The sequence below is a fragment of the Ursus maritimus genome, unplaced genomic scaffold (assembly GCF_017311325.1).
Source record: "Ursus maritimus isolate PB19 unplaced genomic scaffold, ASM1731132v1 scaffold_22, whole genome shotgun sequence".
Classification (NCBI taxonomy): Eukaryota; Metazoa; Chordata; class Mammalia; order Carnivora; family Ursidae; genus Ursus; species Ursus maritimus.
In genome coordinates this window covers 25,348,015-25,420,103 of record NW_024424675.1, presented here as the reverse complement: position 1 = coordinate 25,420,103, position 72,089 = coordinate 25,348,015, and the positions used below count along the sequence as shown (strand labels likewise).

At 39.8% G+C, this 72,089-nt stretch overlaps 2 protein-coding genes and 1 non-coding gene across 7 annotated transcripts in view; 2 read left to right on the top strand and 1 right to left on the bottom strand.

Annotated features, from left to right (window-relative positions):
• The window catches only part of PHF20 (PHD finger protein 20), a 145,213-nt gene extending 128,942 nt beyond the window's left edge, over positions 1-16,271 (bottom strand). The window contains exon 1 of the mRNA XM_040638250.1: positions 16,131-16,271. The gene's annotated coding sequence lies outside the window, so the exon portion shown is untranslated. The remainder of the gene's footprint in view (positions 1-16,130) is intronic.
• Positions 16,272-17,704: 1,433 nt separating this feature from the next.
• LOC121104664 lies at positions 17,705-17,808 on the top strand. The gene has a single exon (XR_005837014.1). It is a non-coding gene; the product is annotated as a U6 spliceosomal RNA (small nuclear RNA).
• A 22,480-nt stretch (positions 17,809-40,288) lies between these two features.
• On the top strand, positions 40,289-71,783 carry RBM39 (RNA binding motif protein 39). 5 transcript variants are annotated; one of them, XM_008698144.2, is made up of 17 exons: positions 40,289-40,623; positions 41,251-41,314; positions 43,072-43,121; positions 47,647-47,841; positions 50,188-50,253; positions 50,350-50,403; positions 52,810-52,927; positions 53,362-53,514; positions 56,782-56,919; positions 58,913-58,978; positions 61,599-61,803; positions 62,206-62,283; positions 65,861-65,893; positions 67,969-68,050; positions 70,037-70,142; positions 70,642-70,720; positions 70,810-71,783. In XM_008698144.2, the coding sequence occupies exons 2-17, from the start codon at positions 41,264-41,266 to the stop codon at positions 70,908-70,910; spliced, it is 1,575 nt and encodes a 524-aa protein (XP_008696366.1). In that variant the 5' UTR covers positions 40,289-40,623; positions 41,251-41,263; the 3' UTR covers positions 70,911-71,783. The 5 variants fall into 5 exon arrangements, with proteins under 5 accessions (XP_008696366.1, XP_040494179.1, XP_040494181.1 ...); XM_040638245.1 differs by having other exon boundaries at positions 65,843-65,893; XM_040638247.1 differs by lacking the exon at positions 50,188-50,253.
• Positions 71,784-72,089: the final 306 nt, after the last annotated feature.

Here is a 72,089-nt window from a genome sequence, read left to right as displayed (position 1 = left end):
GGAGCAGAAGGCTAGCTGAAGACAAAGCATAAGCTGACACCCTGCAACCTCTCCCCTTACCCCCACTCCTGGGTAGGGTAAATGTGACATTCTTCCAGGAAGCTCTCAACATAATGTTAATGCTTTACTAGAAGGAAAAACAACCATAGCTTGAAAATAGCAAGGCCTCCAGTATCCTGAGAGTCTTCTTTAGCATATGAAAATCATTTTGGACACCTCCCTTTTTCCTTTTTCCCCCAACTCCCAAGTATATAATCAGCCACGCCTCACAACCCCCCTGCAGCAGCTCTTTCTATCCATGGGTCCCATCCCAGTTCTTTAATCAAACCACCATTTTGCACCAAGAACGTCTCAAGAATCTTTCTTGGCCGTTGGCTCCAGACCTCACCCCACCAAACCTCACCTACATTCCTAAACTACATCAGTACCACAAAGAATAAGATGAAGGATTAATCTGACTTTTGTGTCCCATCCCCAATCATCCCTCCACTCCTCTGGGGTGGCAGTGTTTGTTTTTAGATTTCACATTAAATCAGTAAGGCATTGTGCTGGAAATTAGGAATAAGAAATCCAATTCAGTCCCTGCTCCAGTCCACCCAAAAAGACAAACACAAACACTGGAAAGAGATGAACAAACTCCAACAAGGGGCAAGGGGAATGACACCTGAGAAATCATCTAAAAGTCTCAATTTAATTTTGTTGTTATTGTTTTTAAATAAGCTCTACGCCCAACATGGGGCTTGCACTCACAGCCCTCTGAGATCATCTATGGACTTAGGCAGCCAGGCACCACAAAAGCCTCAATTTAATTTGACAACAACACTAACAAATAAAAAAGAGTTCAAGACAGAAGCAGAAATTTAAAAAAAAAAAAAAAAGTTACCTAAGAAGTTCCTTTTTTTAACTTCTCACATTTAGTTTTAAACACAGATTGTTCTCAAGATACAAAAAGGGGAAGATTCCATAGCTTTTAACTTATCCATTCTTCAGGGCCTTAGCTTATTCTTCCAAAAATCTCCAGCTTCCAGAATTAAAAGTTAAAGGGAATACATTCAATAAGAACATGGAGGAAAATTAAGAGAAAAAAATCTTATGCAATCTGTATTTATACAGGATTCCATTTTAAAGACCTTGACAGAACTTTAAATTACTCCTTCACATTTCCTACAATGGGAACCCACTGCCACAAAGAAGACATAAAGCCTTATTTCCTTAAATACAGTATTCATAGTCGAGGCTCCTGTTATCAATAATAATAAAAGCTTTAAGTATATGCTGTGTAATAATGTTTAAAAGGCACTTTCAGAAATGGGGGGAACAGCTACAATGCATATGACAAGGAGCTAACTTCCTATATTAACAAAGAGTGCACACAAACCAAGAACAAAAAAGTCAACTTACTTAAAAGCAGGCAATGTATAAGAACTGGCAGACTACTGGGGAGTGGGGAGATAATACAAAGGTCTAATAGCATGTTATATTCTATCTATGTAAACTGACCCTAAATTAAAGGAAATATAAATCAAAATAACAATTTTTCAGTTCTAAGGCAAAAAAATCTAAAGGTAGGATAACCAGTGTTTGCAGGGATGAGGAGAAAAAAGCATCCTTATGCACTGTTGATGGAAGCATAAATTGGAAAAGCTTTTCCAGAGGCAACTTGGCACTATCTACAAAAATACACATGCAGCGCCTGGCTGGCTTAGTCAGAAGAGCATGCGACTCTTGGGGCGCCTGGGTGGCACAGCGGTTAAGCGTCTGCCTTCGGCTCAGGGCGTGATCCCGGCGTTATGGGATCGAGCCCCACATCAGGCTCTTCTGCTATGAGCCTGCTTCTTTCTCTCCCACTCCCCCTGCTTGTGTCCCCTCTCTCGCTGGCTGTCTCTATCTCTGTCGAATAAATAAATAAAATCTTTAAAAAAAAAAAAAAAGAAGAGCATGCGACTCTTGATCTCAGGGTCATGAGTTCAATCCCCATGTTGGGAGTAGAGATTACTTAAATTAAAAATACACATATCTGCAACCCAGCAGTCCCACTGCCAGTAACCTACCCTAAAGTCTGCCAAACTACCTGTAACATGATCAATATAGCTCTGCAATTTCTGCAGCTAGTATGTCCATCAAAAGAGGCCTTGGTAAATGAATTACGGCTCATCTATACAATAGAATGTTGTACAGCCATTAAAAGGAATAATGGCAATCAGCAGATGCTGATACGGAGCCATCTGTAAGACATATTGTCAAGTAAAAAGGGCACAGTATAGAGGCATGTGCATGGTATTATCCTTTCAATGTAAACAAACATAAATACAGACACATCTATTATAGCATACCCATAAAATTATTTCTTAAAAGGAACTAAGAAACTGTTTTTTGGGTTTGTTTTTTTTTTAAGATTTTAATTATTTATTTGAGAGAGAGTGTGTGAGAGGGGTGAGGGGCAGAGGAAGAAGCAGACCCCTGGCTGAGCAGGGAGCCTGATGCAGGGTTGATCCTGGAACTCCAGGATCATGACCTGAGCCAAAGGCAGACCATTAACCGACTGAGCCACCCTGGCGTCCAAGAACTAAGAAACTGTTTCAGTAGTTCCCTTAATGAGAGGAATGGAGCATGGAAATGTAATTTTTCATTTTTTATCTTACTATATTGTTAGAATTTTCTAACCTTGAGAATGTACTTTTTTTGTTGTTGGCAGGGATGTATCTAGTTGATAATATTTTAATTTTGGATTACTTCTTTGTATTTTTAAAAAAATATTATTTAAACAGAGGAAAGTCCTTTCATTTTTATACCATCTTACCAGACCTTCATAACTGCCAAGTGATCTAGTTATAACTATATGTGACATTCCCATGGCACAGAAAGAAAACTGAGGTGCAGAGGAGCTAGCAGCTTCAGAGGTCCTCCAAACCAGGAGATATCCCGGGATGCCTGGGTCGCTCAGTCAGTTAACCGTTTACCTTCAGCTCAGGTCATGATCCCAGGGTTGTGGGACTGAGTCCTACATTGGGCTCCTTGCTCAACAGGGAGTCTGCTTCTCCCTCTGCCTGCCGCTCCCCCTGCTTGGGCTCTCGCTCTCTCTGACAAATAAATAAATAAATAATCTTGAAAAAACAAAAAAACAAAAAACAGGAGCCATCCCTCTTATAACATGTAACAGGATTTTCCCAGAGATACACAAACCACTTCTCAAAGGCCCTTCTTCTCTCCCCTACCAAAGTTGTTACTATGTTTATTATATTCATGCCTTTAGATATAAACATAATTTGAATACAGACAGGAAGATTAAGTAATTGGATGCTTTTCATATGTTGTGTCAGAATTATCACACCATTATATAACAAGCAGAAATATTTAACTTTTCAGAAAGAACAAAACCTAAGACTGGCCCAGCTGTGGGGAAACTGAACATTTCAACCACTGCCTAATGCCCTGACCATGGCCATCCTTTTATTACCTCAATCTGCAAGCAACGAACAAGCTATAAAACTGCTTATACACTTGGACTCAGTAACTTCAATGTGAAGAATACAGTTCAGGATAAAAATAAATCATTTTGTAAAAACGAGAAAAAAAATAGCTCTTTAGATAAAACTCTGGGGAAACTAGATATAGTTCACATGTTTAAATACAAGAGAATACTGGGGCACCTAGGTGGCTCAGCTGGTTAAGCATCTGACTCTTTTTTTTGGCTCAGGTCATGATCTCAGGGTCCTGAGATCAAGCCTGCTTGGGGTATTCTCTCTCCCTCTCCCATCTCCCTGCCACTTCTGTTCTCTCTCAAACAAAACACAAACAAAAAAAAAAAAAAGAGAGAGAGAGAGAATATTTAAATAAAACCTAAGGTAGTAGGATTATACTCTAAGATCCATTAGGGAAAGGAATGACTGACACTCAACAGATGCATAATAAATGAAGTAAAACACAAAATGACAAGGATGTGAACTAACTTTACAAAAGAACAGACAGAAAATATCCTTAGGCAGACTAACAAGACCTACATAAAAAACATTTATAATGATAATAACAATAGCTAACTGTACACATATTAAGTCATGTAATCCTTATAGCAACTACAGAAGTAGCTACCATTATTAATCCTTACTGCAAAAATGAGAAAGAGGAACAAAGGAAAGTTAGGGACATCCTAGGACACCCATATAGTAAGAGGCTGTGCCAAGATTTGAACCATAGGCCCTATGGCTCCAGATTCTCAACCACTACCACATATTTGTTTATGAGCTACATTTTTGAGTTCTCTTTCTTAACTCATCAAATGAGGATTAATAATGGCCCCTATCTTGGATGCTATAAGGATTAGGTGAGAAAAGATGTGAAAAGTCCCTATTTGTAGGGACACAAAGTAGGTACTCAAAAAATGGCAGAATTTTCCGAATTCATAATACATTTACAGTTAATGTTATACTGACAAGGACTCTGGGTTTCATTCTGGGAGAGGTGGAAGAGTACTGTAGCCATGGTAACTGGAGGTCCTGCCCTCAGCAACCCCATTGTGCTCAAGAAGGAACTGAAGGCTCAAAGTAATAAAGAATTAAAGTGATAGATGGGTATGGAACAAGACTTTTCAACAAGTCAGCTGAGACAGAATCAGGGGGAAATAAACCCAGGGACCCTCAAGGGAAGAATGTCAATCACCAGAAACTACAGAACAAGCTTTGTGATAACCTAATAGCGCTTGCATTCAACCTCCATTTAAAGCTGATGGTGCCTCTGAAACTTAATGCAACACCTTTTCAATGGAGGGACACTTCAAGCAAAACACCACCTTAAATCTTTATGCCTCCTTCATTCAATAAATATTTATTTTTTTAAAACATTTTATTTATTTGAGCAGGGTGGGGCTGGGGGGAGGAGCAGAGGGAGAGAGGACAAGCAGACTCCACGCTGAGTGCAGAGCCTGACACAGGGCTCCATCCCACCACCCTGAGACCGCAACCTGACCCAACCGACTGAATCACCCCGGCGCCCCTCAATAAGTATTTATTGAATGCCTATGAGCCAGGTGCTGCAGAGAGATACTAGGAGGACAAGACTACCCCATCCCTGTTCTCTAGTGGGGAAGGGAGACAATAAACAAGATACACACAAAGAAGATAATCTCTGGCAGGATAAGCACCCTGGGGAAAACATGAACAAAACAATGTGAACCAGTGACAGAGGAGGACCACTTTAGATAAGGCTGTTACTAAGGACTCTGAAGAGCTGAGATCTGACAGAGATCTAAATGACCAGAAGACAACCATGTAAGATCTAGGGGAAAAAATCTAGGCAAAGAGAAAGTCCTACAGGCAAGGTGCCTCAGGTGGGAATGAGGTCCCCTCTCCCTCACAGCCCAGTGCCTAGGAGGTGGAGACTAGCCTGCAGCCCACAGTGTTGTCCCATAAATGCATAAACAGTATCAGCAGGTCCAGTGACACCTTGATCTCACAGGAAGAAGTTTCCAAGGGGACTCTCTGCCCGAGTATTGTCTTGGAGGAAGGTCAGGAATGCTTAGGGGTGGGAGCACAGAGAGATTTTAGACTCAGATTCTCACCAATCCTGGCTCCACTAATTGTTGGCGGAGTTAAGATGAGAAAAATCACTGAGCCTCTCTCTGTTTGCCCACCTATAAAATGGGATTAATAACCCCTACCTCCTCGGGTTGATGTGAGGAATAAGTGAGCTAATGGATGTCCAATACTTAGCACAGTAAACACTAAATATTCAGTATTAGAGATAAAATAGTTGTGTAACAGTAGTAGCAGCAAAAAGGACACAAAGGATTATAAGGCACAAAGGATTATAGTCTAGTCAATATTATCATGAAATATCAACAAATAGTACCCAATATACTAAAGAACGTAAGAAGCATGTCTGTAGTCCTAGGGAGATGACAAACTGGTTGAAGTCGGGGCAAGGGCCCCTCCACCCTCAAGGACACAGAAGGAAGACTGGATCTAAAGCCAAGACCGGTTCCATTCCTCAGGCCCCTCCCCAGCTCACACTGTAACAACTGAATTAACCTCTTTTATTCGAGGAGGTTAGGAAGTAAGCAAAGGAGAGGGGGTGAAATTAGGAAAGAAGGAAGGAAAGAAATAGGCCAAAAATTCCCTTACCCTCTTTACAGATACTTGAAATGCTTTCTCCAAGAGCCAAGCTTTTCCTTCCACAATTAAAATCAGACAGAGAGCAAACACAGGTTGAGTTTACTTATTCCAAAACACTGAGAATGAGTTGGTCAAATCAGTGATCTGCCCAAAGCAGTGGAAAGGGCCTATTGTACAGGCTGGGCTCCAGAATATATTTGCTCAATAACCTTTGCCACCTTCCTCACCTTCACTGAGCTAATCATCCTACCCTCACAAGTACCTTTTCTCCTCATCAGAGTTGAAGGCCCAAGACTGGTCAATGTGCCAAGCTAGAAACATGGACATCACCCTTGCCTCCCACTCACACTCCCCACTTTGTAATACCTACTTCTAGGCCTCTCTCACCTCAGGCCCCCATCAGATCTAATCCAGTAACTATAAGGGCTTTCAGCAGAGCTCAAAACCCCTAGCCACACCCTCCCAGATCAAATCAACACTGTCTCATAAACTCACCTCTTCTGCCTGTTTTAATACAGATACTATTCTAAGTGCTTTCTATAACCATCATCTCATTTAGTGTCTACCTTAGAGATTTGTAGTGATGATGATGATGATGATTCTCACTTTTTTTTTAAGATTTTATTTGTCAGAAAGAGAAGAGAGAGCGAGCACACAAGCAGGAGGAGGGGAAGGCAGAGGGAGAAGTAGGCTCCCCACTCTAAAATAAATTTCTGGGGGCGCCTGGGTGGCTCAGTCATTAGTGGCTGCCTTCAGCTCAGTTCATGATCTCAGGGTCCTGGGATCGAGCCCCACATCAGGCTCCCTGCTCAACAGGAGGCCTGCTCCTACCTCTCCATCTGCCGGCTGCTTCCCCTGCTTGTGCTCTCTCTCTGTCAAATAAATAAAATCTTAAAAAAAATAAAATAAAATCAATCAATCAACCAGTTCGGGTTATGTCAATTATATCTCAATTTAAAAAAAAAAACCAGCTCAGTAGTTCCCCTATGGAACCAAGTTCAAGCTACTCAGTGTGGCATTAAGGATGAGTGAGTTAGCCATTGTGACCAAACCAACCTAGGAGTCTCTAAAGGTGGGCCCTTAAAAATAGGACAGTAGGCAAGCTTAGCAGAGGGGCAGTGGCACACAATAGTTAGGTGCCAGAACTCTGGAGTGAGACAGGCTGGGTTTGGATCCCAGCTCCAATATTTTCCAGTTAACATTGTACAAGCCATTTTCTCTGTAACCCCAGGCTCCTCACCTGTAAAATAGGAATAGTACCAGTACCAACTTCATACCTTCATACAGGTGTTGTGAAGAGAGAAATTACTTAGGCTCTCAGAGTATTACTGCTCTCGCAGCCACATGTACAGCCAGACTCCTTGCAGTTCCAACCTCCAGGACCTTTGCTCTGCCCAGTCCTTCCACACCTCCCCGAAGGGGCTGGCTGGGCCAGCGGCTCACTATAATATTCTCCCATGGCAGTCTGGCCTGTTCTCTGGGCCACAGCACTCAGCACTCGACACTGAAACTGCCTGTCTCTGAGCGATCTCTCACAAGGCCCTGAACTCCCTCATAGGCAGCCCCAGCATTTAACAGGCAGTGCCCTTACGTGGTGGTCAGGTGCTTGTTAAATGTCAACTTCCTCACTGGCAGAATAAAAACAGAAAAAAGACAACTATCACTCCCCTAGAAGGAAGTAGGGATTCAAGAAGACATCACGTGGAGGCTCTTTGAAAGTGCTACCCACGCGTAAATGAAGGAACCCTTATTACTCCTTAGGGGCAGGGGAGGAAGGCAAGGCACAAGGAATGAGGCACCTGAAGACAGACCACAATTTTCCTCCTGGGGCCTAAGAAAAACCGTATTCGTTTTTCAGTCAGGGGAGGCTCCAGTCCACAAATGCTGGTAGCTGTAGAGTGGGTTTGTGTGACTTCCTTTCAGAGGGAGCCTTTTTTTTTTTTTTTTAAGGTTTATTTAGGGCACCTGGGTGGCTCATTCGTTAGGCGTCTGCCTTCAGCTTGGGTCATGATCCCAGCGTCCTGGGATTAAGCCCCACATCAGGCTCCCTGCTCAGCGGGGAGCCTGCTTCTCCTTCTTCCAGCTTTCCCTGCTTGTGTTCCCTCTCTCCTTGTCTCTGTCAAACAAATAAATAAAATCTTAAAAAAATAAATAAATAAAAAAGATTTATTTATTTGAGGGAGAGAGAGAAAGAGAATGCATGCGTGTGGGCACTCCCGAGTAAGGGGAGGAACAGAGGCAGAAGAATCTCAAGCAGACTCCCCAAAGAGTACGGAACACCACTTGGGGCTCTATCTCATGACCCATGAGATCATGACCTGAGCCGAGCCCGATGCTTAACCGACGGAGCCACCAATTTGAATATGGAGTCATTACTCCACAGGGCCTCCAAAGACATTTTCCTGAATTACAAGGGTTTCACTGCTTATGGGGTTTTAAAGACAAATAAAGTATTTAATAGTTAACTAATTCATTACCTTATTCTTTAAATATTAACTTTTATTCCTGGCCTTTATTATTAATACCAGGAAATGGCTTACATTTACTTCACCACAGGCTAAGTCCTTGACAAATACCTTATTCCCAACAATGCAGAGAAGTTGGCAGTATTATCCCATTTTACAGAGGGAAAGGAGGCTTAGAGAAAATAATTTGCCCATGGTCACCTGACTAGGTGGAAGAGCTGGGATTTGAGAAGCAGGACCTCCTCTAAGACCCACTATACTTACACTACTTTTAAAAAAGGGCCTTTGGAAATATACATAAATAAATAAAAGAGGCCTTTGGGATATCTGCACACTAATGATATTAAGGGATTACTTGTTTAAGCTGTTCAGTGTAAAAATGAAAAAAAAATTGTCTTTTCCTTCTCTACTGATAGAGTTACGGATAAAATACAAACTGACAAATAACACGAAGGGATTTTAAAAAACAATTTGTGAGGAATAAAACAGAATAGTAAGATACACTCAACTCTTCACACTTTACCAAGTTTTGATAACCTTATATGTTAGGTTTTCTCATTCCCATTTTAAAGATGAAGGAATGGGACGCCTGGGTGGTTCAGTTGGTTAAGTGTCTGCCTTCAGCTCAGGTCATGATCCCAGGGTTCTGGGATTAAGCCCTACATCAGGCTCCTTGCTCAGCGAGGAGCCTGTTTCTCCCTCTGCCTCTGCCTGCTGCTCCCCTTGCTTCTGCTCTGTCAAACGAATAAATAAAATCTTAAAAAATAATAAAATAAAAAATAAAGATTAAGAAATGGGGCACCTGGGTGCCTCAGTCAGTTAAGCATTTGCCTTTGGCTCAGGTCATGATCACAGGGCCTTGGGATTGAGCCCCACATTCGGCTCTGCACTCAGCACAGAGTCTGCTTGGGATTCTCTCTCTCCTTCTACCCTTCCCACACCCTCCCCCTAAAAAAAAATTAAGTCTGTACTAGGACAAAGAAAGCCTGAAATACTAAGATGCCTGGGAGTCAGCCTTTAAAATCCTAGGATTGGGGTGCCTGAGTGGCTCAGTCGGTTAAGTGTCTGCCTTCAGCTCAGGTCATGATCCTGAGGTCCTGGGATCAAGCCCCATGTCAGGATCCCTGCTCAGGAGGGAGTCTGCCTCTCCCTCTCCCTTTGCCCCTGACCCCCACTTGTGCACTCACTCACTCTCTCTCTCTCTCTCAAATAAAATCTTTTTAAAGAATTAAAATAAATAATAAAAAAATAAAATCCTAGGATTATGTCCTGACATGGGATAAGCTCTCATCAGATCAAACCATCATTTTTTTTTTTTAATGTAAGCTCTACGCCCAATGTAGGGATTGAACTCACAACCCTGAGATCAACAGTCGCATGTTCTACAGACTGAACCAGCCAGGCACACCCAAACCATCATTTTAAATCCTTCCCCAGGGGCGCCTGGGTGGCACAGCGGTTAAGCGTCTGCCTTCGGCTCAGGGCGTGGTCCCGGCGTTATGGAATCGAGCCCCACATCAGGCTCCTCCGCTGGGAGCCTGCTTCTTCCTGTCCCACTCCCCCTGACTGTGTTCCCTCTCTCTCTCTGGCTGTCTCTATCTCTGTCAAATAAATAAATAAAATCTTAAAAAAATAAAAATAAAAAAATAAATAAATCCTTCCCCAGACTCCTCTTCTCCCTCCTTCAACAAAGTCCATGGATCCAGACACCACCTCCCTTTCATACAAACTGCCCTACTTATGATTGGTGACTCACACCAGGCTCCTAAAATTTTATGGGATTTCTGCAAGCTCATTACTTCCATTATTTGGTCAAAGAAAGCAAAGAACAGCTGGACACCTAGTCCAAGATCCAGCAAAGTTGTCAAGCATTACAAATCGGGGTTTCAATTTTCAATAGGTTACCCTAAGTTAAGGTTAGCCAGTCAACAACCTGTAAGGGGCAATTGCTGAGAGAGATGAATAAGACAGGAATATCCTCCCTTTCTCTGAGCTTACAATCTAACTAAGGAGGCTCTAACTAAGCACACATTTTGGCTTAAAGAATGTTTATCATGAAAAATGTAAACTTCCCCCCAGTAGCTAGCTCCTGGACAGATGAGGAAGGGAGGTTAGGGAGTTATATACAACCTTGAGCCCTGATTTCCAGGCAGTGTCAGCAACTGCCTTTGAGAATCATCGTGTGTTCTCACAGAACTGTTTCCCTCACTGATGAAGTTATTTGAAATCTAGATTTCTTATCATTGTCCTCAGCAATTTCTTGTCTGGGGCTTTAGGAGTGTATTCTTAGGGAAAAAAGCACTTGGAAGTCATTTTTAAATAGCGCTTGTACTCAGGATACACTCCCAAATTTCGGATAGGGAGTTAAAATCTGGGAGAAGTACCAGGTAGCTGATCCCCCACAGATATGGAAGAGCTTTGGAAAAAGAGGACTAAAAGCATTACATCTCACTTTCCCCAAACACCAGCCAAAAGCAAACTACCTACTTCACTTTTAAATTTCATTCTGACTACCCTGCTAATTCAAAGCCAAAAAGAAAGCTGGGGTGGGAGGTGCCTGGGTGGCTCACTCAGTTAAGCATCTGCCTTTGGCTCAGGTCACGATCCTGGAGTACTGGATGGGCTCCCCGCTCACCTACCCTGCTTGCGCTCTCTCTAGAGTTCTCTCTCTCTCAATATATATATATATATATATATGTATGTATATACACACACATATACATATAAATATATATATCTATAGTGAGAGAATTTACCAACATAGTTGTATATAAACTACAAGACTCCCTGTTAGTGACTCAGGAAGTATCTAACACTGAAGGAACACTGAATAACAGTGAGAAGTTTAGGCAATTTTGAATGAAATTAAGCATGAAACTGGCAGAGGACATGGAGGCAGAAGTATGCTGAAGTTGGGTGTGAGGACAAGCTGCCTGCCTAGGTTAGAAAAGAGGCAGTGACAGGAGTGACTTGGACGAGTGAATGATTGGCAGCCCGCCCAACAGAGCACGTGAAGGAAATCAGATCTGCTAACAACAAGCTCCCACCGACACTGGGTTTCTAAGCAAGGTACTGACAAAGACTCAGAGCAGGGTAGACCTTGGAGATAATCAGCCCCTCATTTTACAACTGGGGAGAATGAGGCCCAGTAGCATTAAGTGACTTGCCTGAGGTCTCACAGTGAGTGGAAGAGCTGGGACTAGGGCCAAATCCAGATCAAATCCGTTACTGAAGAGGATCTGACATTCATGTGAGGGATGAGGGGGGAGGGGGAGGCACGGGACACAAAACAGTCTAGTCATTCAGGTTTGTCCTGATTAGGGCCCAGAACAGGATCATGCTGGAAAAAAAGGCCTTGACAGGTGACAGCCAGGGAAATAGGTGCAGATGACTTAAGACATTTGGGAAGGAAAAGTCACTAAGACTCATTTGGTACAAAAAGAGAGCATTGTAAGCACTGATTGCCATCAAAGAATATCATCTTCCCACCAGCATTCGCCTTTGTGAAGCTCTGGTACAGAGATAAGCCAGCAGCTTCTATTCAAGGTCCAGGCACCTGCCTTTCCCAGGCCCATTTCCAAAGAACCTAGAACACCAAGGCCTCCTTGGAAATTCCAACACATATGACCCTGCTCATTTGGGGTATCTCAGTCTCCCTACCCATGGTAGGATGACAAGTGAGGACCTAGAGAGATGAGAGGGCCAACCACTATATCAACCCTGCAGTATTCACTAGAAGACTCTATGTCAAGAGGCACCTCACTGGCTCAGTTCGTTGAGCGTCCAACCCTGGATTTCAGCTCAGGTCATGATGTCAGGGTCCTGGGATGGAGCCTCACATCTGACTCTCCACTCAGCAGGGAGTATGCTTGTCTCCCTCTCCATCCCCTCACCTAATGCACCCTCGTTCCCGTGCCCCCCCCCCCAGAAATAAATAAATAAATCTCCATAAAAAGAGAAGAGGAGCGCCTGGGTGGCAGGGTCAGTTAAGCACCCAGCTCAGGTCATGATCCCAGCATCCTGGGATTGAGCCCCATGTCCCGGGTCAGGCTCCCTGCTCAGCAGGGGGTCTGCTTCTCTCTCCCCCTGCTCTTGCACATGCACAAACTCTCTCCCCCACTCAAAAAAGGAAACAAAAATTCTTTTAATTTAAAATTTTTAAAAAATTTAAAAATTAAAAAAAGAAGAAGAAAAAGACTATGTCAAGAATTATGTTCAGGGACACCTAGGTGGCTCAATCGGTTAAGAATCTGCCTTCAGGGGCGCCTCGGTGGCACAGCGGTTAAGCATCTGCCTTCGGCTCAGGGCGTGATCCCGGCGTTCTGGGATCGAGCCCCACATCAGGCTCCTCCGCTAGGAGCCTGCTTCTTCCTCTCCCACTCCCCCTGCTTGTGTTCCCTCTCTCGCTGGCTGTCTCTATCTCTGTCAAATAAATAAATAAAATCTTTAAAAAAAAAAAAAAAAGAAGAAGGGGACCATGGCCTTGTACAAACTTTAGAGGATATGTCTGAATAAAGAGAAAGTGGAAAATAATACCTCAGCATAAGGCTAACCACCACCTTCCTATTTCCTATTGAAGTATAGAACTTCAATACTCAAAGTGTAATTCAGTAATATTGGTATCACCTGGGAATTAGAAATGCAGATACTGAGGACACACCCTAAAACTACTAGATCAGAATTAACATGTTAGCAAGACCCTCCCCCAGAGGTGATTTAAATGTACATTCAAGTTTGAGAAGCATCGACAGAGAATACTTTAAGGGTGCACTGTATATAGCAGTACCAAACAGATAAAGTACCAAACAGGCACATCAAGAGACCAAGTACCTGCTCACTTTCTGCATATCATATTTTATTAGGTACTGATCAGATAGACCTCCAGTGTTTTTTAATCAATTTGGTATTTACTAACGACCACATGATCTAAATGTGGGATCCATTTCACTTCCTGAAATAAAACACCTTAGCTCTAGGGCTTTCAAGCACATGAAATATAAAACAGCTTAGCTGTTCTGAAAATATAATAATGGTTAATTTTATGCAAGTTCCAACACTGAGTTCAGAGCACTTCTCCACAAGCCCCATTAATTCCTACAGGTCCCTGGGAGTATCATTAAATCCCCCAGCATCCCTAAGAAGCAGGTGCTGGGCAAACATCCAATCTCCAAATGAGATTCAGAAGGATGTGGTCCTGAAAATGCAGTACTTTCCTGCCTCATCCTGCCAGTATAGCTTCTCAGGCCCAAACTCTCTCCCCCACTGAGGCCTCACAGCTGCACACTCAAGTACTTCCCAAAAGGGAGAAAGGTCAGAGGTATCATTATCCCATAAGCACTCGGGATTCCAGCTGTGGAGAAATTAATCCGGTTAGGGGTTCAGGCAGAGAAGCCCTAAGTAAGATCTGGAAAAGCAGAGAGAAATACAAAAGAAAGAACCTACTGAGAGGCTTTTAAAAGACAAGAGGTCTGAGATATTTGGAGATTTTAAGGTGGGGAACCAGAGCAAGCCCTGGCAGACATGTGAGAAAATGATGGGGAGAGATAAGTATCCATCCCCCACCTGCACCTCAGGGACAAGAACAAAAAGAGTGATGAAGAGATTCCTCCAAATGACCTCTTTTCTTGATAAAAGGAAGGAAGAAAGCCAATGTAGGGAGGATCTTATGAGTTGGAAGCAAGACTGGAAGAATCCCTTCAGAAATTTTTCCCAATATAGGGGGAGAAAGCAAAGGAGAGAAAACAATACACATCCAACCAGAATCTTACAGGAAGAAAACCACCCGGAGGATTAAAAGTCCTGTGAATAACCAAAGAAATGCAAGGGGATTCCTTTCCAGTTTAAATCCAGTGCTGGAGGGTCAAGTAGTCCTGGACTTGAGGCCACCTCCAGCTCAAGGAGTAAGCAGAAAAGGGAAAATCTCTACAGACATCAGTAAGCAGAGCAGTGTCCAAAGGGAGTTAGAAACCAGAAAAATGCAGCAAATGGGATAGGGCAAGCTAAGATAGAAGAGTTTCTGTTAGTAAAAAGCAGAAAGATAAAAGATAAAGTAGACATATAAAATACAACATGCAGGCACCCTTGCGGAGGGGGATCTTTTCCTCAGGGGAGGGGAATTCAGGAGGCGTGACTATAGGAAGTGTGCTCTGAAACAACGCCGCAGAAGCAGAGAAAGTGCTGTGCTGAAGAAAGATACGCATTCACCAGAGGAAGGAAGAGGAAATGGGTCCCCTGACCAAGCAGTGAGAGCACCTAAAAGGGAAATGGGGTTCCAAAGAGGAAAGGAAACTGAGGAATGAAAATGTCTTGGATAGAAGAAAAGCTAAAAAGGATAGGAGGCATGCTCAAGAACCAAGGATCATGGCCCCAGAATGAGAGGACTTAGAAAAAAATGTATGTCCTCCCAATTTAAGTATCAGGAAGGTGGCTGCACCCTGAGAACTGTGCAACCAAAAGGGGTGGATTCTGTACATTTTGGAAACACAGGAAATAAATACACTCAGATATGAAAATGAGTCTCCCCCAGGAAATAAAGTAGTTCGATTTGAGGAACTCATGAAAATGGGTGCAACCCCAAGAACACAGTGACTAGAAAAAGCAGTGAATTCCTTTATTTGTGCAACCGCAAACCTCTACCTTCAAACTTCAGGATTCGGATCGCATTTTCAGTAGACTCTGGAAATGAGGCGCACCCCCAGATTTCAAGGGCTGGGGAAACGAAGTAGCCCCTAAATTTAAGAAATTCTGGAAAGCATGTTGCAAGATCTGGGGCCTGGAGAAGGAGAGTCTTTCTTGGATTTGTGGGAATAGAAGCACCCCCAAAACTTTGGTTACTGGATCCCAGATTTGAGACTCAATAATGGGGCAAACCCCAAAATTTGAAAGGAGTGCGTGTTCAGATTGGAGGCTCGGAAAAGGGAGTGTCCTCCCAATTTGGGGGGGTGCCCGAGAAATGGGGTACATCCTCAGTTTGAGGAGCTTTGGAAATTAAGATTAAAACCTCAGGGCTGGAGTTTAAGAAAGGGGATGCACCACATTCTCTGAACTATAGAGAAAGGGGACACTCCCATAGTCAGGGGCTTGAGAAAGGGGTGTGCTCCCCAGAATAGGAAAAAAGAGTCAATAAAAGAAAACGCGTTCCCAAAGCACAAGGTAACAGCAGCGGCTGGTGGTGGAGCTCCCGGGGACCACACAGCTCAGCCTCTAGCCCTATCGCTTACCCCCCACCCCCAACACGGCCCGCTCCGCGCCCCGAGCCCGCACCCCGCGGCCCAGCCCCCTCGGGCGGCACTGATTGGCCGCGACCGCCGTCATTCCCTCGGGCAGCCCTGAAGATTGGGCGCCGCTCGCACGCCCGCCACGCTCTCAGCAGCGGTCCCCGGGCCTCCCTCCGGGCTGGGCGAGCGGGGCCGGGCGGGGAGCGAGGCCGGGCAGGGGACCGGAGCAGCGGTGGCGGTCGTCACCGCTCCCGCTAGCACAGCGCGCTCACGGCGCCGGCCCGGCCCAACCCGGCCCCGGCCAGTCGGCTTCTCCTCGCCGCGCCTCGCCGCGAGCTCACCTCACAGCCCCGCTCCGGCTGCGCCGCTCCAGGACCAACCGACAGAAGGACTCTGCGTGCTGCGCACCACGTGACCCTCGGGACGCGCCCAGCGTATCCCCCGCCCCCCACACACACGCACCATCGCCACCACCGAGTGACGCAGCGCCCCAGCTGCCCCGCCCTCGGCCCCGCCCCGCCTGATGCCCGTGGAGACGGCTCCTGCGGGCCACGCCCACTGCCCTGACGCGCGGGAACCAGGCCGGCGCCCTGATCCAGAGCACGAAGTCCCCACTTACCCATAACCACTGAGGTAACACGAAGCCTGGGAGTGGACACTACCCATCACCTGTTAATTTTGCCTCCTAAGTGCATCTCGAAGCCTCCCACTTTTCTCCATCCCGCTGCCGACACTCCAGGCCAGGCCACCTCTCTCTTAGATGATGGTGGTGCCCTCCATCCTATTACCCTTTCCCCTTCCGATCTATTCTTCATACACAAACGATGAAGCTTTTCAAAACTCAAGTATAATTACAGCCAAACTCTGCTCAAAACTCATTGCCCACTGTTCTTCCGGTTGAAATCTTAATCTTTACTGTAGCCTATCAACCAGGCTCTTCTGAACTTAACCTGCCTCTCTCAAATTCTCACACATCCTGCTTTCCCACGTTCTGGGCCTCTTTCAAGTGCTCAAGCCAAGTTCCTTGACGCCTCGGGGTCTTTGCACTAATACCTCCTCCACTTTGCCTCATTAACTCCTAGGAAAGGATTCCAATTGCTGGTGTGGAGAGGAGCTGTATTTTGCCTCGGGGGACCAAGGTGGGAGTTGCAGCCACACCAAAAGGGTATGAAATGTTTTCCCAATTGGACTTGGGAAGTCCCAAGGAGAGAGGCTGAACATTTGTTATTTATGAGGGCCATGTGGACTTTAATTTACATTGGAAAGACAAGGCAGCCAGATTGCACTTCTTAAAATGTAAATACAATCTTGTCACTGCCCTGCTTAAAACAGCCCATCTATTCACCTGCATCCTTCACCCTTGCTCATCCTCCGGCCACACTGACTTTCTGTCAGTTTCTGTGGTTCTTTCTAAATTCTTTCCAGCTGCTGGATCATTGAATAAGCTGTTGCTTTTTGCAAAGCTGACTCTTCATCATGCAGGTCTGTTTGTCATCTCCTCTGTGAGACTCTCTTTAGCTACATTATCTAAAAGTGTTTCACTCAATCAAATGCCTGCCCCATGGCAATTACTCTCTACCTTATTACTGTTCATTTTCAACGGAGCACTAATACAGTTTTAATTATTTCATTTGTTTGTTCTCTTGATTGTATTTGTCTGTTTCCTAAATTAGAGTTAGGAACTATATTACATCAACTGAATTTTCAAACCTGACAAATAATAGATTTTCAATGTATATCTGTCAAGGGAATGAAAGGAAAGAAAATGATACTGAAAAAAAAAAAAACAAAACTAGTAGATTCTTCTTTATGGCCCAAGTCCATAGGAGAGGTGTTCTTAGAATCAGGATCAAAGAGGGCATTACCTCAGGGCAGAGGAAGAGGTTCTGGGAAACCAGGGACAAAAGCTTCAGCTGTGCTCCCTTCAGCAGCACATATACAAAAATTATAACAATACAGAGATTAATGTGGCCCCTGTGCAAGGATAACATGCAAATTAGTGAAATATTCCATATGTGTAAAACAAAACAAAACAAAAACAAAAAAAACACTTCAGGAATTTGAGGACCAGAACCACCTGCATAAACTCAGCTAAGTGCTCCAATACAGTAAGAAAGGACCTTCCCAGGATCCTCTTGGTTTATGTTTCTTAACATGAAATTGTTCAAATGTTGGTGGCTGGGGCACCGGGGTGGCTCAGTTGGTTAAGTGTCTGCCTTCAGCTCGGGTCATGATCTCAGGGTCCTGGGATCCAGCCCCACGTCAGGCTCAGCAGGGAGTCTGGTTCTCCCTCTCACTCTCCCTTTATGCTCTCTCTCAAATAAATAAATGGAATCTTAAAAAAAAAAAAAAATGTTAGTGGCTGTTGTAGCATATAGAGGATTTGTTGTCCCACAACCATAATTATGCCAAGAATCCCAGACTCAATAGCCCCACACAAATACATGTTTCTTCACTTATTCAGCCTGCATGTATTGAAACCCAGGCTTGAGCTGGGCACCAAAGACACAGGGCAGAATGACATGTAGACCCTGCTCTCCAGGATCTCACAGCCTGGAAATAAATCATTGCAATTTGTAAGTTAAAGTTCTTTTTGTCTGTTGCAAGTACAGGCACTGACACTGTTGCCGATACAAGCACAAGAGAAATACGCTACAAGGATATTAGGGGCCTAGAGCATGAACAGGAGGGCAAGCTTGGAAAACAAGCAGACAGAAAACAGCTTCACCAAGAAGCAACTGCTACTGCCAACAGCAGTACACACTACAGCTGGGATTCAATCCTAACATCCTTTTGTCTTTAAGTCACTCACTTAAGAGGCAAAAAAAATCTTGGCTCGGAGCCGCTATTGATTGGTCAATCTCAGGTCACATGGATTAGTCCAGGCTGCCAGAGAAAGAAAGAAAAGAGGAGCAATCTGCCCCTAAGGATATTCCCTGGAGTTGGGAAGAGGGGAGAGCTGTTGCTGCCCAGGCAAAAATAACTTGATACAGATATGAAAAAATTACCTTGGGAGTTAAGCTCTTTCTGATTCCTGCAGAAACCTGGCTTGCCAGGTTCTTCTAAACTGGACCTTCACTAGCTGCTAGTTACAGAACTCCAGTTTGCAAAATTCTGATCTAAAGCCCCAGTCTTACCCTGCCTCCTTAGCAGCACCCACCTTTCCCCCCAGCATCTCACTAGTAGTCGGTCTCAACCTCCCAATTATATCTTAGGTAGAGCCTTTCTTTGTACAAGATAAGCATTCAACTAATAGTTGTAATTAGTGAATGAGTAAAATAATTAATGTAAAGCAGACTCAATTCCATGAGAATCTCTCCAGCTAAGTATCTAACCAATTCAGAACTCTGGTCCCAGCCTGTGAAATGACAGATCCACAAGGAAACCCTGCATGCACACAAGGTATATAGTAGCACAAGAGGCAGGCAGTAACTGCATGGAAAGTCCTTTCACTCCCTACGCATCACTTTTCTTCTTAAATTGTCACATTTAAGTTAAATAGCGTATGAGAAAATTTATTATAAACTGCAAAGTTCTATATAAATGATGTTCTGATTGCATTCTTACTAGATTTGTCATCATCTAGAGTATTCAAAATGTCCCTGGCTAAAGAGAAGCAGAACTAAAGGCCTAACATGAGATAGGATATTCAATTAGAAAACTGATCTTTCTCAGCCTCCAGCCAGCAAACCTTTATACTCTGTCCTTATGCAACCCCAAAGTATTTACGATGAGTCTGTCTAGGGAAAAGGGGAAAAGTAAAATAGAAAAGCAAGCCCCTCAGCTGTGACTCACACTCACAGACCCCATATACTCAGAGTATCACCAAGCTCGAGCATGCCAGTCTCTAAAGTAGGAACTGGGGTATGGTATTTGCAGCACCCAGCTGAGTGTGAGAACTCAGGAAGCCGGAAACCACAGTCACAGCAGCATCTGAGAGGTCCAAGAACCTTCACAAGGCGCCCGGGGGCCCAAGGGAAGCAAGTTGAGTCTTGGCCCTGGCCTGAGGTCTTTCAGTCTGGACCTGATGGAAGGTTCTTGAGCTCCCCAAACCTTAGTGCTCTCCAAGTAAGGGGGAGGAGAATTAAGTAGGAATTCTAACATATTTCCAGCATTTTGCAAGATTATAAGAAGGAGGGTGAAGAGGAAAAAGAGAGGAGGACATTTTTAATTCCTGTCCTAGATACTAAAAAGAATAATAAGGGGCGCCTGGGTGGCTCAGTTAAGCATCCAACTCTTGATTTCAGCAAAGGTCTTGATCTCAGGGTTGTGAGTTCAAGGTCCATATTGGGCTCCATACTGGGCATGGAGCCTCCTAAAAAAAAAAAAAGAAAAAAAAAATTAAAGAAGAGTAATAAAATCCACCTGGACCACTTCAAGGGACTAAGTCCTGTACTACTTTGTCCTTTGGGAGCCCCAGTACCTAGCACTGTTCTCTATAATTTAAGCATACTTTATGCATATTTCTTGTGGGTTGAAACTCATGCCAATCCAGAGATAAAGAGAAAGGGGGAGGAATTTAGCCCTAGGGACTAAAGGAATGGAGGGTAAAGAAGTTGATTAAATGAACAGTCTCTAAATCTGCTGGTACTCCACTCTCCCAAATATCTTATAATTTAATTTTAAATAGTTAACGCTATGCCATATGGTTCAAATCCCAGAAACTATATAAAAGGTATACAATGCAGAGTTTCCCTCAAATTCTTGTCCCTCATTGGTTCTGTTTCTACTGGTTAACCACTATTCTTACTTTCTTATATATCTTTTTAGGATTTCTTCATACATAAATAAGCAAATTCAAATATAAGTTAAAAAAAAACAAATATAAGTTCAAATATATCTGACTCTTTTATACAAAAGGAAGCATTTATTTTTTTAAGGTTTTTTGTTTTGTTTTAAGTAATCTCTACACCCAGTGTGGAGCTCAAACTTACAAACCTGAGATCAAGCATCATATGCTCTACTGATTGAGCCAGTCGGGTGCCCCCAAAAGGAAGCATTTATATAGTTGTCCTCCACCTTACTTTTTTCACTAAACAATGTATTTGGACACCCTGGAATACATTTTGTACAATGGCATAAAGATAACTTCCTCTTTATCTTGTTTTATATTACTGCTCCATAGTATTTCTTATGTGGCTATACTATAATTTGCTTAATCAGTCCCTTACCAAAGGCCATTTAGGTTGTTTCCATCTTTTGCAATTTAAAAACAATGTTCCATTTATAAATAGTAAAGCACATGTGTGCAGACAGAACTATAGTCCAAATTCTCAGAAATGGAAGCTCTGAGCCACAGGAGTATATGCATTTTTAACTTCGTTAGAGATTGCAATTTGCCCTCTGTAGATTCCCCAGAGATATAACTCCACAGTTGCAAAATATGTCACAAGTAATCTGTTACTTGTAATAATTAAAATCCAGCCATTTATTTATAGTTTAAGAAATAGAAGCAGTTTCAAGATTTTTCCCATTATGTTAATTCTCATTTACTTTCATTCCTGATAAGGAAAGAAATGAGCAATGTTGCAGTTTCTAGCTAGAAATGTGTATAACCCACTATGCAACTGTGTATATCACACATGTCAATGTCCCCCTGTGTGTCTTTAAAAGAGATATATTGGAGATTATCTTGATGATCTTAATGTAAAGGAAAGTATCCTTGAGCATGAAAGGACAAGTCAGTAAGGAAAATGTTACAAATTCAACAACATTGAAAAGTTCTATTCTATCAAGGCGGGGCTAAAAAAAATTCTATTCTATGGACAAATGTACATATATATAAACAGATGGTTTGCAGTATGTAGGGAAATGAGAGTGGGAGTGGAGGCTAAGGAAGTGTAACTCAAACAAAGAGGGGCCATTCACTTTGTTTCCAATGTTCATAAACAATGTTGCAATAAGAAAAAAGAAAAAGGGGAAAAAAGAAAACCAGCTTAAGATAGAACATGGTTTTAGCTAAAATGAAGCCCAGTCTGGGGAGGATTAAGAAGGTGAAGATGATCGCTTCTCAGCCTTTTGGCTAAGATCAAGTGTAAAAAGGTGATGATGGTTTGGGGAGAGATTTTATTTTAAAAAAGAGAAAAAAACAATGTTGCAATAAATAATTATCTCACTGATGATCATTCACAACGTTTCCAATTGTTATAAACAATGCTTCAATAAACAGCCTTGTATGTTCAAAACAGGAAAAAAAAAGAAAAAGTGGGGTTATGTCTGCCTTAATGGAAATTGCACCAAGAAACAAATATATGAGTATATCTGTAATTATGCACATTTGATGTTGAAAAAAAAAAAGTGGTAGTGGTGGTGAAGAATGTTAGTAATTGACATTCTGCTGCTCAAACCCCACTGGATTCCTGCTTATTGACTCACTAAGACCCGAAAGCTCTCTCCCCCTTTTTTGTTGCCCCACACTTGTACATATGAAATCTCACCTCCTAGACTTTACCCTATCCAGCTCAACCCACACTTCCCTTGGGCCTAAAACCATATCTGACATCCAATCTGGATTCCAAATTCCAGGCTCTAAATAGCACACAAAAGAAAGTCATTGGATGGTAATTATGGAGAAACAGGTAGTCACAAGTACTCTCACACCTTACTCCATTTTCTCTGCTCTCCTTGTCTATATTATTGTCTTTTTTTCTTTTCTTTCCTTGCTACTTCATAAACCCTTTTCAGGTCTTTATACTTTTCCTATTTATGTATGTATGTCATCTCCACACCCAACGTGGAGCCCAAACTTACAAGCCCCAGATGAAGAGTTGCATGCTCCTCCCACTGAGCCAGCCAGGCGCCCCTGGGTCTTTAAGAGTCTGTTTTTGTTTTTGTTTTCAAATATTTTATTTCTTTATCTGAGAGAGAGAGCAAGACAGAAAGAGAGGGAGTACGAGTGGGATAATGGGCAGAGGCAGAAGCAGGCTCCCTACTGAGCAGGGATCCCAATGTGGGGCTCCATCCCAGGACCCCGGGATCATGACCTGAGCCACTGGCAGACGCTTAATCGTCTGAGCCACCCAGGAGCCCCTATGTTTTTTATTTATCCTAGTTGCTAAATCATCATCCCTCCTCCTCCTCTTGTTTTCAGGGAACCCTTTTCATTGCAGGAGGTTAAATAGAGGCAGAAACCTCTGCATACTTGGCTAAAGTAGAAGTGAAAGGTGCCATAAAAACCCAAATGACAAAACCTGACTACTATAAGAAAGCTGGATCCTGCCCACATTTAACTCTCCCTGCCCCATTGGGCTTCTGCCCTCCCACCACATGTCTTGGAGTAAGACCTCCGACTGTTCAAAGGCCAGATGACAAAAGAAAAGTTATATTTATATTCCCTATAGATTTTCCAAATTTTTCTTTCACCCCTACACCCTCACCTTTGCCTGCCTCTCCTTCCTGTTCTACATCAAATCTTCATCCCTTTCAGAAAAAATAATAATAATGATAATATTTAGTGAACATCTACTGTTTGCCAGGCATAGTGCTGAGTACTTTACATGAATTATTTCATTTAAAACAATAACCCTTGGAGAAAGGTCCTATGTATTATCATCATTTTGCAGCTGAAAAATGGAGGCCCAGAGAAGTTAAGTTGCTTGTCTAAGGTCACATTGCTAAGAATAATATAAGCGCAGGGGTGCCAGCCTGGCTCAGTCAGAAGAGCATGTGACTCTTAATCTTGGGGTCATGAGTTCGAGCCCCACATTGGGTGTTGAGATTACTTAAATAAATAAAACTTGAAAAAAAATTTGTTTCATATCCTTAGAATTCAAAATTCATAAGGGTAGGGACATTGTTTTGTTTACTGCTATATCTCCATGGAATAATGTCTAACATGAAATCAGTACTTAAAATTTCTCATGATAATATCAAACAATATTTTTGGAGTACTTCTGATATGCCAGGTACTCTAAGCTTCTTTACATATTTATTTTCTCATCCAATCTTTATAACAACCTTGTAAGATTTAACAACCTTTTGAATGTGATGTCCAAAACTTTCCGGTGGCCGGGGTGCCTGGGTGGCTCACTTGATTAAGTAACTGCCTTCCGCTCGGTCATGATCCCGGAGTCCTGGGATTGAACCCCATGTTGGGCTCTCTGCTCAGGGGCAGTCTGCTTCTCCCTCTCCTCCTGCTCCTTCTCTCTCTCTCTCTCTCTTTCTTGCTCACTCTCTCTCTCTCAAATAAATAAAATCTTAAACACACACACACACACACACACACAAACTTTCCAGTGGCCTATCAACAATTGTCTCTGAGAAAGAAAAAAAAAAAAAAGGTTGATTTTCAGCATTTGCAGATCTATTTGTGGTGTAAATACCCACACTGTGGCTGATCTCAAACTACCAACGTGAGATCAACTGGCTCACAAAATTCCTGGACATGTTATAATTGGTTCATGAGCTGGTCCAAGGCCACTCCAGCACACCACTGGCTACTGTTCTTAGCAGAGCACGGAAGACCTTTCACAAATTAGCCCTTCTGTACCTTTCCAACAAAATCTTCTCTGACTTTTCAACTCACCCACGCAGCCGACTTTGAAATCATACAGAATTCCTGTCTGTGTGGGAACATGCCCTGCTTGTCTGTACTTAATTGTCACTGGGCAGCATGCTCTATCTCTGAGTTCTTTCATCCTTCTTCTTTACATCCTGGCTTTATACTGATGCATCTGAAAGCAACCCCAACCAATTCAACAAATAGTTGTTAAACAACCAGCACATTCCAGGCAGGATGCTAGGAGCTGGGGGAGGGGGGAGAGATAAAAGAGAAGCAATCAGTGTTCTCAGAGTAGCTCACAATATGGTAGTGAAGTCAAATGTGTAAATTGAATTACAATCCAGTAAGAGAAATAATGAGAGATTGATTGAGTCTAACCATGGTAGTCAGGATAAAGGCCAACTTCCTAGAGGAGGTAAAACACAAACATCTTTAAGGACAGATATTTTCTAGGCAGGTAGATACAGGCCATCTGAGACTTTGTGAACAGATTCAGAAAGTGGGGTAAGACAGATGACAAGGGGGGCGCCTGGGTGGCACAGCGGTTAAGCGTCTGCCTTCAGCTCAGGGCGTGATCCCGGTGTTGTGGGATCAAGCCCCACATCAGGCTCCTCCGCTATGAGCCTGCTTCTTCCTCTCCCACTCCCCCTGCTTGTGTTCCCTCTCTCGCTGGCTGTCTCTATCTCTGTCGAATAAATAAATAAACTCTTAAAAAAAAAAAAAAAAAAGACAGATGACAAGGCTTCTTATCTGCTCCCCAAAACCTTCAATGGGAAACTGTTGCACTCCATTATAGCAGAATCTCCAACGGGAAAATGATCAAAGTCAATGAATAGATCATGAACACAGGACTTAAAAATAAAATCTTTAAAAAAATAAATGGGGTGCCTGCCTGGCTCAGTCAGTAGAGCATGGGACTCTTGATCTCAGGGTTTTGAGTTCAAGCCCCACATTGGTTGTAACGATTACTTAATAATAAAATCTTAGGGGCACCTGGGTGGCTCAGTTGGTTAAGCCTCTGCCTTCAGCTCAGGTCATGATCCCAGGGTCCTGGAATCAAGCACCATGTGGGACTCCCTGCTCCGTGATGAGTCTGCTTCTCCCTCTCCCTCTACCCTTGCCCCTGCTCCTGCTGTGCTTTCTCTCTCCCTCTCTCTCTCTCAAATAAATAAATAAAATCTTTAAAGAAATACAATAATAAGTCAACATCTTGAGAAATATTTGCCAAGATTTTATACCTGTTGGTTATCATCAAATCCATGGCCAGCAAACTAGGTATTCTGTTGCTAGATCCAAGAATGACGCAGAACTTGATAGACCTGTTTGAATCAATACAAACATTGGAAAATGTAGCAGAAAACATCGGAAATGACAAACCAATGTTGGTGGCATATGGAGAAAAGTACACATGATAAATATATAAATCATAAAAATAATGAAGTTAACACTATGTGTCAGCTACTGATTTATGTGCCCTACTTACATTAACTCATTTAACTTTTGCCTTAGTTTTTTAATTTTTTTTTAAAGATTTTATTTATTTATTTGAGAGAGAGAGAGTGAGTGAGAAAGAGCACGAGTGGGGGAGGAGCACAGGAAGAGGGAGAAACAGACTCCCCACTGAGCAGGGAGACCAATTCAGGGCTCCAAGTGAGGCTCAAAGCTGGGCTTGATGTGGGGCTCAATTGCAGGACTCCAGGATCATGACCTGAGCTGAAGACAGATGCTTAACCAGCTGAGCCACCCAGGTGCCCCAACTTTTGTCTCAGTTTTATAAACTAGGTTTAATTATTATCCCACAGATATTTCACAAATGAGAAAACTGAGACTTAAAACAGGTTGCATAGTTCACTCCATGTTACAGACTTACAATGGAGTGCTGGAACCAGTTTCTATTGGTTTGCAAGAGCTAATAAATATTCACTTGGTAGTTTAGAATAGGCCATAGTGGGAATATTTACACTATGGCAAACAGTACACAACAACAGTTTTTGTTTGTTTTTTGGGAGTTTTTTTTTTGGGGGGGGGTGGGTTTGATGAGAGAAAGTTTATCAGCATACCACTGGTAGTCTCAGCTGTTAGCCCAGGCCCTGGGGATATAATAAAGAACAAAATAAAGAAAAATCCCTGCCTTCATGGAATTTATAGTCTAATGGCAGAGATGGACAATGAACAAATAAGTAAAATATATGGTATGTCAGATGATGACAAATGCTGTGGAGAAAAATAAAGCAGGAAAGGGGACTAAGTAGATAGGGAGAGCCACCTTTTTTTAAATTTTATTTTATTTATCTATTTGAGAGAGAGAATGAAGGCATATTTTGCAAAGCATTTTATTAAAAACATTTTTTAAAATATTTTATTTATTTGCTTTGAAAGAGAGAGAGAAAACAGGACCAGAGGGAGGGGCAGAGGAAGAAGGAGGCCCCCCTGCTGAGCAGGGAGCCTCACACTGGGCTCCACCTGCTGAGACCATGACCTGAGCCAGAGGCAGATGCTTAACCAACTGAGACACCCAGGTGCCCAGAGAGCCACCATTTTAAATAGTATGGACTGGGAAGGCCTCACCGAGAAGGTAACATCTGATTAATGACCTTGAGATAGGAAGGAGGCAGAGCTGCATCTATCTTGAGGAAGAATGCCCTAGGCAAAACTTCCAGCAAATGCCAAGGCTTCTGGTGGTACAGATGTAGATTGGGTATTTAAGGAACAACAAAGAAGCCAGTTGACTAGAACAGAGAGAGTAAGTGGGAATCTGCAAGGAAGAGCGTGATAAGTGTACTTAATCATCTTTTTTTAAATGTTTTTATTTATTTATTTGAGAGAGGGACAGAGAGAGCAGAAGTGGGGAGGGAGGGACAAGTAGACTCCCTGCTGAACAGGGAGCCCAATGTGGGGCTTGATCCCAGGATCCTGACATTATGGTCTGAGCGGAAGGAAGATGCTTAACCAACTGAGCCACCCAGGCGCACCTGGCATTTTTTTTTTAATCTGAACAAAAATTACGTCTTGGTATTCATAGCTGGATAAATTGTAAACTAGTAACAAAAGTAATAGTTCATGTTTTTGAATGGTGCTAAGGTCTTCACATACATTATCTTAATCTTTTTCATATTATTTTACTTAATCCTCAGAGCCATCTTTGAGGCTACAAAAAGTGAAACTTAGCTAAGAGAGTAAGTAAATTGCACAGAATTACAATATGTAGGAGAATGGATGAGAACCCATGTCTGTTCCTGCCTGCTCTATGCCTACCATTCTCTATTGAGTTGGTAGGTGAATTTGTTAGATCCACAGAGTTAATTTGAGTGGTGGGGTTTCAATGTAATTGTAGGGCAATAGAAGGGTGTTATTAGGCATGTGGGTGTGATTTGGCATATGATTAGAAAAACAAAAGCCTGCAGGCCTTAAGAAAGGCATTAAGAGTTAACTGAAGGAGGGGCGCCTGGGTGACTCAGTCAGTTAAGTATCCAACTCTTGATTTCGGCTCAGGTCATGATCTCAGGGTCCTGGGATCAAGCCCCACATCAGTCTCCATGCTTAGCGGGGAGCTGGCTTGAGGATTCTCTCTCTCCCTCTGTACTTCCTCCCACTTGAGAGCTCTCTCTCTCTCTCTCTCTCTCTCAAATAAATAAATAAATCTTTAAAAAATTATCTGAAGGAATAATTTTAACTGAGAGAAATGGGGAAAGACGTAGAAAGTAGCATTTGAACTGGATCTTGAAGAGTAAATATCAGATCCTTACATCAAAGTCACGTAAGGAGGTACAAACCACGTTAGGAAAGAGAGAGAATGTAATATAATGGATTGTTAACTACATAACTGAAGAAATAAAAGGAGAAATCTAAGGTGTCATGGTGGTAGTAATTATAGGAACAGCTACCACGCCTAGGGCTGAGGAAACAAAGGATAGAAGTTGAAATTACTAAAATGCAAAACTTAAAAAAAAAATTAAAAGAAGGGCCAAACAGAGCTGAAATGTGGATGTCTGAAGAGGAGGTGCTGCTTGACAGGTGCTTGTGTCTCTGAATTCAGAGGAAGGGCCCCATGGGGTTGAGACCCAGGCCTGTGAGTAGGAAGCACTGGGCAGTTAGTGCTGGTGTCTCCGAAGAAGGAATAATGAGACTGGTTCTGTAAGTGTTGGAAAAACTGCATTCTGATTCAGCTGCTTGTAATAGGAAGGGACTGCCAGCGCTGGAATTGAGGAGCTTTGCTGGACGCCATAGATAGGAACAGGAAGCAAACAGGAAGGAGGCTTCCATCCTTCCTCCTGAGCCTTGCAGTGTTCTGCTAGTAGTCTCTATTGGCAGACTTTAATAGAGAGCCACTGTGAAAGGAGAAATATTTGCAGAGTCCCAACTCCAAAATCCTAAAGCAGAGGGTGGATTTGGAGGTGAGAAAATACCTAGTAACCGACTCACCTTACCTGGTCAGAAGGCTTAGCATGGCCTGGCTTTTCATAAGCTTCTTTGCTACAGCCACATGACATTGTGGCAGATGCTGAAAGACAGCATACTTCCTCCTGCTACAAGGCCTTTTGCATATTCTATTCTGTGACTGGAATGTTCTTCATCTATTGAATGCTCTTTCTCACACGAAATCTTCCTTTAAGATGTTTTCATAACACCATAACCTCTCTTGTAGCATTTGTCACAGTGTACGTCTTTTTACAGATACGGTCTTTTGATCAATGCCCGCCTCCTCCAACTAGATTTAAGTTCCAGGAGGGCAGAGTCTGGCAGAGGCTATGACTGTGTTTGTACGCCATTGTTTGTTTTCCTAGTGCCTAGTTTAGTGACTAACACATTGTAAAACTTCAGTATATATTTGCTTAAGGAATTATTTCAATATCCTGAAAATAGAGACTGAAGCCATAACATGAAGAGAGATGTGTTCTAAAAAGCAAATATTTAGGGTCTTTTTATTTCCGTTATCTCCCTCCAGCATCTTGCTCTAGATTCTAGAGGTCCATAGAAGATCCCTTTTTTCCCTTCTTTTTGACTGAGGTAAAACTCACATAACATAAAATTAATCCTGAACCATGCTAATGTGTCTAATTTTTGGCATTTACTACATTCGCAGTGTTGTGCAACCATCGTCGCTAGCTAGTTCCAGAACATTTTCATCATACCAAAAGGAAATCTCATACCCATTAAATAGTCACTCCCTGGGACACCTGGGTGGCTCAGACGGTTGGGTGTCTGCCCTCGGTTCAGGTCACGATCCTGGGGTCCTGGGATTGAGTCCCAAGTCGGGCTCCTTACTCAGTAGGGAGCCTACTTCTCCCTCTGCCAGCCATTCCCCCTGCTTGTGCTCTCTCTCTCTGAGAAATAAATAAATAAAGTCTTAAAAAAAAAAAGGTCACTCCCCATACTTCCCTCCCCACATTCCCTGGCAACCACTGTCTGCTTTCCATCTCTATGGAATTACCCATTCTGAACGTTTCATACTAGATATGTGAGCTTTTGTATCTGGCTTCTTTCATTTAGCATAGTGTTTTTGAGGTTCGTTTACTTTGCAGTACATATTAGTACTTCATTCCTTTTTATGGCTGAATAATATTCCATTGTATGGCTATACCACCCTTAGTTTACGCATTCTTCAGTAGATAGACATTGGGGTTCTGTCCATTGTTTCACTATTATGAATAGTACTGCTATGAAAATTTGTGTACAAGTATTTGTTTGAAAAAATATATATGTTTTCATATATATTATATATACATATGTAATATATATGTATTATATGTACATTATATATTATCTACTATGTATGCACATATGTTAAAAGTATATATAATCTATGTACATATTTTATATATATTATATATACACATATATATATATTATACGTACATAGATAATATATGTACCCTTAAACAAGATCAAGAGTCACATGCTCTACCAACGGAGCCAGCCAGGGGCCACTGGGGAAAATATATTTTCAATTCTTGTGTCTACACATAGGAGTGGAATTACTGGATCATATGTTAATTCCATATTTAACTTTTTGAGAAACTGCCAAAATGTTTTCCACAGGAGTTGCACCATTTCACATTCATACCAGCAATGTCTGAGGGGTCAACTTTTTCTGTGTTCTTGCTGAGATCTCTTGTTTCTTTTACAACCACTGCATACAAGTCATATATTCCAACTCAGATGCTTCATTTATATATGGAGGTAGGATAAAAAATATATATATATGGAGGTAGGACCTGGTTACTTAGAGATATTCAGAAAAATAATGTCTCTTTGGCTCTTCTCCAGAAAATAATTGTTAAGGACCTATTTTTTCTGGCTCCAGAAAATAATGAGCCTACTAAATACATCCTTTTTTTCTGGGCTATTCATTGTACAGGGCCATTCACTCATATCATGTAATCACATGTTTTCATTCAAAATCGTTGTGGGTTGATGCTTCTTTTGCTTTTCATGCAACATTTTCAAGGTATATCTCCATCTTGTGATGTCTTGTCAGCAGGGTCTTCCTATTGCTAGATTGGCTTAAACCCCAAATCTTTTGGAATGTTATGTTTGATTGCATTTCTTTTTGCTTCTGTTAACAATTTTTCCCCCACTCGACCACCGTTTATTTGACATCCATCATGAGCCAGTTTCAACCCTACAGCATCCTCCCCCCTAGGCCCTGCAAAAGAGGGACAGGAGGAGGGTAGGCAGTGACTGCAGTGTGAGGCTCTGTTCAGCCCCAGGGCCAATGTTGAGTGTCCATAAATGTCTGCCAGCCAAATGAACAGGTCATCCTGCATCAAACCCATTTCCCAGAAAATAGGCTCCTGAGGGAGGTGACCGGGACACAAGGGCTGCTATGTAAGACCTTTCCTTTCCTCCCTTCAGGGTGACCTGTTAGCAGATTTTTTTTTTAAGATTTTTTTTATTAATTTAAAGTAATCTCTACACAAATGTGGAGCTTGGACTTATAACCCTGAGATCAAGAGTCAAATGCTTCACTGACTAAGCCAGCCAGGTGCCCCCCTGTTAGCAGATATCTTTTTTTTTTTTTTTTCTATTCATTTGAGAGAGAGATCATGAGCAGGGGGAGGAGCAGAGGGAGAGTGGGAAGGAGATAATCTCCAGCAGACTCCATGCTGAGCATTGACCCTGACACAGAGCTCAATCTCAGGATCCTGAGATCATGACCTGAGCCAAAACCAAGAGTCAGACACTGAATCCACTGAGCCAGCCAGACACCCCAGTTAGCAGTTATTTTTTAAATTTTATTTAAATCCAATTAATTAACATGTAATGTATTATTCGTTTCAGAGGTAGAATTTGATTAATCAGTTGCATATAACACCCAGTGCTCATTAAATCAAGTGCCCTCCTTAATGCCATACACCCAGTTACCTCTTCCCCCCACCCCCACCTCCCTTGCAGCAATACTCTGTTTCCTATAGTTAAGAGTCTAGCAGATGTTTTTAAACAATACTTGGGGCTCCTAGGCAGCTCAGTAGGTTAGGCATCCGACTCTTGATTTCAGTTTAGGTCATGATCTCAGGGTCCTGGGATCAATCCCTGCGTCGGGCTCCCCTGGAGAGACTGCTTGTCTCCCTCTCCTTCTGCCCCTCCCCTTGCTCATGTGCACACACTCGCTGTCTTTCAAATAGATAAGTAAATATTTTTTTAAATTTTTATTTATTTATGAGAGAGATAGAGAGCGAGAGCATGATCAGTGGAAGGGGGGAGGGGTAGGGGGAGAAGCAGACTCCCGGCTGAGCAGGAAGCCTGACGTGGTGACCCATCCCAGGACCCCGGGATCATTACCTGACCTGAAGGCAAACGATTAAACCACTGAACCACCCAGACACCCCAAATCTTTTTCATTTATTTATTTTTAAAGATTTTTTTATTTGTTTGACAGAGAGAGTGAGAGAGCACAAGCAGGGGAAGCAGCAGAGGCAGAGGGAGAAGCAGGCTCCCCACTGAGCATGGAGCCTGATGTCAAGCTCAATCCCAGAGACCTGGGATCATGACCTGAGCTGAAGGCAGATACTTAACCTACTGAGCCACCCAGGTGCTTCTAAATAAATCTTTTTTAATATTTTATTTTATTTATCTTTTAAAATATTTTATTTATTTGACAGAGAGAGAGAGTACAAGCAGGTGGAGCAGCAGGCTGAGGGAGAAGGAGAAGCCCAATGTGGGGCTCAATCCCAGGACCCTGGGACCACGACCTGAGCTGAAGGCAGTCGCTTAACCGTATGAGCCACCCAGGCACCCCTTAATATTTTATTTATTTGATATAGAGAGAGAGAGTGAGAGAGAGTGCACGATTTGGGGGGGGAGGCGCAGAGGGAGAGGGAGAAGCAGACTTCCTGCTACACAGAGTCCGAAGTGGGGCTCAATCCCAGGACCCTGGGATCATGACCCAAGCAAAAGGCCAGATGCTCAATGAATTAGCTACCCAGGAGCCACTAGGTAAATAAATATTTACAAAAAAAAAAAAAAAAGAAGAAGAAGAACAATACTCTGCCTCCTAATTTGCAATGTTTTATTTGGTTCTCTGGTGGTCAAACCAGGATATTTTAGAATAAATATATATTTATCCTGGTCCTCTATGTCTGTTTCTACCATTCCTTCACTTTATTTTTTAGTTTTTTAAGATTTTCTTTCTTTTCTTACTTGAGAGAGAGCACCCAAGGGAGTTTGAGTGAGGGGAGGGGCCGAGGAGGATGGAGAGGAAGAGGAAAAGAATCCCAAGCAGACTCCATGATGAGCATGGAGGACCTCTCTGGGCTTGATCTCAGGACCCTGGGAGGTCATGACCTGAGCTGAAAGAGCCGACACTTAACTGACTGTGCCACCCTGGTGCCCCTACTTCACTTTATAAGATTGATTATTTATTTGTTTGTTTTTTTATTTATCTGTCAGAGAGAGAGAGCACAAGCAGGGGGAGCAGCAGGCAGAGGAAGAAGCAGGCTCCCTTTGGAGCAAGGAGCTGGGTGTGGGACTTGATCCCAGGACCCCGGGACCATGACCTGAGCCGAAGGCAGACATTTGACTGAGCCACCCAGGAGTCCCCCTACTTCACTTTATTTTTATTATTATTATTTTTTTAAGATTTTATTTATTTATGTGACAGAGAGAGAGACAGCCAGCGAGAGAAGGAACACAGCAGGGGAGTGGGAGAGGAAGAAGCAGGCTCCCAGCGGAGGAGCCCGATGTGGGACTCGATCTCAGAACGCTGGGATCACGCCCTGAGCCGAAGGCAGACGCTTAACGACTGCGCTACACAAGCACCCCTATTTTTATTATTATTTTTTAAAGATTTTTTTAAATTTATTTATTCGACAGAGATAGAGACAGCCAGCGAGAGAGGGAACACAAGCAGGGGGAGTGGGAGAGGAAGAAGCAGGCTCCTAGCCGAGGAGCCTGATATGGGGCTCGATCCCATAACGCCGGGATCACGCCCTGAGCCAAAGGCAGACGCTTAACCGCTGTGCCACCCAGGCGCCACCCCCACTTCACTTTAAATATTACTTGATTTAGGGGTGCCTGGGTGGTTCAGTTGTTAAGTGTCTGCCTTCAGCTCAGGTCATGATCCTGGGGTCCTGGAATCAATTCCAGCATGGGGCTCCCTGCTCAGTGGGAAGCCTTCTTCTTCCTCTCCCACTCCCTCTGCCTGTGTTCCCTCTCTCGCTCTCTCTCTGTCAAATAAATAAAATCTTAAAAATAGATAAATAGGGACGCCTGGGTGGCACAGCGGTTAAGCGTCTGCCTTCGGCTCAGGGCGTGATCCCGGCGTTATGGGATCGAGCCCCACATCAGGCTCTTCCGCTATGAGCCGGCTTCCTCCTCTCCCACTCCCCCTGCTTGTGTTCCCTCTCTCGCTGGCTATCTCTGTCGAATAAATAAATAAAATCTTAAAAATAAATAAATAAATAAATAAATAAATAAATATTACTTGATTTGTGTGTATTTGTCAAACTTTTCTATTAGTACAATTAAGATTTGTGCATTTCACCGTAATATTTACCTCATTAAAAATTTTTAACTATTAAACTCTAGTTAGAAATAAGCCATGCTGAAGTGTTTAGTGATAAATGTACCAATACCTATAATTTATTTTGAAAAGCATTAAAGGGGTGCCTGGCTGTTCAGTTGGTGGAGCATGTGATGCTTTATCTCAGGGTTGTGAGTTCAAGCCCCATGGTCATATAGAGATTACTTTAAAATAATAAAAAATATATATATATATATTGTAAATATTTTATTTACTTATTTGAGAAAGAGAGAGCATGAGCAGGAGGAGGGGCAGTGGGAGAAGCAGACTACCCGCTGAGCAGGGAGCCCAAAGTGGGGCTCAATCTTGGGATTCCGGGATCATGACCTGAGCCAAAGGCAGACACTTAACCGTCTGAGACACCCAGGCACCCCAATAATAAAAAAATCTTAAAAAAAAAAATCTGCTAACAGGTCACACTGAGGGGAGGCAAGGAAAGGTTTTACATCAGGCCAGTACCTTCCCCATAGCAGCCCATGGGCCCAGTCACTTGAGGGTTTTTGGGTTTTTTTTCAAGATCTATTTTATTTTAGAGAGAGAGTACACAGGGTGGGGGCAGAGGGAGAGGCAGAGAAAGTCTGAAGCAGACTCCGCGCTGTGCACAGAACCCAATGTGGGGCATGATCTCATGACCCTGAGATCAGGGCCTGAGTGGAGACCAAGAGTCTGAAGCTTAACCAACAGCGCCACCCAGACTCCCCCTCCAGAACATTATCTTGAACATGATTTTTGTTCCTTCAGGTGTTTTCTAACTAACCTGGACACTATTTTTTTTTTAATATTTATTTAAGTAATCTCTACACCCAATGTGGGGCTCAAATTTACCACCCTGACATCAAGAGTCACATGCTGTTCTGACTGAGACAGCCAGGTGCCCCTAAACTGGAAACTTTTTTTTTTTTTTAAGATTTTATTTATTTGAGAGAGAGCACAAGCAGGGGGAGCAGCAGAGGGAGAGGGAGAAGCAGGCTCTCCATTGAACAGGGAGCCTGACGGGGGGATCGATCCCAGGACCCTGGTATCATGACCCAAGCCAAAGGCAGACGCTTAAGGGACCAAGCCACCCAGGAGCCCCCTTAAACTGGAAACTCTTGAAGGAAAGAGACCGTGCTTTTATTTTGTACCCACAAATTGTCCTGCAGGGTGCTGAAAATACTGAAGTTACTAAATATTTGTTGAATGAATTAGTAAATGGCATATTTCACTAATAAAATTCCAAAAGAGTGTTCTAAATTATGTTTTGTTATAGTGTATTGAATTTTTTCACTTTTATTTTCAAGCTAAAATAATGTTTTGGATAATCCTTTTGCCTGTGGAATGGACAGATGGGCTATATTATCACCTTATTCATGAGTACCCCTTAATTTTCTTGATCCCATAAATATGGGCGTTTTTGACATTGTACTTTTTTTAAAAAAGGTTTATTAGAGAGAGAGAGGGTGAGCACGACCACAAGTTGGGGGTAGGACCAAAGGAAGAGGGAGAAGCAGGCTCCCCATTGAGCAGGGAACCCAACTTGGGACTGGCTTCCAGGACTCTGGGATCATGACCTGAGCTGAAGGCAGACACTTAACCGACTGAGCCACCCAGGCATCCTGACATTGTAGTTTTTGACAAAATATTAAACTCCAGCAAAAACATTAATTGTTGGGGTGCCTGGGTGGCTCAGATAGTTAGGCATCTGCCTTCGGCTCAGGTCATGATCTCCAGGTCCTGGGATCCAGCCCCATGTCGGGCTCCCAGCTTAGCGGGGAGTCTGCTTCTCCTTCTCCCTCTGCCTCTCTCTCTCTTTCTCTCTCTCGCAAATGAATGGATAAAATCTTTAAAAAAAGAAAATCAATTGTTGTTTCCTTATCTAGTTCACATAGGCTCTTTAGAAACTGCACCTTTAAAAAATTAATTAAAAAAAAACGAAACTGCATCTTGAGTTTGAGGAACAGGATTCTCTGTTGGCGACACCAAGCAAAATTATGAGAGTTGCAGTTCATGGTATCAGCCTTAAATAAGTGGCTAGTGATGTACCCCTGAAACATCTCCTCTTCTTTTAAGGACTAATCATTCTCAAATTGATGAAAATTCCTCTGGGATATGTCACTAAAATGACCCTGACATTATGGCCAGTAGAGACAAACGCCAAATTCAATCAGTAAATTGATTAGACAATCAAGTACTAAAGGGGGAATGATAATTTCATACACCTGAATGTGGGTGGCAAAATTAATTCCATCTGTATGAAGAGGCTTGAATTTCTTGCTGTCAAAATGACTTTGGGGAAAAAAGGTTTGTTGTGCCTGTCAGTAGCTCAATAATATTGCTGGAAACTATTAGGCAGACTATGCAACTGTAGTCTTTGGTCCAGGTCAAAGGCTCTGGTCAAAAAGAAACCTTGGTCTTCTGAGTTAGTGTCTGCATATCTGCATTCTTTTGTAAGGTCAATCACAAGTTTTTTGAGATAATAAAATCTTTCTCCTGTGGGTGTCTTTTTATACAGAGAGGTTTCAATTTAAATATAATGTCTTGAAACTTTTATATTAAATGTTTTTTTAAGATATACTTTATTTTTAGAGAGAGAGTGCACAAGTGGGGGAGAGGGGCAGATGGAGAAGGACAGAATCTCAAGCAGACTACCTGCTGACTGTGGAGCTGGACACAGAGCTGGATCTCATGATCCCAAGATCATGACCCAAGCTGAAATCGGACACACAGCTGACTGAGCCACTCAGCTGCCCCTTAAAACTTGTATATTAAGTTTAGAGATACTTTGTATATATTTATAATTAAATTATAATGTTTAAGAGAATTTTGCATACTAAAGATTCTAGTTAAATATGTATGACTGATTAAGATTCATGATTTTATGTGAAAGATATAGGAGACTACATCAGAAAAAAAAATTTTTTTTAAGATTTTATTTATTTGACAGTGAGAGAGACTGCCAGAGACTGAACACAAGCAGGGGGAGTGGGAGAGGGAGAAGCAGACTCCCCACCAAGCAGGAAGCCCCACCCGGGGCTCCGTCCCAGGACCCTGGGATCATGACCTGAGCTGAAGACAGACTCTTAACCGACTGAGCCACCCATGTGTCCCATGTTCAACTTGAATTAACTCAATGGATAAAGTGAAGGTGATTTTAGAATTTTTGATTCATAAATAAAATTTTAAATTTTGAGTCTTAAGGTTTTAAAGATAACTATTAAAATGCATTTACTTTACAAATTGAATATTAATTTTTAAAATGCAAGTATCAGGGGACATTTGGCTGGCTCAATCTGTAGAGCATGCAATGGGGTCATGAGTTCAAGCCTCATGCTGGGTGTTGAGCCTACTTAAAAAAAAATGCAGGTGCCTGGGTGGCTTAGTTGGTTAAATGTCTGCCTTCCTCTCAGGTCATGATCCCAGGGTCCTGGGATGGAGCCCTGCTCAGGCTCTATGCTCAGTGAGGAGCCTGATTCTCCCTCTCCCTCTGCCTGCTGCTCTGCCTACTTGTGTTCTCTTTCTGTCAAATAAGTAGATAAAATCTTTAAAAAATAAAATAAAATAGACATTTGTTTTTAAAAAAATGCAGGGGCTTGTGGGTGGCTCAGTCGGTTAAGCATCTGACTTGATCTCAGCTCAGGTCTTGATCTGAGGGTTGTGAGTTCAAGTCCTGCATTGCAGTCCATGCTGGGTGTGGAACCTACTTAATTTAAAAAAATGCAAGCATCAAAAATAGCACTTTCTGTTCATAAAAGTCATACATTGATATCAAAAAACATTGGCAGAATGTATTTTTAAGATTTTAAGTAATCTCTACAGCTAACATGGGGCTTGAACTTACAAGCCCGAAATGTAGAGTTGCATGCTCCACAGACTGAGCCAGCCAGGTGTCCTGATGTTGGCAAAATATTTTAAATTTTAATTAAAATTCTCTAAGAATAGTATCTATTACCTCCTCTATTCCAGGCTTTTGGTTACTCTGTGACTCTGTTATAAAACAGAATAATATATTTTTTTAAAGATTTTATTATTTATTTGAGAGAGAGAACATGAGGAGGGGAAAACCAGACTCCCCGCTGAGCAGGGAGCCCCTGATGCGGGGCTTGATCCCAGGGCTCTGGGATCATGATCTGAGCCGAAGGCAGACGCTTAACCGACTGAACCACCCAGCACCCCAAAAATAATCTTGTTTTAGAGAAGAGTTTTCCAGTTGGTGTTTCTTGATTGTGCTCTAAATTTCCAGGTTCACTCTGATCATCCTTGAACAGAAAACAATTTAAGAAATATTCAATAATCAAGTGACCAAAAGCTTAAAACCTTCCTATTCCCAAATAAGTCTAGAGGTTAAAGTCAAATTCTGTGTTGTCATGTTCCCAAACAAAAAAATTATTAAGGGGCCACCTTTGTGGTTTGATATTTGCACAATTAACAAGTCCCAGTAATAGAATTAAAGGTGCAAAGAGAAGGCAAAGTTTAGCTTTGGTTTTTTGTTAGCTTGAGCATTTTATATGCTTTAATGTTCTGTGCTGATTTTCAACACTTAAAACATTTAAAAGAGGATCCGAATTTTTAGGAAAAGGAGTAAGGGAATATCACTAACTATGCAGCATCTATTAATCCTCTAAGAGAAACACCTGTGTGGAAAATTAACCAGAAATGTAAAGTCCCTTTACACTTATATTTCCCTCAAATAATTGTTTAGCAATAACAGAAGTTAACTTTTCTGAGGATTAACTATTTGCCAGGTACTTTACAGACAGTACCTCATTTAATCCTCACTATACTCCTATTAGGTCTTCATTTATTGAGTGTCCACCTGGCTGGGCACCAGGCTAAGCACTGAGAATTCAGTAGTGAGCATGATCAAGCTGAGCATTATCAGCCTAGGTCAGTTTCAAGAAGCTTAGCCTAGTAATTATGCTACCCTTCTTCCTAAGAGGAATTGGAGGATAGGCTCTGAGAGATTAATTTACTTGTCCAAGGTCACACAGTGCTGGAGCAGCTTACAAGAACCAAATTATCTCATGTCAAATCTTGACCCTCAGTCACTAAACTGTTAATAGACTTATCCGTAAGATTTTTATTGCTTTTAAGTTCTCTAATTTTTTTCAAATATTTTTTTCAAGTGTTTTTATCTTGGAGAAAGCCTTATAATCAACCACCTCTCTGCTGCCCCTTCTTTTTCACAGTGTTGACTAGAGAACCGGTGGTGGTTTTATACTCTTAACTGCCAGGTGTCTGAGAAACTTAAGGGGCGAGAAGCCAAGTCCCAGGGGAATGGGGGACATTTTTGAAGAAACAATAGCAACCCTGTCAGAAGGCCAGACTATAAAATCTGTGGCACAAAGCTGATCCATTGCCAAGGGAAGCGGTTTTTCACCTTCTCCTTGCCTTTCTCCACTATTTCCAAGGGTGTTTAGTTAGCCGTGCCTAGCCCACTGGCTTCAAAAGGCCGGAGTATCTAATTTTTATTCTACACCCATAACCCCTAGCCCCCTACGGTCTCTTTTTGCCTTCTCTCTTACACGCTTTTCACTTCTTCGTTCTTAGCGGATAACCTATACATGACGGTTTTCGTTGTTTTCTATCGCCATATGGACTAGGTTTCCTTATGGCGACCTTGACACACACCAGGGTGGGAGGCCCGGGGGAGGGGAGAGGCGGTCAGCTCTGGGAGAGAAACCCTCAGATAGCTGTGAGGAGGCGCCACAAGAAGGAGGCGACCACCGAGCTCCATTCAGCGTTCAGTTTTTAAAAAGATTGACAGGAACTGTACCAACTGTCTTCGCTCTAGCTTCTTGCGCGGTCTCGCGAGATACGGACGTCTAGGTGGAGGGGGTGTCAAAGGCACCGCTCTGAGTGGGGGATGGGAATATCTGTGGCGCAATCATTGCGCGAGATTGGGCCATGGTCGCTGGGGCCTTGCTTATATCTCGCGATATTTCAGCTGCTCCGGTCTGGAACTAGAGGCAGCTTCTCGCGAGAGCCCGTGCTAAGAGCTCTGTGAGGCCCCGTGTGTTTGTGTGTGTGTATGTGTGTTGGTGGATGTGAGTACGGGGAAGCAGCGGCCGCCATTTCAGAGAGCTTGCCGAAGCTGTCGCAGGGGTGGATCCTGAGCTGCCGAAGCCGCCGTCTTGAACTTCCGCGCGGGCTCCTCTAATCCCATTGTTTTTTTTAGATTCGCTCGGGCCTATCCGCCCTCGGAGCCCGAAATTCGGGCTGGGCGGTACCGCGGCCTGGGCCTAGCGGCTTAACAGTAGCAACAGCGGCGGCAGCAGCAGCAGCAGCCCCCCTCTTTCCGAATACAAGCACCCCAGGGGCCCGAAAGCCCGCACAGGTAAGGAGATGTCGCGGGCCTGGGTAATGTCAAGAGTTTTTCAGAGGTTTGGTTTTCGTCTGGTTTGAGGGGAACTCCTTAGGCGGTCTTTAACGACTTGGGGGGGGGGCGGCTTGACAAATGGGCTCCATTTCGGCGACCGCGCCCTTATTTTCCGGTCGTGTGGATTTCAGGATTCTTGGGTGGCAGGGACCCCAGATAGGCTTCGGGCGGATGGCGACCAGTCCCTTGGAGGCCTGGCCGGCCGCGACTTCCCAACATGGCGCCAGCCGAACGCTACCATGGCACACAACCCCTCCCAACCGAGGGAGTTTCCCTTTGCCCCTAAAATGGCAGCGCGGGTTTTGCGCGGAAAGAGGCGCTCTTACTGACGGCATGCGGGTTCTGTTTTTGGAGTTAAGAGGGGGCCTTTTTTATTTTTTGATCGTACGTTTAATGTATTTCCGTGTGTTCAGTCTTGGAGACGTTTCAGATTTAATTACAAAGCTTGGTAAAGTGCATTGGGCCATTTAGCCATTCCAGGGCTTTTTGAAGATTTTTCTGAAGTTTTGGAATTTGTCGGGTATGAAGGAGATTGAGTGGAATTGAAAAATGTTTACTAACTGAATTATCTCTCTTATTTTCTAGGCGTTTAGAGAAAATGGCAGACGATATTGATATTGAAGCAATGCTTGAGGCTCCTTACAAGAAGGTGAGAAAAAACATGTCGGTGAGGTTTATATAGTTCTTAATTTAGCATTATCACGAAACTACTGCTGAAATGTAAACTAACCTCCCCGGAGCCCTCTTGATTTATCTTATCAGAGATGCATTACGTGTAACTTACAAAAGTAAATATATGCTATTGATGTAATAATATTGTGCAGTAGTTTCACTTCAGCGTGATGAATAAATGCCCATCTATCTCTCTTTGTAGACTTGCCTAACGATATCTCACCTCTACTCCCATGAATTCACCTTTGATTCCAGTGTGAACTGTCAATCATAAGGTAGTAATTGAGTGACTTATCGCTGTACCGTGGTCCCCTAGGTAAAATGACTCAACTAAGAATTACCAGCTCCAGTTTGGTATAGCAAAAAGGTGAATGTAGTGGTTTGGGAAAATAGCAGGGGTCCAAGAATAACAAAGCATAACCAGTCTGTGGCAAGCAAATCTTTAAGTTTTACAAGAAGAAATGGGTGAGATTTAAAATTTTTTTCTATATACATACGACTGGTGATAGTAAATATTGAAACGGGCAGGTGATGATCTGCTCAGTTAAAAATTACTGAAATTCTTGGATCCCTGAATAGAAAATTTTTTTTAAAGCAAAGGAGGCAGTATCACAACTTAGAGTCACTTGATGACTGTTTTACTGTGCTCCGTATTGTTTTATTTTTAATTAGTCCCTGCCATAATATTTCACACTAAAAGCTACAAAGGAATTATTTTGGCTAGTAGTATAGTCTGACCCATTTCAGTATCACAGTAAAAGTAAAGTGTCTTTTCATTCTTTCACCAGTTGGTGGTGAAAATAGCAGTATGCATGCATTATCACTGGTGTCACAAACTGTAAGCTTTGTAAGTTAGCACTTATACTTCTATAACTGATGTGATCAAACTTTAAAAATAAACATTGCGCTAAACCTTTTAAAATAATACATCTGTTTTGGAGTGTATAGCACGACCATGTGGTACCAATTTGGATGAATTCTTTTAGCTTTAAATAGTGTATGTCGTTTTGTAATGCTTAGACTCTTGAAGAACTACTTTCTGTTTTAATGTTAAGATTCTTGTGTCTTAGTTTAACATGGATGTAATTCCATGTAAACAGGTATGGAAGTAGGAAATGTTTAGGCTGGACTGGTGGATTATTAATTGACTTTCTTGGGTTCTTGGGAGTCAACATTACTAAAGCAGTGTGAATCCCTGTTTGCTTCAGGGCGAGATGTGTGACAGAGGTGGCATCAAGCTCTTACAGTCCCAACCCTCCAACGGAAATGGGCGAAGATCTCAGGAATGGCATCGGTCACAGGAAATCGATAGTGGCTGGCTGCTAGCATGGCCACTTGGGGCTTAGGCAGAAATAGAGCCATGGTACTGACCAAAGGGACCATAGCACATGGAATAAAACTCAAAACAGGACTTCATTCATGTTTTATAGAAATTCTATTTAACCACTTCAACACTGTAAATCTGGATAACTTAATATCTAACTATATAAGAAAGTAAAATTTAACATGTTAATGTGCATTTTTATTTTTGTATCTCGATGACTTAATTGTAAGCAACAAAGTGGTTAAACACATACCCATCTAAATTTTTTTATAGCCTTCCATGTTAAACTATAAACAAGTAATTAGTTTTAAAATTGTTTTGTATTTTCTTATTCCTATTCCCTTTACCCTTTGACAACTTGAAATGTTACCACTTCGTCCTCATGATGTTCTTCTATCAACCCTGCTTAGGATGAGAACAAGTTGAGCAGTGCTAACGGCCATGAAGAACGTAGCAAAAAGTAAGTTATAAGAAGGGACCTGGGGTGGGGAGACCTTTATGTGATTGAGATCTTAAGTTGTGTTTCTGTGGCTGTAGCATCAAACTAAAAGTTCTCTTCAGAAGCTTTTCCTTGTCTCTCTTTAAAAAGTCATTCTTTACCTTCTGAAGGGATGAGAAACTATTTGAGGATATGAAACTGGATTCTTTACCTAGATTTCAGGATATAGTTTCAGAGACCTTTTGGACACCTTCCCCTCCAAGTCTGTCCATGACAGTCTGGATGAGAGTTCCTGTATTAGAGTTTGTCTTTGTCGTAAATTTATAAACTTTGGCTTAATATTTTGGTAGTGTGTTATCAGTAAAACGTTCGTATCCACTGAAGATGGGCTAGGAAGAAGAAAAGGTAACAAATAACTAGCCAGTGGAGAATATTGTTTGCTCTAAATCATGGAAGGAGTCAGAGCTGTGAATTATTTATGCTCCTTGCTGCTGAAAGGCCCTTTTTGTGGCAACATTATAGCATGTTAAGTACTTTTTAGGTTGCTTTTACATGGCTTTTGTTGTCTTAAGCTTTTTAAACTCTAAAATACTTAAATAGTGAAAATGGAGTTTTTTAAAGAATTGTGCATATTAATGCAATTTACTAGGTTAAATGAGTAACCTGTAACAGGAACTCAGTGTTACAAACTAGTATAGAATACAGTATGTGATCAGTCTTGACAGTATAAGCCAGACCACTTTATAAAGTTGGATCCTATTTTTGGAGTATTCTTTCTGCTCTAAAAATTAGTGATTCTTAACATCACGTGGACATGTTACAAGCATTAAATTGTTTTAGTAGCCTATTTTGTGATGTCATTAAAGTAATTTGTCATGTACATGATTCCATCTAATGAAAAATGATGATAACAAAATAACATAGCCACTTACTTGATTCTTTTGGCTCTTTTCCTAAAAAGAGCTCAGAATGCTTCATAATACACTAAGTCAACATCCTCACAACAACTTCGTTAGGTAGGTTAATAGAATTTCACAAAATAGATGAGAAGATTCTTAGATTGGATTATGCAGGCTTTGTTATGCTGATGTTTTTTTTTTATTAAGATTCCCCTAAAAATGTAGTGATGAATTTAAAATGATGCAATTTGTAGAAAATGTCTTCCCTTTTTTTTTTTTTTTGATTCAAAGTTGGGTAGAGGGTCTGTTATAGTCTAATCACAGCACATTGTGGGAATTAATCACATTGGGTTTAGTCTTGAATTGTTACGGTTTAAGGCAATCAACCAGTTATTGCATGGTTTAATATCACCTGGCTTTAGATGTTTTACCAAAGTAACAGCTTCCTAATTAACGGTTTTAATTCCCAATCCGTAATGAAAACCTAGGAAGGAGTATCCACATAAATTGAAGTTATCCAATCTAGGTATTGGGCCTATTGGGTGGGTAAAGTTCTTACCCCAAGTGCCAAAAGGATGAGGACACGCACTTTGGTGTCAGAGTTTTGTTTGACCATTCTCAGATGACATGCCTTGCTACTAACTTGATCTCCAGTTTATACTTGTTTCCATTCTGCATCTGAGCTCGTTAAGGCTACCAAGCTTTTTACAGGAAATTAAGTATCAAGCTCTCCATGACTGATGCTTTGTGGCCTTATTTAATGTAAAGAGTCTTGTGACACTGAATAGAAGAATGAATAATTTTCTTTCATTGGTTACAGGATAGCTAATTTAAGGGACCGTCCTTTTGAAACATCCCAACTACTGTCTAGTATCTTTTTAAATGTACAGATTATTTCTGTCATACTTCTTATTCTCCGTTAAAGCTGCTTAAATGAATGGCTTTTTTGTTCAATCAGGAACTTTTCACCCATTTTTCTAAAGGGAATTGATCTTTCAGATTAATTTTAAAGTTATCTAGAAGAAAATTTTCATATTTAAGGTTAGATAAAATGTAAAACAAATAGTGTTCTGTACTTTAGTGTGCTGCATAAATTCTCTTAAAGGAAAATGCCATGTTGCGTTTTTCATCCTAAAACTTCATTGTCTTAAAAGCAGTTGAGTGTTGGGATATATTTTAAGGTGGTAAGAAAATGCACGTTCTGAGAAATTGAGAATTAACCAGCTAGTAAATGTTTTCTTTAAAAAATAGTTCTGATTCTCAGTACATACTCTCAGTTGTATTCTGGTAGTAGTTGCAGGAACTAAGTTGAGAATAACACAAATTGGTTATCAATTAGTCTGCTTTCTGAATAGCTATACCCCTGAGTTTGGCAAGACCTCAAACTATTACTTTAAAGTATCTGAGCTTGCCATCATGGGAATATTATTTGTTAGTGTAACCATTTTTGGAAAGTCTAAACCAACGTCCATTCAGTTAAGCTCTTTAGGAATTACTCAAAAAAGGATAACAATAAAATGACACAGTTGAAATATATTGGCTACTGTGTGTGGATTATCTATAAATTTTGGAATAAATGACTTTTCTATTTTTTTTTCTTATTTTCCAGAGTACTTTGCATTTAAATTTTAGATCTTCTTACATGGAAGAGGTCAAATCCAGTTATAGCAAAACACCTTTACAGCAGAGGCCATATAACCAAAAAGTCCAAAGGCCCATCCCAGTGGACCATTTACTTCAATGATGTTCAGTACAAAATTCCACTGCCACTAAAGACTTTGGAAAGTCCCTTTTAAGTTGTAACAGGATTTGACTATTAGTGTGGATTTTGATAACCCTTCTTTAGTTAACTTAATGTTCTTTCAAGCTGCAATTTGTTATAGAGAAGTATATTGCTTTCTTAAATTTTTGTCTGGGTTTTTATGAAGAGGATTGTGCTTTTGAATGTCTTAGTATGTTGCTGTCTTTTTACCTGTCTGGGGTTGCCTTCAGATGTGGGTGGGGACTCATTCGTAAAAAGTTCTAGGAAGACTTTTAGTTGAAGTTAGTTCTCTAATTTTCCAGTCCTGTCCTTTGGCAGAGTAAGTTTTGGGCCTAAAAAGAAGTAGATTGGGAGTTTGGCTGCCTCTCTGCTGTGGGCCATCTATGAGCAGAGCAATACTTTATTTGTCTGTCCTTTTTGTGGGGGATGGAGTTACTTTTTACTTTGTCCCCTGATGGATTATATGTAGGACTTTTGATTATAGCTATCTCACAGAATTCTTAGGATAAGATACAGTATCAGGTATTTCAGGCAACAAAGTTGGAATGTAATCTGTTGCCCTTCTGGGCATTGCTTTGATGACTTCTATATAATGAGTGTAGCCTAATTTTCTGTCATGTGCTACCTAGCATATACATTTCTGACAGTCAGGTGGATTATCTTGAAATTTTAGACAAAGTTTCTGCCTCCTTGGAAAGCTCTACATCTCCTTGTGATTGGAGTGTGGGTTTCAAGATTCCAGAAGGTGGGTGTCTTCATTTTCTATTTTCAATGCACTCTAAGATGACCTGCTTACAGGTTCTCTGAGGCAGACTTCAATTGCTCTTGTGCTAACTTTGCTTTGATAAGGACTAAACAGTTTAATTAAATTTTCCAAATGATGTAGAGTTGTCAAAATGTTTAATTATCTTTTTAGCCACTACAAATTGACATTTTAGCGGAATAAGTTTATTTTTAAATGTCTTTGAATTTATATTGAAATATCTGAAGGCACCTCTAAAATTTGGGTGATGACAAAGAGGTACAGATGGTAAGATTTAATTACGAAATGAATGGGTGGTATACTATGAAGAATACAGAAATGAACAGAAAGATATGACTGACTGGCTTTTTTACTTTTCAGAGTTTGAGATTTTATAAAGATTGATAAAGGTGTTGATCCTTTTTTTTTGATTGCACCCCACAGGCTTGTATAAACTTGGCATGCTCCATTATCTGGTGTACTCATTTTAACTTTAAATAGAACATATCCGAAAAGGTCACAAAAGTCTAGGTGTGTGTCAGAATGCATTTTATTGCGTTAGTTTTATTGTTCTTTGTCAATACTTGTAAGTTTGCCCATGAAAACCAAAGTATTGATGTTTGTATGGCCCTTTGAAGTAGAAAATATGTGTAAATTGGGTCCGAATTGGCTTACATAAAGGAAGTTAGCATCTTTAGTGAAAACTTTTACATATGATCCACTATTACTTAAATGTTAATAAATTCTGTTGTAACTTTATTACTGTATCTAGTGGATTACAGTAATACTCGTTGGCCAGTTACGTGTTGGTCAAACTTTATTTAAAAGTTCAGGTTTTTATCTACCTCCCAACAAATGATTTCCTTGTTAAAGCTGTAACTGACTCAGGAGTGATGATTATAGTTCCTGTTCTCAACTGATTTTCAAATGACTGCTGATTTTCAGTAGTAGAAGGCAAAGGTAGGGTGCTATTTACCTTACCTAGGAATTATTTTTCCATAAGTATGATTATGTATCATTGTATAATAGTAAAAATAGCAAGATAAATTTACAAAAAGATTAAAAGATTTCTGACCATAAGAGGAAGTATATTTTGGCATATTCTTAAACCAGCAAGATAATGGTAATTTTTTTTCTTCTCAGGAGGAAAAAAAGCAAGAGCAGAAGTCGTAGTCATGAACGAAAAAGAAGCAAAAGTAAGGAACGGAAACGAAGTAGAGATAGAGAAAGGAAAAAGAGCAAAAGCCGTGAAAGGAAGCGAAGTAGGAGCAAAGAAAGGAGACGGAGCCGCTCAAGAAGTCGAGATCGCAGATTCAGAGGCCGCTACAGAAGTCCTTAGTATGTAACTATAATTATGATGATTTTGGTTTTAGAGTCATTCTCTGGGTATCCAGAAAACAGTTTAACCTGAGTAATTTCATTGTAAAATTTTGTTTTTCAATATGACTAGTTGAAAAGCATTAAATAAGGATATTGGCATTGAAAAGACTAACAAAGTAGAAATACAATGTGTGGACCAATACATAACTTTTGTTTCAGTAGGCATACAGATTATTTTTTGTTATTCCATCTAAAATATTTTAACTGTATGCCAGTCCAAACTAGACCAAAGCACTAGAGTGCTTAAAAGACTTGATAATTGCAGTGCCAAATATTTGAAAGCTTAAACTATGTGAGCTATTTCAGATATTCTTTGCTGACCATAAATTTGTTTAAAATTTTAAAGCTCAGATATGTTATAAATACATATAATTAGTCAAATAAATAACTTGTCAATAACCTTGTCTGGCTGTCTTCAGCTGAAATGACAGATCCTTTGTGAATTTGGTGTGTGCTCCTTGATAATGATGAATTCTGGGGCTCATCACATTTATATTTAAGATTTTGGAAAACAGTAAAACACTAAAAGTGCTTTGAAATCACTGGAAATTTGTGGTTTAACGAGTTGGAAACATGTTTTATTGTAGCCATTTAAAAATGTTAATAAGTTTGGAAGGAACCTACCTACAACTCCTGTGAAAGGTTTGAATATAGCCGTCCTTAGCCCTTCACCTTGTTCTTTCCTCTTAATGAATATTCTGTTGTAAACTGTGGGGGAATGTATTAAAATCAGCACTCCTAACTTGAATGGTTGGAGATGGAATTGAAAGACAAACAGATGTGAATAAGTTTTGATTCTTTTACTTGGACAAGATAACACTCTAAGCTTTAGTTTTCTCATCTTTTGAGCGGTAACAACTGACAGATGAACTTTAATGAGTATTGAATTGACAAGAGAATGAAAATAAAGGACCCACAGTACTTGCTGTTCATAAAACGTTTGGGTATTATTTGAAGCCATTAAAGTTAGTAACGCTTCAGGTTCCGATTCTGGCTCTTTAACCTTTAAAATAGAAGGGATTGAACTCTTGTCTTCTGAGTTCCTCCTAGCTATTTATTTCACAAACATTTAAGAGCTGGAAGAGGACCACAGTGTTTTAATTCTAAATGATCAATGCTTTTTTTGTCTAATTTATTAAGATTTACCATATTTGTTTTTACCAGAATTAATTAAATAGGGGGGAAAGGGATTACCTTTAATAAATTCTGTGTAATATCTCTGTTGGGTGATGAATATTTGAAGTTGGCCTATAATCCTGGTCTGACTTAAAAATGATTTAGTTCTTGTGTGTGGTTTCATGTGATCTTTAATTTATTCAGTAAATTTATGTTCTTAATTATGACTATTAGTCTGAATTGTGAAGGACCCATTTAATATAAAATTTTATTTGGAGCTGCTTGGGTGTTGCAGGTATGCCTAGAGTTCATGAAAATGAGTCCACATATGGATCACATACCACTTAGATACTTTGATTTTGTTAACCCTTCTTGAAAAGGAGAGTAGGATGAGCACTAAGGGACATCTGACCTGTCCCTTTAAGTTAATTTGGTCTTTCAAAATAAATAAAAAGGCCCCAAAACAATTAGGCCTTTTTAGAATTCAGAATGAAACTGGATCTTAAGATAGTTTTATGATCTCTTGAAAACATTCCTTAATTATGTCAAGTTCACAAATTCTTTGAAATCTAATGAACTTTCTTTACATTTTTACTATGGAATATTTTGTCATGAAGTACGACACACAAACTGCTTTCATGCAGTCTCTGAGACTTAATGTTAAATGGAAAAGATGGGAGTTTCATGATAATAAAGAATTAGTCCCCTTTTTAAAAACTCCTCAAACAAAATATGTGTATCAATTTTATGTATATACATACATATAAATACATAAATTCCTGGGAATGGATCTGCAAAGATACACACCAAATTGTTAACTATAGTTGCTCCTGGTGTGAGGGAAGTTCAGGGTGATTTATTTTCACTTAAAAAAAAAATCTCAGGAATGTATTCATTAATGTGTAATTAAGAAAAAGCAGTAGACTGAAAATGATAGAATTTTCAGAATCTTAATAATATTGAGGCTGTAACCTTTGGTCTCGGCACCTTTCAGTGGTCCAGGATAGATAACTATATATAAGAGCAGTTGCCTGGGATAGAGTTAAGGAAAAAAAGTCTTATTTCCTCTTCATAATTGAGGTGGAAAAAATCAGCCTAAACAATGTTAAACTTGCTGGAGAGCGCATGAACGCGATCTTAGCAAGACCCTAACCCTGTAACTAGTGTAATTTTGTGTTTCCTTTTTAGCTCCGGACCAAAATTTAACAGTGCCATCCGAGGAAAGATTGGGTTGCCTCATAGCATCAAATTAAGGTTTTTAAACATACTTCTGAATTGTTTAAATTGTTTTTCAAGGAACTAATGTGGTGTACTTGTTTGGGTAATTTCTGAAACTTTTTAACTTTGCAGCAGACGACGCTCCCGAAGCAAAAGTCCATTCAGAAAAGACAAGAGCCCTGTGAGGTAGCTGTTGTCCCTATTTTTTTTTCTTTAGCACTTTCAGCTTTTGTAAAGCTTTTGCACCTTCTGCTACTGTTAAATTTATTAACATTTAATAATTTGGACTGCGTTAAATCAATGTGCATGTGTAAGTTCTCATTTTAATGTTCTATAAGAATGGAGCAGTAATTACAGTTCTAAGATGTAAGGTACTACATGTGCTCTTAATTCCCTTTTAAATTTTAATGGTAACTACAGAAAACTTTAAATAGACTTGCCTCTGCTTATCTTGGAATTAATAAATTTTGAGTTACTAATAGCCTCATGGGAAATTGGTTGTAACAATCATGAGTTTTATTAATCTGGCTCTCTTTACTGAGATAAAGTATTTAATTTCCAAATCCATACCAAGTTGACTTGTTTCTAAGTAATCTTTAGTTATCAAATGTTTGTTGTTTTTCCTCTTAAATAAACTTAAGACTTACTTATGAAGTCTACCATTTATTTTGGTTTAGGGAAAATTTTGATACACGGCAGCATTGTTCTTTACTGATACTCTTTCTGACTTCCCTTAAAGGGCACCTTTTAACTTAGAGTTCATTATTTGTTACGTTTGTTATCTGGTATATTCTAATTCTAGGATTTGATGAAAACCTTAATGATTTTAAAAGCTTTTTTGTGGGGGGTGCCTGGGTGGCACAGTCGTTAAGCGTCTGCCTTCGGCTCAGGGCGTGATCCCGGCGTTATGGGATAGAGCCCCACATCAGGCTGCTCTGCTATGAGCCTGCTTCTTCCTCTCCCACTCCCCCTGCTTGTGTTCCCTCTCTCACTGGCTGTCTCTATCTCTGTCAAATGAATAAATAAAATCTAAAAATAAATAAATAAAAATAAAAAATAAAAGCTCTTTTTTTGTAACCTGTTGAGGTGTTTTGTTTTGTTTTTTTGTTTGTTTTTTTTACTCTTCAGTAATTACTCTCGTAAGGAAATCCCGTTTTCTCTTTTTCTGGATGTAGTCTAACTTTGTGCCTGTTTCATATTTTAAAATTACCTGCTGATTGACCAAGGAGAAATGTACCAGAATTTTGTAGGTGGAATATCTCAAAAGTACCTTCCTGAAAATGTCCAGAACGTGGATAAGAGCATGTTTGTGCTTTTATCTTTAGGGATTCACTTAGGACCTAACCTTTAGTGATGTTTTGTATTAAGTAATGTTAATAAGCACTTCTGTTTTTTTCCTTGAAATTTGTGAAACTAAGTTTCGTCTCTTGTGCTCTTTTACGTGGGCTCTTTAGTTTCTTCCATATAATCAGAAGTGCTTTTGATCTTCAAGGCTATCTGTAAAAATGAATAAATTGAATCCCACTGCTGGTATTTATTTAATTTCCTGCTTTTCATTTTTGTTTTGTATATGGGTATTGTTTCTGTATTTTATAACCATCAAGAAACATTGCTTTGGATATTAAATTTGTAGAGTCTTGTAAGACTGGTCGAATAAACAACCAGGTCATGGTTCCGTATATCTATCTCAGTTTGTTAAATAAAAATTCAGGGGGAAATTAGAGTAAAATAGTTCTCATCATCTCAAGTTGGTCATTTATGATTGTCAAACTTTATTTCACTTTATGGTTTTATGGTTTTGTTCTGGAAAGCCATCCTTTCACTAGTTTGGACCATTCTGTCATTGTAGCTAGTAAGTGGTTATTTTCTGTGACTTTTTTTTTTTTTTAAAGATTTTATTTATTTATTTGACAGAGATAGAGACAGCCAGCGAGAGAGGGAACACAAGCAGGGGGAGTGGGAGAGGAAGAAGCAGGCTCATAGCAGAGGAGCCTGATGTGGGGCTCGATCCCATAACGCCGGGATCACGCCCTGAGCCGAAGGCAGACGCCTAACCACTGTGCCACCCAGGCGCCCCTTCTGTGACTATTCTTAAACTCTCAGGCTTCAGATTGGTCTTTCATTCTGTAGAAATTAACCATTTGTAAGATTGAGATGCTAATGGACTTTGGTCCTGATACCCTGTAAGATATTAGCAGAAGAAACATTTAGTAACTATCTTGTTGAAGGAATTGAGTCACACTGAATTATTTTATGGACATTTTGTATAAATCTTAGTGAAAGTGGGCCTGGGAGGGGTACCTGGGTGGCTCAGGCAGTTAAGTGTCTGCCTTCCGCTCAGGTCATGATCCCACCTGGCACCCTGCTCAGCGGGGGTAGTCTGCTTCTCCCTCCATCTGCCTCTTACCTGCTTACGCACGCGCGCTCTCTCTTCCTCACTCTCTCAAAGAAATAAAATCTTAAAAAAAGAAAACGGCCTTGGGAATAGTGACAGACTATTGGTAAAGTTTATTCTGTTTATTGAAAATGAACTTTATAAGGTTATTTTAAGAATACAATTTATAAAACTCATTATTTTTTTATTCCTGTTAGGGAACCTATTGATAATCTAACTCCTGAGGAAAGAGATGCAAGGACAGTTTTCTGCATGCAGCTGGCAGCAAGAATTCGGCCAAGGGATTTGGAAGAGTTTTTCTCTACAGTAGGAAAGGTAAGTTTTTAGTCTATTTAGGGAGGTCGAGTAAATGGGAATTGCAAACGACATTTTAATAATTGTCAGTTTGCTAGGTTAAATTAGAGAATATTTAAACATCAAATCTTTTGATTTGGAAGAATTCAGTTAGAGAAACTTTTGGGTAACAGAATCTGTTTTTGCCTCAATTGGAAGTTAATAGTGTTGGAATTAATAACTATTATCATACATTCATCGAAAGTAGAAATGGACTGACAAGTTCACTTATTTAAAACATTGGGGGACACCTGGGTAGTTTACTTGGAGAAACATGCCGTGAGTTCATGCCGCATGTTAGGTGTAGAGATTACTTGTAAGTAAAACCACGTGATCAGTAAAAATTTTTTTTTGGTGGTTTACAGTGGATGGTTGCATAAACAGAAGCTTATGTTAAGTGTTTGTTTTCTTTTTAGGTTCGAGATGTGAGAATGATTTCTGATAGAAATTCAAGACGTTCCAAAGGAATTGCATATGTGGAGTTTGTTGATGTTAGCTCAGTGCCTCTAGCAATAGGATTAACTGGCCAACGCGTTTTAGGAGTGCCAATCATAGTACAAGCATCACAGGTAATTATTTTCTTGGTTATGAATTTGATTAGCGATAGTGCAAGAAACCTGCTGCTTAGTGTTATGCTATAGTATCTTTACATAATCATTCATTATTGGGGTTGGATGTTCTCAGAATAGGTTTTTTTTTTTTAGATTTTATTTATTTGATAGAGAGAGGGAACACAAGCAGGGGGAGTGGGAGAGGAAGAAGCAGACTCCCAGTGGAGGAGCCCGATGCGGGGCTCGATCCCAGAACGCTGGGATCACACCCTAAGCTGAAGGCAGACGCTTAATGACAGAGCCACCCAGGCGCCCCCTCAGAATAGTTTTCGGGTTTTTTTTTTAAACTTTGTCTTGGTTACTTTGATAATAGTACATTCTTTTTTTTTTTTTTTTTTTTTTTTTTAAGATTTTATTTATTTATTCGACAGAGATAGAGACAGCCAGCGAGAGAGGGAACACAAGCAGGGGGAGTGGGAAAGGAAGAAGCAGGCTCATAGCGGAGGAGCCTGATGTGGGGCTCGATCCCATAACACCGGGATCACGCCCTGAGCCGAAGGCAGAACGCTTAACCGCTGTGCCACCCAGGCGCCCCCGATAATAGTACATTCTTAACAACATCCTATTCTAATATGAATTGTAAATAACTGTTTCATGAAAAAGACCTGAGAATTTGGTCTAGAATTTTACTGATTTGTGATAATTTATTAGTAGGGATATAAGCATTTAAGAACATGTTGGGGGCGCCTAGGTGGCGCAGTCGTTAAGCGTCTGCCTTCGGCTCAGGGCTTGATCCCGGTGCTCTGGGATCGAGCCCCACATCAGGCTCCTCCACTAGGAGCCTGCTTCTTTCTCTCCCACTCCTCCTGCTTGTATTTCCTCTCTCACTGGCTGTCTCTGTTAAATAAATAAATAAAATTAAAAAAAAAAAAAGAATAACGTTTATTACCCTTTCTTTCAAATAGAGTGATTTTGACACTTTTAATAAGTTTAGTATTTTCAGTATTTTATAATACACAACTTATATAAGATTTTATAAAATGTTAAGAGTAGTTTGAGCAGCTGTCATTTCTAGCATCTCTTGATTGTAAGATGTTTCAAACTACTCTTGAGAATGTTTTCTGTTTAAAATGTCTTCTGAAGTTTAATTCCTCTTTGCTGGTACTTTATGCCTTCAGGAAATGAAATTAGTTTTAATAATAGTTCATTTAAATGTGGAAAAATCAAGATGTATCATTTTATTATAAGAGCATTTTTAGGGGCGGCTGTGTGACTCAGTCATTAAACGTCTGCCTTAGGCTCGGGTCATGATCCCAGGGTCCTGGGATTGACCCCTGCATTGGGCTCTCTGCTTTATGAGCCTGCTTCTCCCTCTTTACCTCTCACTTTGCCTCTTGCTCCCCCTGCTTGTGCTCACTCTCTCTGTCAAAGAAATAAATTTTTTTTTTTAAGATTTATTTATTTGACAGAGACAGCCAGTGAGAGAGGGAATACAAGCAGGGGAAGTGGGAGAGGAAGAAGCAGGCTCCTAGCGGAGGAGCCTGATGTGGGGCTCGTTCTGGGATCACTCCCTGAGCTGAAGGCAGACACTTAACGACTGCACCACCCAGGCGCCCCGAAATAAAATCTTTTTTTAAAAAAAGCATTTTTAGGATTCCTTATCAGTAGCTATTTTTATTAAGACCATTATTGATACCTGTCATGCTTGCCTAGCTCAGGTGTTTTTTTAATGGAGAATATAGGATTTGAAGAATTATTTTTGAGCAACACATAATAACATAGTCATGTTGATAGCTTTCTAAACCACTGAAATAAGTACCCTGTAACTCCAAAATAATCTGGTTACTTCATCAAATTTACATGATACTATAAAGTTATGCACAAGCTTTGGAACCAGATCTGACTTGAAATTCCAGTTTTTCTCACTGTTAAGCTGTATGTAACATTGGTCAAGTTAGTAGTTTCTGGGGCACCTGGGTGGCTCAGTCGTTAAGTGTCTGCCTTCCACTCAGGTCATGATCCCAGCATTCTGGGTTCAGTGGGAAGCCTGCTTCTCCTTCTCCCACTCGCCCTTCTTGTGTTCCCTCTCTCGCTGCCTCTCTGTCAAATAAATAAAAATCTTAAAAAAAAAAAAGTAGTTTCTGCCATAACTACAAGACAGTAATAGGTCCTATTTAAATATTTTAGAAGTACTTAATATTGGGTATTTATCACTTGAATGTATCTAAACAGTAGGAAAATAATTTTTAGGAAATGGGAAAAATTAGTTCCTTGATTCACTTCCTGCAGTGCAGGACAAATTTAATAGTGTGTAGCTTGGCCTGAAGAGGGCTGAGAATCCTTAAATTAAAGGAGTTTTTGAATTCATTTAACTAACGTCCTTAGGACATAGATACTCAAAATGCCTAAGTTTGTTAACAAGAAAAGGAGCTTGTGGTAGAATATGAATTGATAACCATTACCTTTGAGAAAGACTTCTTGGAATGAATGACCACTAAACTAAACGCTTTGCTTGATTTGATTTTATATTGACAAAAAAGTCCGTTTATGGCAGCTAGCCAGTTGGTGTGTACTGTACTCTCACAATAATTTTGAGAGTACGTTAATTTTAATAAATAACAAGTGTATTCATGAATTCCAGGAGACAGTCTTATCTTCCACATTTAGCATGCCTGGTATCAGGATGCATTTCATTTAGATGGCATACTGTACTTTTAGGATTGATTTCATTTTACATATGAAATGGAGTGTATGCTTTGCATATGACTTGCATATGCTTGTAAAACTTAAAAGTTTTTTATTGTGGCAAAATATATTAAGTTGAATAAAATAAGTTGAAGTTTTCTTTAGCAAATTGGCATTTGAACCATTTTCTTAAAATTCTAATTCTGGGCAGTTAATCACAGTCACGTGTAAGTGGAATATTTGTGCTGTGTATGACTTTATAAACTTAGTGTAATTTCTTTTTCTTTCTTTTCTTTTTTTTTTTTTTAAGATTTATGTATTTATTTGAGATAGAGCATGAGGGGGCAGGGGCAAAGGGAGAAGGAGAAGCAGGCTCTCTGATGTGGGGCTTGATCCCAGGAACCTGGGATCATGACTTGAGCCGAAGGCAGACGCTTAACCGACTGAGCCACCCAGGCACCCCAAACTTAGCGTAATTTCATCACTCAACTTTGGATTCACTTGTTATTAAGCAAACCTAAAGTAAATGGGATTTTTCTATGATTAAAATGATTTGGGTTAGTGCTGTGTGATGTGCATTTTGTCTTATTCAACTTGTAGGCAGAAAAAAACAGAGCTGCAGCAATGGCAAACAATCTACAAAAGGGAAGTGCTGGACCTATGAGGCTTTATGTGGGCTCATTACACTTTAACATAACTGAAGATATGCTTCGAGGAATCTTTGAGCCTTTTGGAAGGGTAAGTCCCAATATCTTCAATGACCTTTAGTAGGTTCTTGATCCAAATACAACTGTGTAGTAATTCCATGTATCTATTTTGTCATGTTTCAGTGAGGTTAATACTGAGATGGGAAAGGGTAGTTCTGAAAGGGTATTGTGGCATCTTAGATTAAGATAGTATCTCTGACAGAAGGTAACATTTGAAGATAGAGAATCTGCTAGTGTTGTCATTCATAATGCTACAACGAAATGCATAGAGTATTAGAAGCAATGGTTTTTTTCAAGTCAACATGCATAAGAGTATCCTGTGCATTTGTAACAAGATTTTTTTTTTTCCTTGGTTGGGTCTTTTGGGGGGGGTATTATGTTCTTTGGTTTTTGTTTTTGTTTTGTTTTGTTTTTTTAAGTATAATCTACTTCCCCATTGTGGGAGCCCGAACTCATGGCCCCAAGATCAAGAGTCGCATGCTCTTGTGGCTGAGCAAGCCAGGTACCCCCCCGTTGGTGTTTTTTGGATGCTTGTTTTTTGCCTCACTGAAAATTTAGGGGTATGTAGAGAAGCTTCTCTAGCTACTAAAGTAAGGAGTTAGACTGTTTCTATCCAGTTGGTCCTCAATTTAGTGTGGACATTTTATATTAGAATAAATGTTAATGCTAGTAAGTTATATTATAGTTTAAAAGATTAATTATGTGGCCATGAATAAAAATGTTAGTAACAGTTACAGTGTATCCACTACTAATCTTCATTGCTCTTGGATATACTTGTTTACTATTTCCATTCAACCCCTTTGTTGAACTGTTTGAAGAGTCAGTAATGGTAGAAGTTGGGTGTTGATTGTGGGTGTTTTATTAAATTAGAAATAGCACAAACTAGTGGCAGTACAAGTCTTTTTTGTTTTGTTTTGTTTTTTTGTTAGTCACTACAAAGTTAATGCATTCCTGAAATTACCAGGACATGAAGAAATATAGTACACCCATGCTGTATTTTAATTTTTTATTTTTTCTATTTATGAACTAGCTTTATTGAGATAACTGTGATGTAGTACACAAACCATGTACTTCATCTACATAAAGGGAACAATTCATTGCCTTTTAATGTATACACAGAGTTGTGCAGTGATAAAATTATGTTGAGTGTTGATTTTATTCTCAAGATTTTAAGTTTTATTTATTTGACAGAGCGGGCTTGGGGGGGCAGAGGGGAGAGAGTCTCAAGCAGGCTGAGAGTGGAGCACGATGCAGGGCTTGATCTGTCAACCCTGAGATCATGAGCTGAGCTGAAACCAAGAGTCAGACATGTAACTGTGCCACCCAGGTGCCCCAGTTTGTAAGATTTTAAATTTTTTTATTTTATTTATTTAAAAAATGTTATCTGTTATTTGTCAGAGCACAAGCAGGGGAAGTGGCAGGCAGAGGGAGAAGCAGGCTCCCTGCTGAGCAAGGACTCCTACGCGGGACTCGATCCCAGGATACTGGGATCATGACCTGAGCCGAAGGCAAATGCTTAACAGGCTGAGCCACCCAGGCATCCCAGGATTTTTGTTTTAAGTAATTTCTGTACCCACTGTGCATCTTGAACTCATAGCCCTGAGACCAAGAGTCGCATGCTGTACGGAGTGGGCCAGCCAGGTGCCCCTATATTAGTTAGAACATCTTGGACAATTTATCATGTCTGGTATTGTTGAGAATTAATGTTTGGTGTTTTTAGCGTAATGGAAAGGAAACGATGTTAATTTCGTTTTTAACACCTGGTTGTAGTCTACAAAGGACCTCTGGTATTTAGTAGTTTGTTTTTGAGGCAAAAGACTAAGATTGTACGTGTTGTTTTTTTTTCCTGCTCCACAGTGCGTAACTTCTTGCTTGGGAAGTATCTAGGCTTTCAGGCATTCTTTTGGAAATGAGGGGTTATAATGGTTTGTTTTGTTTTGAGGGAGGGAGAGACTTTAAATTTCAAGGAATAAAAATGCTTTTGCTTCCTCCTTTGCACTAATACAATGTTCTTACATTTTTAGATTGAAAGTATCCAACTCATGATGGATAGTGAAACAGGTCGATCTAAGGGATATGGATTTATTACGGTAAGCAGTCACCATTATTAACATTATGACTTAAAGGTTTGGTTGATTGAGTTCAAGGTTTTAGATGAAAGTACCATAGTAAAACTTCCATCAGTTATTGATAGTGGGGAAGGTTGCATGGTTAATATTTTCAAATGGTTTAAATTAGTTTGTCTTTAGTAGCCATGCCTACCAAATGTTGACTTTTTGCCAGTTTTCTGTTATCCAGTATATAGTCAGTTTGCATAGCTAAGTCTCCATGTAATTGAAGTTTATGACCCCATTTATGAGTTCTTTGATCTGTAATTCTTCTGTGATATGTTTTTGTCAGTTGAGTGAAAGTGTTTTAATATTGTTTTACTTAAAATTCTTATTATATGTGTGCATCTCACAACCACAGTCAGAATTAGTTTATTAAGTAAGTGTTTGTGTCGGGGTGGTGGCGGAGCCGGGGAACCGTGGTGACCTAGTTGGCTAAGCATCTGGCTCTTGATTTCAGCTCAGGTCCTGATCTCAGGGTCCTGATCACCTTGCACTGTATTGGGCTCTGCACTGGGCATGGAGTCTCCTTGAGATTCTCTCTTCCTCTCCCACTGCTCCTTCTTCCCCTGCTCACACATGTGTGCTCTCTCTAAATAAATAAGTAAATGAAATCTAGAAAAAAAAGTTTGTGGCTAACCATCGCAGTCCATTCCCTGATGAGAGTGTTAGGTGGCAGCTGAAACAACTGCGAATGGAGGTGCCCCTTTAGAAGTAAACCCTCTTATGTTGTATTTCCTGATGCAATTCAATTACATAATAGCAGTTTTTCAAATGTTTGGTGTTAGAACTTTTGGAAGGTTCTGAAAACTGCTATTTCTAGTGTAAAATGCAGATTGTCACCATTGCTGCTGCCATAGGGAAAAAATTTTTAAATACAGATAGGTCCCAGTTGAAATGAAAAAATTATAATTGTATTATATCAAAATTTCAATAAAATTTAGGGCGCTTGGGTGTCTCAGTAGGTTAGGCATCTGACTCTTGATTTCGGGTCAGGTCATGATCTCAGGGTCATGAGATCAGTCATCAGGATTTTCATCTTTATATACTGGCGAAAGGAGAAAAGTTGTTTCATAAAGATTTTATTTGAGAGCAAGCTAGAGGGGAGGGGGAGGGATAAACCGACTCTCTACTGAGCAGGGAGCCCAATTTGGAGCTTAATCCCAAAACTCTGGGATTATGACCTGAGCCAAAGGCAGACGCTTAACCCACTGAGCCACCCAGGTGCCCCAATAACATTTTGTTTCTAATAACGTGTGTGGTTATTTTCTTTTTTCCCCAAAGTGTGTGGTCAAGGGATTTTACACATAACTTGTATGAAATTGAGTATTTCATCATGTGTTACCTGAAGTACTTTTTTATGTAATAGGTTTGGTGCTTAAATATTTGGTTAGTAGGCAGGCAGTTTTACTAGAAATCTTATTAAATGTTAGGTAAAGAATAAAGCATATTTTGCAAAGCATTTTATTAAAAACATTTTTTTAAAGATTTTATTAGAGAAGGCACAAGCAGGGGGAGGGGCAGAGAGAGCAGCAGTGTCCGTGCTGAGCAGGCCACTGGATATATGGCTCATGGGGCTCCATCCCAGGACCCTGGGATTATGACCTGAGCCAAAGGCAGGTGAGACTTAACTGACTGAGCCACCCAGGTGCCCCTGTTAAAAAACATTTTTAATATCAGCTGTGGGTGAACTATTGGCTATGATTTAGTTGTCTGTGTACAGAGCTAGATTATTTAAATTTTTACATAGTGCTGTGTGTTGGTGTTAAGTATCTAATTTTTCTTATTTTATCTAAATAAGAGAAAATTTGAATCATACTGATGAAATACTAAGCTATGGAATTGCTGGGAGTATTTTTTTCCCCCATTAAATGAAAATCAGAGCGTGCAGCTAAGTTTGTGTTTGCATCCTGGGAATTAAGATTTTTCATGATTCAAAGAAAAAAATAAGTTTTATGAATTTATTGGCAATAAAATGCCCCAGAATTTTGTATTGAAAATAATAGCTGAGGGGCGCCTGGGTGGCTTAGTCGTTAAGCGTCTGCCTTCGGCTCAGGGTGTGATCCTGGCGTTCTGGGATCGAGCCCCACATCAGGCTCCCCTGCTGGAAGCCTACTTCTTCCTCTCCCACTCCCCCTGCTTGTGTTCCCTCTTTGGCTGGCTGCCACTCTGTCAAATAAATAAAATCTTTAAGAAAAAATAAAAATAATAGCCAAGCGAACTTTTTAATTTTTCTAAAAAGTTCTTTTTTTCTGAAAGGAAACAAAGCACCATTTTAGTTTATTCCAGCACATTAAAAAGTGTTTTGATGTTGGAAAAATTACATATTCTGTTACTAAGATTCCGTATTTCCAAAGGTTAGGTGTCATTTGGTAATATCTTGTTATTCAGTCCATCACATCAACAAAGCTGATGTGAATGAGCTTGTGGTCTGATGATGTGTTACATTAATGTAAAGCTAGAAATTTCTACTTTATCATCCACCCAGTTATGTAATTATTGAATAGACTAGACTTAATAAGTAAGCATTTCTTTATCTTAGGTATATGCGTGAACTAACATAATGGACTTTCTACTTTTCACCCCTCTCTTAATTATACAGTTTTCTGATTCAGAATGTGCCAAGAAGGCTTTGGAACAACTTAATGGATTTGAGTTAGCAGGAAGACCAATGAAAGTTGGTCATGTTACTGAACGTACTGATGCTTCCAGTGCTAGCTCATTTTTGGACAGTGATGAACTGGAAAGGACTGGAATTGACTTGGGAACAACTGGTCGCCTCCAGTTAATGGCAAGACTTGCAGAAGGTAAGTTTTTCCATGTGTTGAGAATGATTTCTTGTGGATGAGGGTAAGAGAAAGGTAACCCACACAGACTAATAAATGAAAAAATATTTTTTCTTATTTTGGAGTTGACCTCATTATTCTTGGGCAATATATGCAATTTCATAGATGAGGTTACTTAAAGTTGTAATGGAATCTACTTTATGGTGGTGCCTTTGGAGTGCCACAGCATACATTATAGGATTCCTTTTGCTTTCTTACAATAATTATATTCTCATATTTAATAAACATAGTTGCCAGTATTATACGATGTCCTGCTTGTAAATACTTTCAGTTAACTGACTTTGGTAGTAGTAAGCGCCCAGAAAATTGGGTTTTTCTGCCCTTAACACAGTAAGGACTATAAGGTCTCTTTCTTTTACACAGGTACAGGTTTGCAGATTCCACCAGCAGCACAGCAGGCTCTACAAATGAGTGGCTCTTTGGCATTTGGTGCTGTGGCAGGTAGGAATTGAATCTTTTCTAATTTGAAATCATTGTTTTTTCACCTAATTCGAAAATTTGCCAAATTTTTGCATTTAAAAGGACTTACTGAGAATTCAATTCATCAAGTACTTTTTAGCCTGCAAATTTAAAGGAATTGGAGTTGGAGAATAGAATTATTCACTAATAGGCTATCAGGGAATTTTTTTTTAACCCTATATACCACTTTTTAGTTTGAATCGCCTGTTAGACCTTTTTGAACATACAACTTTTCTTAAACATGAAATTTATATTGTTTCAAAAAATGTTTCTTTGTAGTGTTTGAGTTCAGAAAAACTATCAGGGGCCTTTAAGTCAAGCTTTATGTAAAATAATCACAGTATCAAAAGTGCAGAGAAAACTGGTTTCCTCTAAATAGTACATGCTGTTTTGAGATTTTCAGTTAGGGGAATGGGAGCTCCTGAAGAGGGCAGGAAAATAGAGAAGTGGTGGTTTATTATAGTTGTGTAACAGGGGTTCAGTTTATGAAACATTGTTTTCGTTATGGCTTAAGTACCTCAAATTTGCTTTTATAAACCTTGATGCTAACCCAAAGCTGTGAGCTAGGGTAGCATTTAATTTTGTAATGTTGAAGACCTAAACATCTAAGAAGAACCATTTGTATTTTGGACCTTGGAAGACAGGAAATATATATCCCAAGAAAGTATAACACTTTGTATTATGAATTGTATCTACAAAGTGAGACTCTGTAACTGTAAGTTTAAGACCACAGTACTGCATCTGAATATACATAAAGGTCCATGTGGTTGATTCATGATTTCCATTTAAATCAAAAACTCATTAATTAAAGGAGAGGATCACTTTTGCTTTTATATTTTGTTATTAAGAGAGAAGGGTCTTCAGTGTTTCATTTTAGTGGATGTCCATAAGTTTGTGAGTAACTTTAGAAATTCTGCCTTTTGTGTTTCTGTGTTTCTCCTGTCAGGTTATATTAATTTATTTTGAAATCTGATAGGTATTTATAAAACTTGTGATAAAACTGGGGCTCCTGGGTGGTTCAGTGGGTTAAGCATCGGTCTCTTGATTTCACCTCAGGTCATGATCTCAGGGTCATTAGATCCAGCCCCACGTCGTAGTTGGTCTCCTCGCACTGGGCATGGAGTCTGCTGGAGATTCTCTCCCCCTCTTCCTCTGCCCCTCCCACTCATGCTGGCTCACTCTTTCTCTCAAATCTTAAAAAATTTCTGATAAAACCATGCTAGTTTATCCTTATGGGGAAAAATCGTAACCATTAATGGATTTTTATGTATTTTGAGTCACTGTATAACTCCCCTATGTAATTGTTTTGATTTATTAATAAGTATTAGACATTTAATTTCTTGAGTGAGCAAATAGCCAAAGAATGCCACTTGCTTTAATCAAAGACATTTAAGGAATCCAGCCCTTCCAGAAATATAACTCAGTCTGTGGCTTTAAACTTAGTATGTAATATGAAAACTGTAGCCTCATATTAATTCCTATTCAGATCGTTCTTTCAATAATTTAGGAAATGCTTGATTGTTTATCATATTCTAGGTATTTCACTAGATGCTAGTGAATATCCACTGACTTCAGGGATTTGGTGTAGTAACATAGGATTCATTTCTAAGCAGTCTTATGTTATATTCTGGGTGTGCTATCAGATAGTTATTCGATGTTCTTCATAAACAATATCTTCACCTAATTGAAGATTTTTGAAAGTTCGACATTATTACTATTTTTAGCCACTTTTTCTCGATGCCTAATACATGGCTATACCTTCTTGGGCACACTTACTGTGCAGTTTATAATTAAGGTGGGCTGATTGTGATCAACTAGAACTCTCTAAAGGTGAATGTGGATTGGTTAAACAGCCAGTTATCTGTATTTATTATATTCACCCTTATTAGTGTTAATTGAGATGATTATAAAGTTTGATTCTGTCTTCTTACACTTATATTTACAATAGATTGCTATTGCTACCAAATTAATAATCACTCAATTTTTAGGTAATAATTCCATAACTGGGTAATTTTCTCCAGATCGTCATCATTAAAACCTTACTTTTTGTTGAAATACTATAAATTGCTGAGTGTTCATGTGTCCAAAGCCCTTTCTCCTAAATTCTTTAAAGCTATTTTTTAAAACCAAATGTGAGTCATCACTCTATCCATTTTATTTTAGAAATTTAACAAGTTGTTTCTAAGAGTCCTTTATGAAATCTATGCTTTGTTTCCTAACTTGTCACAAATGACCTATAAAGTCATTTTTGAAATCTTGATAGGGATTTACATACCCTTAAAATAGGGTGGATTTTTTTTAAAGGTTCATTTGTTTAAGTAAACTCTGCATCCAACATGGGGCTCGAACTCAACCCTGAGATCAAGAGTCCTGTGCTCTCTTGACTGAGGCAGCCAGGAATCCCATAGGATAGATTTTTTCATATCTATACCTTTTTCCTGTTGTATGGAAAGAAAAGACAAATTGTGTTAAAATTCAAAGTTTGACAGTTTCTGTGGTCATATCTTCATGTTCTTTCAGTATTACACCAGTTACATTTCTTCAACTCCCTCAGATACCAGTTCTGAGCACCTAGGACCCAGGTATTTTTTATGCCAGCATAACTTGGGGTACCGATCCCTTTTCCTTTTCACTGACCCCCCTTTTTGAGATTTTATTTTTAAGTAACCTCTACATCCATCGAGGGGATTGAACTGAACAACCCTGAGATCAGTTGCACTGTCCACTGACTAAGCCAGGTGCCATTTTTGCCCATTTTTAATTTTTTTGTGTAATTAGCAAGACACCCAGATGATGATAAAGTGTTGCAGTTAAATCACAGGTTAATGAAAATTAGGTTGCTGGATCTAAACAATTTTTATGTCCTGTATTTTTATAATTTTAAACTTCAAGATAGCACAATGACATTTTCTTTTTTATTTACACTTGCTGCTATTTTCAGTGCCAAGCAGCTTTCTGTTAACTTGCTTTCCAGTGGAGAATTTAATGACTATATGGGGAAATATACTGGTAAAAATCCCCATTCTGTTTATTAATAATAGTGACTAGATGATTAAATTCTTCTTGTATTTCATAGATAATAATAAACTTGGTTATAATTTATTCCTGCTTCGTTAAATTTCCATACTATTCCAGGAAATCAGACCTAATTAAACTGTCATCTTTTCGACCAGAGTTGACTATCCCAAGTACTTGGAATTGAATTCTCAAGATCAGGGTTTTCATGGATTTTCTGACCGGTGTGCTTCCCTTTCCCCATTTCCCATTATTCCCATGTGAAGAGTAGTATAGTGGAATACATAGGAGATGCAGAAGAGTACTAGGAGTAGGAAGACAGGCCTAAGTGTAAGTTTTCTAGGATAGGAGGAAAGAAAAAGGCCCCAAAGCCTTGTCAATGAGGAATGGGGAAGGAGGTTTGGCTGCCAGGTTTTACTATAAGTTTATTTTGATAAACCCTGCTATGTAGTCCTCTTTTATTAATGCTTTCCTGACATTTACCCTGTTAGTTGAGGCTCTTCATTGTTCCTGCACTGAGCTGTAGAATTCTCTTTTGTTATAGATTTGCAAACAAGACTTTCTCAACAGACCGAAGGTGAGTTGAGCTTTTTATTTGTCTTTGAAATAGATGTCAGTGTTAGCAAGACATAGTTGTTCGTTATATCACTTGTTACATTTTGGATTTTGGATTTTTTTTTGAAGAATGACCTATTGTGTATATACAGTAAGCCATCTCTTAATGTATATTTCAGTTGGCTTGATCCAAATCATTACAATTCCATGGATTAAAATTAAAATGTCTGTGCATGTGCATTTGCTTTAGTTTACTTAGGATTATTTTTGTCTGTATGCTTATCTTTATGTTTTGATTGTTAGTTGTATACAGAAGTCAGAAAATGGAATTTGTTATTTTAGTACAAATCTTTCAGAACAGGAGTCTGAACTTAATTAACATAAGGTTAGGGACTCTAACGTCCGTGATTTCTATTAACAGTACCAAGCAATGAGGCAGTTATCCAGAACTAAATTGCATGCATATTTCAACGATTGAAATAATTATTTATAAAGCAGACTATTTTTTTCTTGTTTTTGATTACCACATCTTTGCCATTTGTTTAGAGCATTTTGCTGTTGAGCTAATTCAGTATCCGTCTTTCATAGGTTGTACTTAAAAGTTGTTCAGGAGAATGATTCTATATGAAAAGGTCTACCATGTTCCTTGATGGGAATTAAATACGTATTTTAATTTTTTCCAGCAAGTGAGACCGTTACACTCAATCCTTTTAAAAAGTATAACTAGTGGATTTTTCTATTAGCTAAATTTCTATGCTGAATTCATTGTGTTCTGCATTCATCTAGGTTGAGCTGGAATGTTCCTATCACATATTCCCTAATTTTTTTCAGTATTCCTAATTCATGTAAGAAAATGGAAAAAATAAAGTATTCCTCAGTTGTTTTGTAATGACCTAGTGTTTTTTTTTTTTTCAAGAATACTTCCATTTGTTTGTGATAAAGTACATAGTGGGCCTCATTTTTATATTCATTGTAACACAAGCATGGTTACATCTTTACCTTTTCTGACTAGAATATGACATCTGTTAGCTTTTTTAGCATTTATATTTTAGTGCAAAGCTTCATGAAAGAAAAAACTTGTTTATTGAAGTAATAAAGGGGCAAAAAGCACTTTTGTAATGATAACAGAAATAATCATTTTTTATGATGTATTTCATGCATGGCCCTAATTTTTATTCAGTGAAATAATTTCTGATATTTCCTCAGGTGATTGTTAATTTTAATTACTATAATTTCTAATGCACTGTTTTATCCTTAGCTTTGTTTGTTGTTATATATTGGAATGAAATTTGGTCAGATATAATGATTACGGTGAGTTCTGTAACAGCTACTGGTAATGTTTTGTGAATCACATATAAAAGCAATGGGCCAGCTGTCTTGGACAGTGCTCTTATTTCAAACCTAAAACCAGTATGGGTTTTAAATGTTCCTTCTGGATATTAGTGTCCGGTAGTTTTTTATTTTTAATAGTGAATATTATAATATTATAGATCTATTTTTAGTGTTTCTTGTGCTGTGACCTAGTCATTTAAAAAATACTCATTTGATTTTGAAATAGGGTTTATATTCCTGGGATATTAAATTGTAAATGGTTGGATGGCTTTCTGCATCTTATCTGTTAAACAGTCTGTTTATAATGTTTATTTTAAAAGAAAATATGGAACTATATTCATGGGCAGACATCTAAGAAAAGATTGTATTTTCATCATCCTTTGCTTCTTGGAGTATAAACTCAAGCAGTTCTACAAAATCAATCTTCTATTTTATCCTTTGCCTTTCTGGATTGATTTGTATTGATATTTATCTAATTGAATGAGTTTTGATTACACTTAAAGTTTAATTTCTCTTCTAAAAATAAAATTTCCAACTCCTGGGGATTGGCAATTTCAGATGTTAGGTTGCTTCAGTTTTCTGGCAACTCAAATCCAGTACCATTACACACTTCGATAGCATTATTAAATAAGGTAAATTAGGGAAGTGACAGACTATCCTAGTTTCACAGTTGGGATTTAGTGGGGGTTTTGGTTTTATTTTACTCATCAGGGCTGTTCTGATGCATTTTCCATGAAACTAATTTCTCTCTCTTTTTTTTTTTAGCTTCAGCTTTAGCTGCAGCTGCCTCTGTTCAGCCTCTTGCAACACAGTGTTTCCAGCTTTCTAACATGTTTAACCCTCAGACGTAAGTAATACACTTTGGTCAGGTTGAAAAGGGTATACCATTGACACTTGAATAATGCGGGGTTTATGGGTGCAGTCCCCTGCCTGCACAGTCAAAAATCCTTGTGTAAATTTTGACTCCCCTCTAAAATGTAACTGCTAATGGCCTACTGTTGACTGAAAGCCTTACAATGACATAAACAGTTAATAAACATGTATCTTGTATATATACGTTTTCTGTAGTGCATTCTTACAGTAAGCTAGAGAAAAGAAAATCTTAAAGAGCAACTACATTTGTAATAGAATACTGTATAGGTGGACTTGTGCGCTTGAAATTCGTGTTGTTCAGTGGTTAACTGTACTGCGAAAGTATTAATATTGAGCTTTTCTAAGTTAACATTTAGGATGCTTCAATATATCTTACAGTTCAAAGAGTAAACAGTTTTCATCCTTTTAAGGTATTAATTTTAATAGCTTTTTTTTTTTTAAAAGATTATTTATTTATTTATTCGACAGAGATAGAGACAGCCAGCAAGAGAGGGAACACAAGCAGGGGGAGTGGGAGAGGAAGAAGCAGGCTCATAGCGGAGGAGCCTGATGTGGGGCTCGATCCCATAACGCCGGGATCACGCCCTGAGCCGAAGGCAGACGCTTAACCGCTGTGCCACCCAGGCGCCCCAAATTTTAATAGCTTTTTTAATTGCTACATCCTTTTGAGTGTGTTTGTAAGATTGGTATTGAAGTAAAAGTTATGCAGATTTTGTTTACCAGTTATATCTAAATCCTTTTCTCAGAAGTTTTGTATCTTTATCACTTTTAGTTTACATACATTGTGTTACATTAGTTTCAGGCTCATAACAGTTGTTCTTCAACTCTACACCTTACGCTGTGCTCTGTATAGGTGTAGCTTACCATCTGTCACCATATAAAGCTATATATTACAGTACCATTGACTGGATTCCCTATCCTGTACTTTTCATCGTTGTTGACATACTATTTCTGTAACTGAAAGCCTGTACTTTCCACTCCCCTTCACTCATTTTACCCATCCCTACACCCTTCTCCCCTCTGGCAGTCACCATTTTGTTCTCTATGGGTTTGTTTCTGCTTGTTTTGTTTATTCATATGTGTATTTGTGTTTATTTCTATTGCCAGTTTACTTTGCTACCAGTTCCTGGCTTTTACATTTTAATATTATTTTAATATCCTATAGGATAAAGAGGATCTTTTAAAATATTCTTCTTAGATTAATGCAGGCCAGGAATTAGGAATTTCTTTCCTAATGCTTAGACACAATGATTAGAATGCCATTTTATAAGTCCAGACTCTTCTGTTTTATGAATCATATTTACAATACATTCCAAGGTAAATGCAGATATCCCATTGCTTTTGGTAAATGAACCATTATGTTATGAAACATTGTTTTATATAATTTGTCACATGCTGTTTGCATTGTTTATATTCATGGTTTATCATAGAAAGAGAGCCTTGATTTCTTGTGTTCCTTTGGTAACACCCCCTCCCCCCCCCCCTTTTTAAAGATTTTATTTATTTGTCAGAGAGTGCAAGCACAAGCAGGGGACCAGCAGGCAGAGGGAGAAACAGGCTTCTCAATGAGCAGGGAGCCCGATGCAGGACTCAATTCCCAGGACCCTGGGATCATGACCTGGAGCTGAAGGCAGATGCTTAACCAACTGAGCCACCCAGGCATCTGGATAACACTAAATTCTTTATTTTAGCTTTATCTGGGAAATGATAAACTTTTGGTATACATATCATTTGATATATGTTAGTATTTTAAATGTTAGAGTTAAGAAATTTGTAAGCTGGGGTGCCTGGTTGGGTCAGTGGTAATTGTCTGACTTTGGCTCAAGTCATGATCTCAGGTTCCTGGGATCAAGCCTGGTATGTCGGACTCCAGGATTAATTGGAAGTCTGAGTATGTAACATTTTAGAAGTTTTAATGGTGTCTAATAGACCTTAATACTTTTTTTTTTTTTTTTTACAGAGAAGAAGAAGTTGGATGGGATACAGAGATTAAGGATGATGTGATTGAAGAATGTAATAAACATGGAGGAGTTATTCATATTTATGTTGACAAAAATTCAGCTCAGGTATTTTTTTCCCCCCTAAAGCCAGAAAAGTTTAATCTGCCCTTTATGCACCTCACCTCAGGTGTTTTAATATTAATAAAGATAGGATATTGTTACTCTTCTACAACTTAGCCTTCACCCATACTTGGGACATAATACCACTGTCCCAGGAAGTTTTGTTAAAAGAAATTTTAACATAGCAACTAAATATACATTCTCCAACATAAGGAGATTCCTCTAATAATTGAAGATTAGACCAGGCTGTCATGTAGCAGTGTTGCTGGTTAGAGTTGAAAGTTTTTCATGAAATCCTGGCATCTTGATTCATTCTTCAGCTGCTTTCAAGTCATAAAAAAAACGGAAAATACAAGTTTGGGGAGGATAAAATGACTTCAGTAAAATTCTAGGTGTACATATTAGCTAATGAAACACGTATTTGGTTATAGAGCTCTGAGGGTTTTTTTACAGGCAATTTGTAAAAATTGTATACCACCCTTATCTTTTTGTTGTTGTATTTCAGGGCAACGTGTATGTGAAGTGCCCATCAATTGCTGCAGCCATTGCTGCTGTCAATGCATTGCATGGCAGGTGGTTTGCTGGTGAGTTTGATCTGTATTTCTGAGTGATTATTATGAAGGATGTAATTTAAGTGAAAATGCTAAACCGTCATATCTGTTTCTTTCAACAGGTAAAATGATAACAGCAGCATATGTACCTCTTCCAACTTATCACAACCTCTTCCCTGATTCTATGACAGCAACACAACTACTGGTTCCAAGTAGACGATGAAGGAAGATATAGTCCCTTATGTACATAGCTTTTTTTCTTTCTTGAGAATTCATCTTGAGTTATCTTTTATTTAGATAAAAATAAAGAGGCAAGGGTCTACTGTCATTTGTATACAATTCCTGTTACCTTGAAAAAATAAAAATGTTAACAGGAATGCAGTGTGCTCATTATCCCTAACTAGCAAATCCCACTGTATACAAAGCTGTTCTCTTGTTCTGCCTTTTAAATGTACATGTAGAAATTTACATTAAGGATCTATAGGAATAGCTCTAGGGGGGAACAAATGTGCTTAATGTAAAAAGGCAGACAGGGATGTAATTATGTTTTTAATGTTTCAGAAGCCTAACTTTTTACACAGCAGTTACATTTCACGTTTCACTAATGTTGATACTTAGCTAATGGTTTATCAGAGGTTTCTGGAGTACACACTTAGTGTATGGAAAATCCAAGACAGCTAAAGGGCTGTTTGATTAACATCTCATCTTGCATTGTGATCAATTGGCAAGAAAAGTTTTCAAGATTACATTTCTGGATGGTATCTTTTCAATTAATGTATCTGTAAAAGTTTCTTTGTAAATACTATGTGTTCTGGTGTGTCTAAGATTCCAAACAAAATGATCCCTGCATTTCCTCAAGATGTTTAGTGACAGTCTGGTAAGCAAAGCAGTCTGAGGAAGAAATAGGAAATGCAGAAATAGGTTTTGTCTGGTTGCATATAATCTTTGCTCTTTTTAAGCTCTGTGAGCTCTGAAATATATTTTTGGGTTACTTCAGTGTGTTTGACAAGACAGCTTGATATTTCTATCAAACAAATGACTTTCATATTGCAACAACCTTTGTAAGAACCACTCAAATAAAATTCTCTTAAAAAGGCCACAAGAAATCTTCATTTTTGAAATGTTTTGAAGTCATAGAAACTTGAAAGTAGAATATTAGTTTCTTTGACTTTTAGTAATCAAGACTTGCCTCTTGGGGAAAATTCTTAGTGTGCAGAGTCTGGGAAGACTGTTGCCCTCAAGTTGTCTCCATTTCACCATATCTTAGCACTGTACTTATTAGGGTAATGTATTAAAACCTTTAGGGATTTTCCAACAAGAAAACCAAACAAATCACCTAGGCCTCAAACCTGGATATTTTTAAGTCTCTCCTAGTTAGGGCATCTCTGAAAAAATGTTTCAG

Bases quoted from the DNA above. Each gene is read 5' to 3' on its own strand.
- RBM39 (XM_040638245.1), top strand. From the start codon at position 41,264: ATGGCAGACGATATTGATATTGAAGCAATGCTTGAGGCTCCTTACAAG. The intron at 58,979-61,598 runs GTAAGCAGTCAC...TTAATTATACAG, and splicing joins AGGGATATGGATTTATTACG to TTTTCTGATTCAGAATGTGC. The intron at 61,804-62,205 runs GTAAGTTTTTCC...TCTTTTACACAG, and splicing joins AATGGCAAGACTTGCAGAAG to GTACAGGTTTGCAGATTCCA.